The sequence below is a fragment of the Triturus cristatus genome, chromosome 6 (assembly GCF_964204655.1).
Source record: "Triturus cristatus chromosome 6, aTriCri1.1, whole genome shotgun sequence".
Taxonomy (NCBI): domain Eukaryota; kingdom Metazoa; phylum Chordata; class Amphibia; order Caudata; family Salamandridae; genus Triturus; species Triturus cristatus.
The window spans coordinates 328605257-328677345 of NC_140589.1; the positions used below are offsets into that span (position 1 = coordinate 328605257).

The window sequence follows — 72089 nt, forward strand, 5'->3', positions numbered from 1 at the left end:
TCTCGTCAGCAGGGAGCAGGTCAGTGTAAGGGGTGCCGCGTGGACTGCCAAAATGTAATTAAAACAGGTCAAGTACCTCTCATGGCGCGCAGGTGCAGATCCAAGGCTCGTCAGCCCGTTGGCTCAAGGGAGCCGTAATAAATTGTGCAAAGGTTGGTCGCACACTGCTCGTCACACCAGCAAGTTGCCCCAAGGAACTGTGGTAAATGTAGTGGCGACGGCGAGTACGCCTATGCCACGATGTATAAAGAACAGTATGTGTTGCGTTAGCCATCCCTGGACACGTGTTTCGAGGTAGTTGCCTCTCGTCAGCAGGGAGCAGGTCAGTGTAAGGGGTGCCGCGTGGACTGCCAAAATGTAATTAAAACAGGTCAAGTACCTCTCATGGCGCGCAGGTGCAGATCCAAGGCTCGTCAGCCCGTTGGCTCAAGGGAGCCGTAATAAATTGTGCAAAGGTTGGTCGCACACAGCTCGTCACACCAGCAAGTTGCCCCAAGGAACTGTGGTAAATGTAGTGGCTACGGCGAGTACGCCTATGCCACGATGTATAAAGAACAGTATGTGTTGCGTTAGCAATCCCTGGACACGTATTTCGAGGTAGTTGCCTCTCGTCAGCAGGGAGCAGGTCAGTGTAAGGGGTGCCGCGTGGACTGCCAAAATGTAATTAAAACAGGTCAAGTACCTCTCATGGCGCGCAGGTGCAGATCCAAGGCTCGTCAGCCCGTTGGCTCAAGGGAGCCGTAATAAATTGTGCAAAGGTTGGTCGCACACTGCTCGTCACACCAGCAAGTTGCCCCAAGGAACTGTGGTAAATGTAGTGGCGACGGCGAGTACGCCTATGCCACGATGTATAAAGAACAGTATGTGTTGCGTTAGCCATCCCTGGACACGTGTTTCGAGGTAGTTGCCTCTCGTCAGCAGGGAGCAGGTCAGTGTAAGGGGTGCCGCGTGGACTGCCAAAATGTAATTAAAACAGGTCAAGTACCTCTCATGGCGCGCAGGTGCAGATCCAAGGCTCGTCAGCCCGTTGGCTCAAGGGAGCCGTAATAAATTGTGCAAAGGTTGGTCGCACACTGCTCGTCACACCAGCAAGTTGCCCCAAGGAACTGTGGTAAATGTAGTGGCGACGGCGAGTACGCCTATGCCACGATGTATAAAGAACAGTATGTGTTGCGTTAGCCATCCCTGGACACGTGTTTCGAGGTAGTTGCCTCTCGTCAGCAGGGAGCAGGTCAGTGTACGGGGTGCCGCGTGGACTGCCAAAATGTAATTAAAACAGGTCAAGTACCTCTCATGGCGCGCAGGTGCAGATCCAAGGCTCGTCAGCCCGTTCGCTCAAGGGAGCCGTAATAAATTGTGCAAAGGTTGGTCGCACACTGCTCGTCACACCAGCAAGGTGCCCCAAGGAACTGTGGTAAATGTAGTGGCGACGGCGAGTACGCCTATGCCACGATGTATAAAGAACAGTATGTGTTGCGTTAGCCATCCCTGGACACGTGTTTCGAGGTAGTTGCCTCTCGTCAGCAGGGAGCAGGTCAGTGTAAGGGGTGCCGCGCGGACTGCCAAAATGTAATTAAAACAGGTCAAGTACCTCTCATGGCGCGCAGGTGCAGATCCAAGGCTCGTCAGCCCGTTGGCTCAAGGGAGCCGTAATAAATTGTGCAAAGGTTGGTCGCACACTGCTCGTCACACCAGCAAGTTGCCCCAAGGAACTGTGGTAAATGTAGTGGTGACGGCGAGTACGCCTATGCCACGATGTATAAAGAACAGTATGTGTTGCGTTAGCCATCCCTGGACACGTGTTTCGAGGTAGTTGCCTCTCGTCAGCAGGGAGCAGGTCAGTGTAAGGGGTGCCGCGTGGACTGCCAAAATATAATTAAAAACAGGTCAAGTACCTCTCATGGCGCGCAGGTGCAGATCCAAGGCTCGTCAGCCCGTTGGCTCAAGGGAGCCGTAATAAATTGTGCAAAGGTTGGTCGCACACTGCTCGTCACACCAGCAAGTTGCCCCAAGGAACTGTGGTAAATGTAGTGGCGACGGCGAGTACGCCTATGCCACGATGTATAAAGAACAGTATGTGTTGCGTTAGCCATCCCTGGACACGTGTTTCGAGGTAGTTGCCTCTCGTCAGCAGGGAGCAGGTCAGTGTACGGGGTGCCGCGTGGACTGCCAAAATGTAATTAAAACAGGTCAAGTACCTCTCATGGCGCGCAGGTGCAGATCCAAGGCTCGTCAGCCCGTTCGCTCAAGGGAGCCGTAATAAATTGTGCAAAGGTTGGTCGCACACTGCTCGTCACACCAGCAAGGTGCCCCAAGGAACTGTGGTAAATGTAGTGGCGACGGCGAGTACGCCTATGCCACGATGTATAAAGAACAGTATGTGTTGCGTTAGCCATCCCTGGACACGTGTTTCGAGGTAGTTGCCTCTCGTCAGCAGGGAGCAGGTCAGTGTAAGGGGTGCCGCGCGGACTGCCAAAATGTAATTAAAACAGGTCAAGTACCTCTCATGGCGCGCAGGTGCAGATCCAAGGCTCGTCAGCCCGTTGGCTCAAGGGAGCCGTAATAAATTGTGCAAAGGTTGGTCGCACACTGCTCGTCACACCAGCAAGTTGCCCCAAGGAACTGTGGTAAATGTAGTGGTGACGGCGAGTACGCCTATGCCACGATGTATAAAGAACAGTATGTGTTGCGTTAGCCATCCCTGGACACGTGTTTCGAGGTAGTTGCCTCTCGTCAGCAGGGAGCAGGTCAGTGTAAGGGGTGCCGCGTGGACTGCCAAAATATAATTAAAAACAGGTCAAGTACCTCTCATGGCGCGCAGGTGCAGATCCAAGGCTCGTCAGCCCGTTGGCTCAAGGGAGCCGTAATAAATTGTGCAAAGGTTGGTCGCACACTGCTCGTCACACCAGCAAGTTGCCCCAAGGAACTGTGGTAAATGTAGTGGCGACGGCGAGTACGCCTATGCCACGATGTATAAAGAACAGTATGTGTTGCGTTAGCCATCCCTGGACACGTGTTTCGAGGTAGTTGCCTCTCGTCAGCAGGGAGCAGGTCAGTGTAAGGGGTGCCGCGTGGACTGCCAAAATGTAATTAAAACAGGTCAAGTACCTCTCATGGCGCGCAGGTGCAGATCCAAGGCTCGTCAGCCCGTTGGCTCAAGGGAGCCGTAATAAATTGTGCAAAGGTTGGTCGCACACTGCTCGTCACACCAGCAAGTTGCCCCAAGGAACTGTGGTAAATGTAGTGGCGACGGCAAGTACGCCTATGCCACGATGTATAAAGAACAGTATGTGTTGCGTTAGCCATCCCTGGACATGTGTTTCGAGGTAGTTGCCTCTCGTCAGCAGGGAGCAGGTCAGTGTAAGGGGTGCCGCGTGGACTGCCAAAATGTAATTAAAACAGGTCAAGTACCTCTCATGGCGCGCAGGTGCAGATCCAAGGCTCGTCAGCCCGTTGGCTCAAGGGAGCCGTAATAAATTGTGCAAAGGTTGGTCGCACACTGCTCGTCACACCAGCAAGTTGCCCCAAGGAACTGTGGTAAATGTAGTGGCGAAGGCGAGTACGCCTATGCCACGATGTATAAAGAACAGTATGTGTTGCGTTAGCCATCCCTGGACACGTGTTTCGAGGTAGTTGCCTCTCGTCAGCAGGGAGCAGGTCAGTGTAAGGGGTGCCGCGTGGACTGCCAAAATGTAATTAAAACAGGTCAAGTACCTCTCATGGCGCGCAGGTGCAGATCCAAGGCTCGTCAGCCCGTTGGCTCAAGGGGGCCGTAATAAATTGTGCAAAGGTTGGTCGCACACTGCTCGTCACACCAGCAAGTTGCCCCAAGGAACTGTGGTAAATGTAGTGGCAACGGCGAGTACGCCTATGCCACGATGTATAAAGAACAGTATGTGTTGCGTTAGCCATCCCTGGACACGTGTTTCGAGGTAGTTGCCTCTCGTCAGCAGGGAGCAGGTCAGTGTAAGGGGTGCCGCGTGGACTGCCAAAATGTAATTAAAACAGGTCAAGTACCTCTCATGGCGCGCAGGTGCAGATCCAAGGCTCGTCAGCCCGTTGGCTCAAGGGAGCCGTAATAAATTGTGCAAAGGTTGGTCGCACACTGCTCGTCACACCAGCAAGTTGCCCCAAGGAACTGTGGTAAATGTAGTGGCGACGGCGAGTACGCCTATGCCACGCTGTATAAAGAACAGTATGTGTTGCGTTAGCCATCCCTGGACACGTGTTTCGAGGTAGTTGCCTCTCGTCAGCAGGGAGCAGGTCAGTGTAAGGGGTGCCGCGTGGACTGCCAAAATGTAATTAAAACAGGTCAAGTACCTCTCATGGCGCGCAGGTGCAGATCCAAGGCTCGTCAGCCAGTTGGCTCAAGGGAGCCGTAATAAATTGTGCAAAGGTTGGTCGCACACTGCTCGTCACACCAGCAAGTTGCCCCAAGGAACTGTGGTAAATGTAGTGGCGACGGCGAGTACGCCTATGCCACGATGTATAAAGAACAGTATGTGTTGCGTTAGCCATCCCTGGACACGTGTTTCGAGGTAGTTGCCTCTCGTCAGCAGGGAGCAGGTCAGTGTAAGGGGTGCCGCGTGGACTGCCAAAATGTAATTAAAACAGGTCAAGTACCTCTCATGGCGCGCAGGTGCAGATCCAAGGCTCGTCAGCCCGTTGGCTCAAGGGAGCCGTAATAAATTGTGCAAAGGTTGGTCGCACACTGCTCGTCACACCAGCAAGTTGCCCCAAGGAACTGTGGTAAATGTAGTGGCGACGGCGAGTACACCTATGCCACGATGTATAAAGAACAGTATGTGTTGCGTTAGCCATCCCTGGACACGTGTTTCGAGGTAGTTGCCTCTCGTCAGCAGGGAGCAGGTCAGTGTAAGGGGTGCCGCGTGGACTGCCAAAATGTAATTAAAACAGGTCAAGTACCTCTCATGGCGCGCAGGTGCAGATCCAAGGCTTGTCAGCCCGTTGGCTCAAGGGAGCCGTAATAAATTGTGCAAAGGTTGGTCGCACACTGCTCGTCACACCAGCAAGTTGCCCCAAGGAACTGTGGTAAATGTAGTGGCGACGTCGAGTACGCCTATGCCACGATGTATAAAGAACAGTATGTGTTGCGTTAGCCATCCCTGGACACGTGTTTCGAGGTAGTTGCCTCTCGTCAGCAGGGAGCAGGTCAGTGTAAGGGGTGCCGCGTGGACTGCCAAAATGTAATTAAAACAGGTCAAGTACCTCTCATGGCGCGCAGGTGCAGATCCAAGGCTCGTCAGCCCGTTGGCTCAAGGGAGCCGTAATAAATTGTGCAAAGGTTGGTCGCACACTGCTCGTCACACCAGCAAGTTGCCCCAAGGAACTGTGGTAAATGTAGTGGCGACGGCGAGTACGCCTATGCCACGATGTATAAAGAACAGTATGTGTTGCGTTAGCCATCCCTGGACACGTGTTTCGAGGTAGTTGCCTCTCGTCAGCAGGGAGCAGGTCAGTGTAAGGGGTGCCGCGTGGACTGCCAAAATGTAATTAAAACAGGTCAAGTACCTCTCATGGCGCGCAGGTGCAGATCCAAGGCTCGTCAGCCCGTTGGCTCAAAGGAGCCGTAATAAATTGTGGAAAGGTTGGTCGCACACTGCTCGTCACACCAGCAAGTTGCCCCAAGGAACTGTGGTAAATGTAGTGGCGACGGCGAGTACGCCTATGCCACGATGTAGAAAGAACAGTATGTGTTGCGTTAGCCATCCCTGGACACGTGTTTCGAGGTAGTTGCCTCTCGTCAGCAGGGAGCAGGTCAGTGTAAGGGGTGCCGCGTGGACTGCCAAAATGTAATTAAAACAGGTCAAGTACCTCTCATGGCGCGCAGGTGCAGATCCAAGGCTCGTCAGCCCATTGGCTCAAGTGAGCCGTAATATATTGTCCAAAGGTTGGTCGCACACTGCTCGTCACACCAGCAAGTTGCCCCAAGGAACTGTGGTAAATGTAGTGGCGACGGCGAGTACGCCTATGCCACGATGCATAAAGAACAGTATGTGTTGCGTTAGCCATCCCTGGACACGTGTTTCGAGGTAGTTGCCTCTCGTCAGCAGGGAGCAGGTCAGTGTAAGGGGTGCCGCGTGGACTGCCAAAATGTAATTAAAACAGGTCAAGTACCTCTCATGGCGCGCAGGTGCAGATCCAAGGCTCGTCAGCCCGTTGGCTCAAGGGAGCCGTAATAAATTGTGCAAAGGTTGGTCGCACACTGCTCGTCACACCAGCAAGTTGCCCCAAGGAACTGTGGTAAATGTAGTGGCGACGGCGAGTACGCCTATGCCACGATGTATAAAGAACAGTATGTGTTGCTATAGCCATCCCTGGACACGTGTTTCGAGGTAGTTGCCTCTCGTCAGCAGGGAGCAGGTCAGTGTAAGGGGTGCCGCGTGGACTGCCAAAATGTAATTAAAACAGGTCAAGTACCTCTCATGGCGCGCAGGTGCAGATCCAAGGCTCGTCAGCCCGTTGGCTCAAGGGAGCCGTAATAAATTGTGCAAAGGTTGGTCGCACACTGCTCGTCACACCAGCAAGTTGCCCCAAGGAACTGTGGTAAATGTAGTGGCGACGGCGAGTACGCCTATGCCACGATGTATAAAGAACAGTATGTGTTGCGTTAGCCATCCCTGGACACGTGTTTCGAGGTAGTTGCCTCTCGTCAGCAGGGAGCAGGTCAGTGTAAGGGGTGCCGCGTGGACTGCCAAAATGTAATTAAAACAGGTCAAGTACCTCTCATGGCGCGCAGGTGCAGATCCAAGGCTCGTCAGCCCGTTGGCTCAAGGGAGCCGTAATAAATTGTGCAAAGGTTGGTCGCACACTGCTCGTCACACCAGCAAGTTGCCCCAAGGAACTGTGGTAAATGTAGTGGCGACGTCGAGTACGCCTATGCCACGATGTATAAAGAACAGTATGTGTTGCGTTAGCCATCCCTGGACACGTGTTTCGAGGTAGTTGCCTCTCGTCAGCAGGGAGCAGGTCAGTGTAAGGGGTGCCGCGTGGACTGCCAAAATGTAATTAAAACAGGTCAAGTACCTCTCATGGCGCGCAGGTGCAGATCCAAGGCTCGTCAGCCCGTTGGCTCAAGGGAGCCGTAATAAATTGTGCAAAGGTTGGTCGCACACTGCTCGTCACACCAGCAAGTTGCCCCAAGGAACTGTGGTAAATGTAGTGGCGACGGCGAGTACGCCTATGCCACGATGTATAAAGAACAGTATGTGTTGCGTTAGCCATCCCTGGACACGTGTTTCGAGGTAGTTGCCTCTCGTCAGCAGGGAGCAGGTCAGTGTAAGGGGTGCCGCGTGGACTGCCAAAATGTAATTAAAACAGGTCAAGTACCTCTCATGGCGCGCAGGTGCAGATCCAAGGCTCGTCAGCCCGTTGGCTCAAAGGAGCCGTAATAAATTGTGGAAAGGTTGGTCGCACACTGCTCGTCACACCAGCAAGTTGCCCCAAGGAACTGTGGTAAATGTAGTGGCGACGGCGAGTACGCCTATGCCACGATGTAGAAAGAACAGTATGTGTTGCGTTAGCCATCCCTGGACACGTGTTTCGAGGTAGTTGCCTCTCGTCAGCAGGGAGCAGGTCAGTGTAAGGGGTGCCGCGTGGACTGCCAAAATGTAATTAAAACAGGTCAAGTACCTCTCATGGCGCGCAGGTGCAGATCCAAGGCTCGTCAGCCCATTGGCTCAAGTGAGCCGTAATATATTGTCCAAAGGTTGGTCGCACACTGCTCGTCACACCAGCAAGTTGCCCCAAGGAACTGTGGTAAATGTAGTGGCGACGGCGAGTACGCCTATGCCACGATGTATAAAGAACAGTATGTGTTGCGTTAGCCATCCCTGGACACGTGTTTCGAGGTAGTTGCCTCTCGTCAGCAGGGAGCAGGTCAGTGTAAGGGGTGCCGCGTGGACTGCCAAAATGTAATTAAAACAGGTCAAGTACCTCTCATGGCGCGCAGGTGCAGATCCAAGGCTCGTCAGCCCGTTGGCTCAAGGGAGCCGTAATAAATTGTGCAAAGGTTGGTCGCACACTGCTCGTCACACCAGCAAGTTGCCCCAAGGAACTGTGGTAAATGTAGTGGCGACGGCGAGTACGCCTATGCCACGATGTATAAAGAACAGTATGTGTTGCTATAGCCATCCCTGGACACGTGTTTCGAGGTAGTTGCCTCTCGTCAGCAGGGAGCAGGTCAGTGTAAGGGGTGCCGCGTGGACTGCCAAAATGTAATTAAAACAGGTCAAGTACCTCTCATGGCGCGCAGGTGCAGATCCAAGGCTCGTCAGCCCGTTGGCTCAAGGGAGCCGTAATAAATTGTGCAAAGGTTGGTCGCACACTGCTCGTCACACCAGCAAGTTGCCCCAAGGAACTGTGGTAAATGTAGTGGCGACGGCGAGTACGCCTATGCCACGATGTATAAAGAACAGTATGTGTTGCGTTAGCCATCCCTGGACACGTGTTTCGAGGTAGTTGCCTCTCGTCAGCAGGGAGCAGGTCAGTGTAAGGGGTGCCGCGTGGACTGCCAAAATGTAATTAAAACAGGTCAAGTACCTCTCATGGCGCGCAGGTGCAGATCCAAGGCTCGTCAGCCCGTTGGCTCAAGGGAGCCGTAATAAATTGTGCAAAGGTTGGTCGCACACTGCTCGTCACACCAGCAAGTTGCCCCAAGGAACTGTGGTAAATGTAGTGGCGACGGCGAGTACGCCTATGCCACGATGTATAAAGAACAGTATGTGTTGCGTTAGCCATCCCTGGACATGTGTTTCGAGGTAGTTGCCTCTCGTCAGCAGGGAGCAGGTCAGTGTAAGGGGTGCCGCCTGGACTGCCAAAATGTAATTAAAACAGGTCAAGTACCTCTCATGGCGCGCAGGTGCAGATCCAAGGCTCGTCAGCCCGTTGGCTCAAGGGAGCCGTAATAAATTGTGCAAAGGTTGGTCGCACACTGCTCGTCACACCAGCAAGTTGCCCCAAGGAACTGTGGTAAATGTAGTGGCGACGGCGAGTACGCCTATGCCACGATGTATAAAGAACAGTATGTGTTGCGTTATCCATCCATGGACACGTGTTTCGAGGTAGTTGCCTCTCGTCAGCAGGGAGCAGGTCAGTGTAAGGGGTGCCGCGTGGACTGCCAAAATGTAATTAAAACAGGTCAAGTACCTCTCATGGCGCGCAGGTGCAGATCCAAGGCTCGTCAGCCCGTTGGCTCAAGGGAGCCGTAATAAATTGTGGAAAGGTTGGTCGCACACTGCTCGTCACACCAGCAAGTTGCCCCAAGGAACTGTGGTAAATGTAGTGGCGACGGCGAGTACGCCTATGCCACGATGTATAAAGAACAGTATGTGTTGCGTTAGCCATCCCTGGACACGTGTTTCGAGGTAGTTGCCTCTCGTCAGCAGGGAGCAGGTCAGTGTAAGGGGTGCCGCGTGGACTGCCAAAATGTAATTAAAACAGGTCAAGTACCTCTCATGGCGCGCAGGTGCAGATCCAAGGCTCGTCAGCCCGTTGGCTCAAGGGAGCCGTAATAAATTGTGCAAAGGTTGGTCGCACACTGCTCGTCACACCAGCAAGTTGCCCCAAGGAACTGTGGTAAATGTAGTGGCGACGGCGAGTACGCCTATGCCACGATGTATAAAGAACAGTATGTGTTGCGTTAGCCAACCCTGGACACGTGTTTCGAGGTAGTTGCCTCTCGTCAGCAGGGAGCAGGTCAGTGTAAGGGGTGCCGCGTGGACTGCCAAAATGTAATTAAAACAGGTCAAGTACCTCTCATGGCGCGCAGGTGCAGATCCAAGGCTCGTCAGCCCGTTGGCTCAAGGGAGCCGTAATAAATTGTGCAAAGGTTGGTCGCACACTGCTCGTCACACCAGCAAGTTGCCCCAAGGAACTGTGGTAAATGTAGTGGCGACGGCGAGTACGCCTATGCCACGATGTATAAAGAACAGTATGTGTTGCGTTAGCCATCCCTGGACACGTGTTTCGAGGTAGTTGCCTCTCGTCAGCAGGGAGCAGGTCAGTGTAAGGAGTGCCGCGTGGACTGCCAAAATGTAATTAAAACAGGTCAAGTACCTCTCATGGCGCGCAGGTGCAGATCCAAGGCTCGTCAGCCCGTTGGCTCAAGGGAGCCGTAATAAATTGTGCAAAGGTTGGTCGCACACTGCTCGTCACACCAGCAAGTTGCCCCAAGGAACTGTGGTAAATGTAGTGGCTACGGCGAGTACGCCTATGCCACGATGTATAAAGAACAGTATGTGTTGCGTTAGCCATCCCTGGACACGTGTTTCGAGGTAGTTGCCTCTCGTCAGCAGGGAGCAGGTCAGTGTAAGGGGTGCCGCGTGGACTGCCAAAATGTAATTAAAACAGGTCAAGTACCTCTCATGGCGCGCAGGTGCAGATCCAAGGCTCGTCAGCCCGTTGGCTCAAGGGAGCCGTAATAAATTGTGCAAAGGTTGGTCGCACACTGCTCGTCACACCAGCAAGTTGCCCCAAGGAACTGTGGTAAATGTAGTGGCGACGGCGAGTACGCCTATGCCACGATGTATAAAGAACAGTATGTGTTGCGTTAGCCATCCCTGGACACGTGTTTCGAGGTAGTTGCCTCTCGTCAGCAGGGAGCAGGTCAGTGTAAGGGGTGCCGCGTGGACTGCCAAAATGTAATTAAAACAGGTCAAGTACCTCTCATGGCGCGCAGGTGCAGATCCAAGGCTCGTCAGCCCGTTGGCTCAAGGGAGCCGTAATAAATTGTGCAAAGGTTGGTCGCACACAGCTCGTCACACCAGCAAGTTGCCCCAAGGAACTGTGGTAAATGTAGTGGCTACGGCGAGTACGCCTATGCCACGATGTATAAAGAACAGTATGTGTTGCGTTAGCAATCCCTGGACACGTATTTCGAGGTAGTTGCCTCTCGTCAGCAGGGAGCAGGTCAGTGTAAGGGGTGCCGCTTGGACTGCCAAAATGTAATTAAAACAGGTCAAGTACCTCTCATGGCGCGCAGGTGCAGATCCAAGGCTCGTCAGCCCGTTGGCTGAAGGGAGCCGTAATAAATTGTGCAAAGGTTGGTCGCACACTGCTCGTCACACCAGCAAGTTGCCCCAAGGAACTGTGGTAAATGTAGTGGCGACGGCGAGTACGCCTATGCCACGATGTATAAAGAACAGTATGTGTTGCGTTAGCCATCCCTGGACACGTGTTTCGAGGTAGTTGCCTCTCGTCAGCAGGGAGCAGGTCAGTGTAAGGGGTGCCGCGTGGACTGCCAAAATGTAATTAAAACAGGTCAAGTACCTCTCATGGCGCGCAGGTGCAGATCCAAGGCTCGTCAGCCCGTTGGCTCAAGGGAGCCGTAATAAATTGTGCAAAGGTTGGTCGCACACTGCTCGTCACACCAGCAAGTTGCCCCAAGGAACTGTGGTAAATGTAGTGGCGACGGCGAGTACGCCTATGCCACGATGTATAAAGAACAGTATGTGTTGCGTTAGCCATCCCTGGACACGTGTTTCGAGGTAGTTGCCTCTCGTCAGCAGGGAGCAGGTCAGTGTACGGGGTGCCGCGTGGACTGCCAAAATGTAATTAAAACAGGTCAAGTACCTCTCATGGCGCGCAGGTGCAGATCCAAGGCTCGTCAGCCCGTTCGCTCAAGGGAGCCGTAATAAATTGTGCAAAGGTTGGTCGCACACTGCTCGTCACACCAGCAAGGTGCCCCAAGGAACTGTGGTAAATGTAGTGGCGACGGCGAGTACGCCTATGCCACGATGTATAAAGAACAGTATGTGTTGCGTTAGCCATCCCTGGACACGTGTTTCGAGGTAGTTGCCTCTCGTCAGCAGGGAGCAGGTCAGTGTAAGGGGTGCCGCGCGGACTGCCAAAATGTAATTAAAACAGGTCAAGTACCTCTCATGGCGCGCAGGTGCAGATCCAAGGCTCGTCAGCCCGTTGGCTCAAGGGAGCCGTAATAAATTGTGCAAAGGTTGGTCGCACACTGCTCGTCACACCAGCAAGTTGCCCCAAGGAACTGTGGTAAATGTAGTGGTGACGGCGAGTACGCCTATGCCACGATGTATAAAGAACAGTATGTGTTGCGTTAGCCATCCCTGGACACGTGTTTCGAGGTAGTTGCCTCTCGTCAGCAGGGAGCAGGTCAGTGTAAGGGGTGCCGCGTGGACTGCCAAAATATAATTAAAAACAGGTCAAGTACCTCTCATGGCGCGCAGGTGCAGATCCAAGGCTCGTCAGCCCGTTGGCTCAAGGGAGCCGTAATAAATTGTGCAAAGGTTGGTCGCACACTGCTCGTCACACCAGCAAGTTGCCCCAAGGAACTGTGGTAAATGTAGTGGCGACGGCGAGTACGCCTATGCCACGATGTATAAAGAACAGTATGTGTTGCGTTAGCCATCCCTGGACACGTGTTTCGAGGTAGTTGCCTCTCGTCAGCAGGGAGCAGGTCAGTGTAAGGGGTGCCGCGTGGACTGCCAAAATGTAATTAAAACAGGTCAAGTACCTCTCATGGCGCGCAGGTGCAGATCCAAGGCTCGTCAGCCCGTTGGCTCAAGGGAGCCGTAATAAATTGTGCAAAGGTTGGTCGCACACTGCTCGTCACACCAGCAAGTTGCCCCAAGGAACTGTGGTAAATGTAGTGGCGACGGCAAGTACGCCTATGCCACGATGTATAAAGAACAGTATGTGTTGCGTTAGCCATCCCTGGACATGTGTTTCGAGGTAGTTGCCTCTCGTCAGCAGGGAGCAGGTCAGTGTAAGGGGTGCCGCGTGGACTGCCAAAATGTAATTAAAACAGGTCAAGTACCTCTCATGGCGCGCAGGTGCAGATCCAAGGCTCGTCAGCCCGTTGGCTCAAGGGAGCCGTAATAAATTGTGCAAAGGTTGGTCGCACACTGCTCGTCACACCAGCAAGTTGCCCCAAGGAACTGTGGTAAATGTAGTGGCGACGGCGAGTACGCCTATGCCACGATGTATAAAGAACAGTATGTGTTGCGTTAGCCATCCCTGGACACGTGTTTCGAGGTAGTTGCCTCTCGTCAGCAGGGAGCAGGTCAGTGTAAGGGGTGCCGCGTGGACTGCCAAAATGTAATTAAAACAGGTCAAGTACCTCTCATGGCGCGCAGGTGCAGATCCAAGGCTCGTCAGCCCGTTGGCTCAAGGGAGCCATAATAAATTGTGCGAAGGTTGGTCGCACACTGCTCGTCACACCAGCAAGTTGCCCCAAGGAACTGTGGTAAATGTAGTGGCGACGGCGGGTACGCCTATGCCACGATGTAAAAAGAACAGTATGTGTTGCGTTAGCCATCCCTGGACACGTGTTTCGAGGTAGTTGCCTCTCGTCAGCAGGGAGCAGGTCAGTGTAAGGGGTGCCGCGTGGACTGCCAAAATGTAATTAAAACAGGTCAAGTACCTCTCATGGCGCGCAGGTGCAGATCCAAGGCTCGTCAGCCCGTTGGCTCAAGGGAGCCGTAATAAATTGTGCAAAGGTTGGTCGCACACTGCTCGTCACACCAGCAAGTTGCCCCAAGGAACTGTGGTAAATGTAGTGGCGACGGCGAGTACGCCTATGCCACGATGTATAAAGAACAGTATGTGTTGCGTTAGCCATCCCTGGACACGTGTTTCGAGGTAGTTGCCTCTCGTCAGCAGGGAGCAGGTCAGTGTAAGGGGTGCCGCGTGGACTGCCAAAATGTAATTAAAACAGGTCAAGTACCTCTCATGGCGCGCAGGTGCAGATCCAAGGCTCGTCAGCCCGTTGGCTCAAGGGAGCCGTAATAAATTGTGCAAAGGTTGGTCGCACACTGCTCGTCACACCAGCAAGTTGCCCCAAGGAACTGTGGTAAATGTAGTGGCTACGGCGAGTACGCCTATGCCACGATGTATAAAGAACAGTATGTGTTGCGTTAGCCATCCCTGGACACGTGTTTCGAGGTAGTTGCCTCTCGTCAGCAGGGAGCAGGTCAGTGTAAGGGGTGCCGCGTGGACTGCCAAAATGTAATTAAAACAGGTCAAGTACCTCTCATGGCGCTCAGGTGCAGATTCAAGGCTCGTCAGCCCGTTGGCTCAAGGGAGCCGTAATAAATTGTGCAAAGGTTGGTCGCACACTGCTCGTCACACCAGCAAGTTGCCCCAAGGAACTGTGGTAAATGTAGTGGCGACGGCGAGTACGCCTATGCCACGATGTATAAAGAACAGTATGTGTTGCGTTAGCCATCCCTGGACACGTGTTTCGAGGTAGTTGCCTCTCGTCAGCAGGGAGCAGGTCAGTGTAAGGGGTGCCGCGTGGACTGTCAAAATGTAATTAAAACAGGTCAAGTACCTCTCATGGCGCGCAGGTGCAGATCCAAGGCTCGTCAGCCCGTTGGCTCAAGGGAGCCGTAATAAATTGTGCAAAGGTTGGTCGCACACTGCTCGTCACACCAGCAAGTTGCCCCAAGGAACTGTGGTAAATGTAGTGGCGACGGCGAGTACGCCTATGCCACGATGTATAAAGAACAGTATGTGTTGCGTTAGCCATCCCTGGACACGTGTTTCGAGGTAGTTGCCTCTCGTCAGCAGGGAGCAGGTCAGTGTAAGGGGTGCCGCGTGGACTGCCAAAATGTAATTAAAACAGGTCAAGTACCTCTCATGGCGCGCAGGTGCAGATCCAAGGCTCGTCAGCCCGTTGGCTCAAGGGAGCCGTAATAAATTGTGCAAAGGTTGGTCGCACACTGCTCGTCACACCAGCAAGTTGCCCCAAGGAACTGTGGTAAATGTAGTGGCGACGGCGAGTACGCCTATGCCACGATGTATAAAGAACAGTATGTGTTGCGTTAGCCATCCCTGGACACGTGTTTCGAGGTAGTTGCCTCTCGTCAGCAGGGAGCAGGTCAGTGTAAGGGGTGCCGCGTGGACTGCCAAAATGTAATTAAAACAGGTCAAGTACCTCTCATGGCGCGCAGGTGCAGATCCAAGGCTCGTCAGCCCGTTGGCTCAAGGGAGCCGTAATAAATTGTGCAAAGGTTGGTCGCACACTGCTCGTCACACCAGCAAGTTGCCCGAAGGAACTGTGGTAAATGTAGTGGCGACGGCGAGTACGCCTATGCCACGATGTATAAAGAACAGTGTGTGTTGCGTTAGCCATCCCTGGACACGTGTTTCGAGGTAGTTGCCTCTCGTGAGCAGGGAGCAGGTCAGTGTAAGGGGTGCCGCGTGGACTGCCAAAATGTAATTAAAACAGGTCAAGTACCTCTCATGGCGCGCAGGTGCAGATCCAAGACTCGTCAGCCCGTTGGCTCAAGGGAGCCGTAATAAATTGTGCAAAGGTTGGTCGCACACTGCTCGTCACACCAGCAAGTTGCCCCAAGGAACTGTGGTAAATGTAGTGGCGACGGCGAGTACGCCTATGCCACGATGTATAAAGAACAGTATGTGTTGCATTAGCCATCCCTGGACACGTGTTTCGAGGTAGTTGCCTCTCGTCAGCAGGGAGCAGGTCAGTGTAAGGGGTGCCGCGTGGACTGCCAAAATGTAATTAAAACAGGTCAAGTACCTCTCATGGCGCGCAGGTGCAGATCCAAGGCTCGTCAGCCCGTTGGCTCAAGGGAGCCGTAATAAATTGTGCAAAGGTTGGTCGCACACTGCTCGTCACACCAGCAAGTTGCCCCAAGGAACTGTGGTAAATGTAGTGGCGACGGCGAGTACGCCTATGCCACGATGTATAAAGAACAGTATGTGTTGCGTTAGCCATCCCTGGACACGTGTTTCGAGGTAGTTGCCTCTCGTCAGCAGGGAGCAGGTCAGTGTAAGGGGTGCCGCGTGGACTGCCAAAATGTAATTAAAACAGGTCAAGTACCTCTCATGGCGCGCAGGTGCAGATCCAAGGCTCGTCAGCCCGTTGGCTCAAGGGAGCCGTAATAAATTGTGCAAAGGTTGGTCGCACACTGCTCGTCACACCAGCAAGTTGCCCCAAGGAACTGTGGTAAATGTAGTGGCGACGGCGAGTACGCCTATGCCACGATGTATAAAGAACAGTATGTGTTGCGTTAGCCATCCCTGGACACGTGTTTCGAGGTAGTTGCCTCTCGTCAGCAGGGAGCAGGTCAGTGTAAGGGGTGCCGCGTGGACTGCCAAAATGTAATTAAAACAGGTCAAGTACCTCTCATGGCGCGCAGGTGCAGATCCAAGGCTCGTCAGCCCGTTGGCTCAAGGGAGCCGTAATAAATTGTGCAAAGGTTGGTCGCACACTGCTCGTCACACCAGCAAGTTGCCCCAAGGAACTGTGGTAAATGTAGTGGCGACGGCGAGTACGCCTATGCCACGATGTATAAAGAACAGTATGTGTTGCGTTAGCCATCCCTGGACACGTGTTTCGAGGTAGTTGCCTCTCGTCAGCAGGGAGCAGGTCAGTGTAAGGGGTGCCGCGTGGACTGCCAAAATGTAATTAAAACAGGTCAAGTACCTCTCATGGCGCGCAGGTGCAGATCCAAGGCTCGTCAGCCCGTTGGCTCAAGGGAGCCGTAATAAATTGTGCAAAGGTTGGTCGCACACTGCTCGTCACACCAGCAAGTTGCCCCAAGGAACTGTGGTAAATGTAGTGGCGACGGCGAGTACGCCTATGCCACGATGTATAAAGAACAGTATGTGTTGCGTTAGCCATCCCTGGACACGTGTTTCGAGGTAGTTGCCTCTCGTCAGCAGGGAGCAGGTCAGTGTAAGGGGTGCCGCGTGGACTGCCAAAATGTAATTAAAACAGGTCAAGTACCTCTCATGGCGCGCAGGTGCAGATCCAAGGCTCGTCAGCCCGTTGGCTCAAGGGAGCCGTAATAAATTGTGCAAAGGTTGGTCGCACACTGCTCGTCACACCAGCAAGTTGCCCCAAGGAACTGTGGTAAATGTAGTGGCGACGGCGAGTACGCCTATGCCACGATGTATAGAGAACAGTATGTGTTGCGTTAGCCATCCCTGGACACGTGTTTCGAGGTAGTTGCCTCTCGTCAGCAGGGAGCAGGTCAGTGTAAGGGGTGCCGCGTGGACTGCCAAAATGTAATTAAAACAGGTCAAGTACCTCTCATGGCGCGCAGGTGCAGATCCAAGGCTCGTCAGCCCGTTGGCTCAAGGGAGCCGTAATAAATTGTGCAAAGGTTGGTCGCACACTGCTCGTCACACCAGCAAGTTGCCCCAAGGAACTGTGGTAAATGTAGTGGCGACGGCGAGTACGCCTATGCCACGATGTATAAAGAACAGTATGTGTTGCGTTAGCCATCTCTGGACACGTGTTTCGAGGTAGTTGCCTCTCGTCAGCAGGGAGCAGGTCAGTGTAAGGGGACCCTTTTTAATTACATTTTGGCAGTCCACTCGGCACCCCTTTACATTGTCCTGCTCCCTGCTGACGAGAGGCAACTACCTCAAAACACGTGTCCAGGGATGGCTAAATGCAACACATACTGTTTTCTTTTTACACATCGTGGCATAGGCGTACCCGCCGTCGCCACTACATTCACCACAGTCCTTTGGGGCAACTTGCTGGTGTGACGAGCAGTGTGCGACCAACTTGTGTTCAAATTATTACGGCTCCCGTGAGCTAACGGGCTGACGAGCCCTGGTTCTGCACCTGCGCGCCATGAGAGGTATTTGACCCTTTTTAATTACATTTTGGCAGTCCACTCGGCACCCCTTTACATTGTCCTGCTCCCTGCTGACGAGAGGCAACTACCTCGAAACACGTGTCCAGGGATGGCTAAATGCAACACATACTGTTTTCTTTTTACACATCGTGGCATAGGCGTACCCGCCGTCGCCACTACATTCACCACAGTCCTTTGGGGCAACTTGCTGGTGTGACGAGCAGTGTGCGACCAACTTGTGTTCAAATTATTACGGCTCCCGTGAGCTAACGGGCTGACGAGCCCTGGTTCTGCACCTGCGCGCCATGAGAGGTATTTGACCCTTTTTAATAACATTTTGGCAGTCCACTCGGCACCCCTTTACATTGTCCTGCTCCCTGCTGACGAGAGGCAACTACCTCGAAACACGTGTCCAGGGATGGCTAAATGCAACACATACTGTTTTCTTTTTACACATCGTGGCATAGGCGTACCCGCCGTCGCCACTACATTCACCACAGTCCTTTGGGGCAACTTGCTGGTGTGACGAGCAGTGTGCGACCAACTTGTGTTCAAATTATTACGGCTCCCGTGAGCTAACGGGCTGACGAGCCCTGGTTCTGCACCTGCGCGCCATGAGAGGTATTTGACCCTTTTTAATTACATTTTGGCAGTCCACTCGGCACCCCTTTACATTGTCCTGCTCCCTGCTGACGAGAGACAACTACCTCGAAACACGTGTCCAGGGATGGCTAAATGCAACACATACTGTTTTCTTTTTACACATCGTGGCATAGGCGTACCCGCCGTCGCCACTACATTCACCACAGTCCTTTGGGGCAACTTGCTGGTGTGACGAGCAGTGTGCGACCAACTTGTGTTCAAATTATTACGGCTCCCGTGAGCTAACGGGCTGACGAGCCCTGGTTCTGCACCTGCGCGCCATGAGAGGTATTTGACCCTTTTTAATTACATTTTGGCAGTCCACTCGGCACCCCTTTACATTGTCCTGCTCCCTGCTGACGAGAGGCAACTACCTCGAAACACGTGTCCAGGGATGGCTAAATGCAACACATACTGTTTTCTTTTTACACATCGTGGCATAGGCGTACCCGCCGTCGCCACTACATTCACCACAGTCCTTTGGGGCAACTTGTTGGTGTGACGAGCAGTGTGCGACCAACTTGTGTTCAAATTATTACGGCTCCCGTGAGCTAACGGGCTGACGAGCCCTGGTTCTGCACCTGCGCGCCATGAGAGGTATTTGACCCTTTTTAATTACATTTTGGCAGTCCACTCGGCACCCCTTTACATTGTCCTGCTCCCTGCTGACGAGAGGCAACTACCTCGAAACACGTGTCCAGGGATGGCTAAATGCAACACATACTGTTTTCTTTTTACACATCGTGGCATAGGCGTACCCGCCGTCGCCACTACATTCACCACAGTCCTTTGGGGCAACTTGCTGGTGTGACGAGCAGTGTGCGACCAACTTGTGTTCAAATTATTACGGCTCCCGTGAGCTAACGGGCTGACGAGCCCTGGTTCTGCACCTGCGCGCCATGAGAGGTATTTGACCCTTTTTAATTACATTTTGGCAGTCCACTCGGCACCCCTTTACATTGTCCTTCTCCCTGCTGACGAGAGACAACTACCTCGAAACACGTGTCCAGGGATGGCTAAATGCAACACATACTGTTTTCTTTTTACCCATCGTGGCATAGGCGTACCCGCCGTCGCCACTACATTCACCACAGTCCTTTGAGGCAACTTGCTGGTGTGACGAGCAGTGTGCGACCAACTTGTGTTCAAATTATTACGGCTCCCGTGAGCTAACGGGCTGACGAGCCCTGGTTCTGCACCTGCGCGCCATGAGAGGTATTTGACCCTTTTTAATTACATTTTGGCAGTCCACTCGGCACCCCTTTACATTGTCCTGCTCCCTGCTGACGAGAGGCAACTACCTCGAAACACGTGTCCAGGGATGGCTAAATGCAACACATACTGTTTTCTTTTTACACATCGTGGCATAGGCGTACCCGCCGTCGCCACTACATTCACCACAGTCCTTTGGGGCAACTTGCTGGTGTGACGAGCAGTGTGCGACCAACTTGTGTTCAAATTATTACGGCTCCCGTGAGCTAACGGGCTGACGAGCCCTGGTTCTGCACCTGCGCGCCATGAGAGGTATTTGACCCTTTTTAATTACATTTTGGCAGTCCACTAGGCAGCCCTTTACATTGTCCTGCTCCCTGCTGACGAGAGGCAACTACCTCGAAACACGTGTCCAGGGATGGCTAAATGCAACACATACTGTTTTCTTTTTACACATCGTGGCATAGGCGTACCCGCCGTCGCCACTACATTCACCACAGTCCTTTGGGGCAACTTGCTGGTGTGACGAGCAGTGTGCAACCAACTTGTGTTCAAATTATTACGGCTCCCATGAGCTAACGGGCTGACGAGCCCTGGTTCTGCACCTGCGCGCCATGAGAGGTATTTGACCCTTTTTAATTACATTTTGGCAGTCCACTCGGCACCCCTTTACATTGTCCTGCTCCCTGCTGACGAGAGGCAACTACCTCGAAACACGTGTCCAGGGATGGCTAAATGCAACACATACTGTTTTCTTTTTACACATCGTGGCATAGGCGTACCCGCCGTCGCCACTACATTCACCACAGTCCTTTGGGGCAACTTGCTGGTGTGACGAGCAGTGTGCGACCAACTTGTGTTCAAATTATTACGGCTCCCGTGAGCTAACGGGCTGACGAGCCCTGGTTCTGCACCTGCGCGCCATGAGAGGTATTTGACCCTTTTTAATTACATTTTGGCAGTCCACTCGGCACCCCTTTACATTGTCCTGCTCCCTGCTGACGAGAGGCAACTACCTCGAAACACGTGTCCAGGGATGGCTAAATGCAACACATACTGTTTTCTTTTTACACATCGTGGCATAGGCGTACCCGCCGTCGCCACTACATTCACCACAGTCCTTTGGGGCAACTTGCTGGTGTGACGAGCAGTGTGCGACCAACTTGTGTTCAAATTATTACGGCTCCCGTGAGCTAACGGGCTGACGAGCCCTGGTTCTGCACCTGCGCGCCATGAGAGGTATTTGACCCTTTTTAATTACATTTTGGCAGTCCACTCGGCACCCCTTTACATTGTCCTGCTCCCTGCTGACGAGAGGCAACTACCTCGAAACACGTGTCCAGGGATGGCTAAATGCAACACATACTGTTTTCTTTTTACACATCGTGGCATAGGCGGACCCGCCGTCGCCACTACATTCACCACAGTCCTTTGGGGCAACTTGCTGGTGTGACGAGCAGTGTGCGACCAACTTGTGTTCAAATTATTACGGCTCCCGTGAGCTAACGGGCTGACGAGCCCTGGTTCTGCACCTGCGCGCCATGAGAGGTATTTGACCCTTTTTTAATTACATTTTGGCAGTCCACTCGGCACCCCTTTACATTGTCCTGCTCCCTGCTGACGAGAGGCAACTACCTCAAAACACGTGTCCAGGGATGGCTAAATGCAACACATACTGTTTTCTTTTTACACATCGTAGCATAGGCGTACCCGCCGTCGCCACTACATTCACCACAGTCCTTTGGGGCAACTTGCTGGTGTGACGAGCAGTGTGCGACCAACTTGTGTTCAAATTATTACGGCTCCCGTGAGCTAATGGGCTGACGAGCCCTGGTTCTGCACCTGCGCGCCATGAGAGGTATTTGACCCTTTTTAATTACATTTTGGCAGTCCACTCGGCACCCCTTTACATTGTCCTGCTCCCTGCTGACGAGAGGCAACTACCTCGAAACACGTGTCCAGGGATGGCTAAATGCAACACATACTGTTTTCTTTTTACACATCGTGGCATAGGCGTACCCGCCGTCGCCACTACATTCACGTTAGTCCTTTGGGGCAACTTGCTGGTGTGACGAGCAGTGTGCGACCAACTTGTGTTCAAATTATTACGGCTCCCGTGAGCTAACGGGCTGACGAGCCCTGGTTCTGCACCTGCGCGCCATGAGAGGTATTTGACCCTTTTTAATTACATTTTGGCAGTCCACTCGGCACCCCTTTACATTGTCCTGCTCCCTGCTGACGAGAGGCAACTACCTCGAAACACGTGTCCAGGGATGGCTAAATGCAACACATACTGTTTTCTTTTTACACATCGTGGCATAGGCGTACCCGCCGTCGCCACTACATTCACCACAGTCCTTTGGGGCAACTTGCTGGTGTGACGAGCAGTGTGCGACCAACTTGTGTTCAAATTATTACTGCTCCCGTGAGCTAATGGGCTGACGAGCCCTGGTTCTGCACCTGCGCGCCATGAGAGGTATTTGACCCTTTTTAATTACATTTTGGCAGTCCACTCGGCACCCCTTTACATTGTCCTGCTCCCTGCTGACGAGAGGCAACTACCTCGAAACACGTGTCCAGGGATGGCTAAATGCAACACATACTGTTTTCTTTTTACACATCGTGGCATAGGCGTACCCGCCGTCGCCACTACATTCACCACAGTCCTTTGGGGCAACTTGCTGGTGTGACGAGCAGTGTGCGGCCAACTTGTGTTCAAATTATTACGGCTCCCGTGAGCTAACGGGCTGACGAGCCCTGGTTCTGCACCTGCGCGCCATGAGAGGTATTTGACCCTTTTTAATTACATTTTGGCAGTCCACTCGGCACCCCTTTACATTGTCCTGCTCCCTGCTGACGAGAGGCAACTACCTCGAAACACGTGTCCAGGGATGGCTAAATGCAACACATACTGTTTTCTTTTTACACATCGTGGCATAGGCGTACCCGCCGTCGCCACTACATTCACCACAGTCCTTTGGGGCAACTTGCTGGTGTGACGAGCAGTGTGCGACCAACTTGTGTTCAAATTATTACGGCTCCCGTGAGCTAACGGGCTGACGAGCCCTGGTTCTGCACCTGCGCGCCATGAGAGGTATTTGACCCTTTTTAATTACATTTTGGCAGTCCACTCGGCACCCCTTTACATTGTCCTGCTCCCTGCTGACGAGAGGCAACTACCTCGAAACACGTGTCCAGGGATGGCTAAATGCAACACATACTGTTTTCTTTTTACACATCGTGGCATAGGCGGACCCGCCGTCGCCACTACATTCACCACAGTCCTTTGGGGCAACTTGCTGGTGTGACGAGCAGTGTGCGACCAACTTGTGTTCAAATTATTACGGCTCCCGTGAGCTAATGGGCTGACGAGCCCTGGTTCTGCACCTGCGCGCCATGAGAGGTATTTGACCCTTTTTAATTACATTTTGGCAGTCCACTCGGCACCCCTTTACATTGTCCTGCTCCCTGCTGACGAGAGGCAACTACCTCGAAACACGTGTCCAGGGATGGCTAAATGCAACACATACTGTTTTCTTTTTACACATCGTGGCATAGGCGTACCCGCCGTCGCCACTACATTCACCACAGTCCTTTGGGGCAACTTGCTGGTGTGACGAGCAGTGTGCGACCAACTTGTGTTCAAATTATTACGGCTCCCGTGAGCTAACGGGCTGACGAGCCCTCGTTCTGCACCTGCGCGCCATGAGAGGTATTTGACCCTTTTTAATTACATTTTGGCAGTCCACTTGGCACCCTTTTACATTGTCCTGCTCCCTGCTGACGAGAGGCAACTACCTCGAAACACGTGTCCAGGGATGGCTAAATGCAACACATACTGTTTTCTTTTTACACATCGTGGCATAGGCGTACCCGCCGTCGCCACTACATTCACCACAGTCCTTTGGGGCAACTTGCTGGTGTGACGAGCAGTGTGCGACCAACTTGTGTTCAAATCCTTTTCCTTCTTTGCCCGCCCCGCCCGTCCCTGAATGGCCACGAACGGGCAAGCCTTATCTATAGGCCTTTGGCTACAGGGGAGCAGTGTCCTGGGCAGGCGAGGCGCCGGCCACTTCCTGTCGGGGAGCTGTCCAGGGCATCCTGGCCTGATTCCCAGCATCCCCCCGCTGCCAGGCTTTCCGGCCAGCCGGCTGGAAGCAGTGGACAGGAAGGGGCGGGGTATGCAAATACTAGAAACAGGACAACGTGGGTATGCTAAGTGACGCCTAACGAGGCGAGAGCCGAGGAGGACTCTGGGAGCCGGGAGAAGGCCCGAGGCCAGGACCTCCTTTCTATGGGCACATGCTGAGCTCTCGCTAGGAGTCCGAAAAAGAGGGGAAAGGGCTGTTATATGTGATAACCTGCTTTTCCTTTGTTTATCTCGTGCTTGCATGCACGAGATCATATGCGTGTTATTTTATAAACCCTTCGTTCATGGCACGATCACAGTGTTCTAGAATAGAACATGTGATCGGTCCCATGAACCAAGAGGTGACAGTTGTGGGAGGTCTGCTGGAGCTTGAAGCTGTGTAACCAGCGGTGCTTCCTTTTCCTTATTTATGGATTAAATCTTGTTTTGAATCATACTACGACTATTGGATTCACTTAACAAGGGCCTCGAGCGACGGTACAAGGGAAGACCCCGGTCCGGGTAAGCCAGGTAGATTGCTTCGGGAGGTGTGAATTCTGGCAACATTCTGGTTATTGCTTCTCGGCCTTTTGGCTCAGATCAGGTGTATACTTGCTTCTGGGTACTGATTTGGGGGTGTGTCCTGATCTCTGACGAGCTGGGCCTGCGTTTCTCTGGTCCGGAGTCAGGCTGGGCTAATATGGGTGATGGTCAGTGACCCACGTCCATTTGCTTAACTCTTTCTACGGGGCTGGGCCTGGGCCTTCGCTCCCTGTCTGACCGGCTCTGGGGGGGGGGGGGGAGGACAGGCAAGGGACCCCTTCCTTTTCATTTTTTCGGTGCTTTCTACTTTTTGTGGCCATTGGGCCATTTTCTGGACCTTTGGCATTGCTGAACTCGAGCGTGGTGGACCTCGAGTATTGCCGCCTTTTGGAATTTCCCAGGGGGGCACCTGGTATGCTAGACTTCTCCCAGCTGCACTGACAGGCTTTCACTGCTGCCTGTCAGTATTAGGATCGTGACTTCGGTGGGTTTTGTTCTGCCTGGCCTCCGGGTCTTCATTCCTTTGATTTCCGCGTATTAACACTTAGGCACCCCGTTTTTCTTCCCTCAAAGGCCGGGGGCATTCTTTTCATTTCCTACCCAGAATGCCTTATAGCCTCATTTGCATGCGTTTTTCCTTGCCTTTGTGAAGGCTTTTTGCACGCTGATTTCTCTCTGCTTCTTTCCTTCGTTTTGCTTCCTTTTCATCCCCCAGGGGTTTGGCCAGTGTCCCTCTCCTTGCTAACCCCCCCACCCCCACCCTCCTTTTTTCCCCAGGCTCTACAGGTGCAACCATGGCATCTTCTTCTCGCATGGGGGAACTTTTGGCAATTTTGATTATGTTCCTAATACTGTACGTGTAGCAGTTAGTGATGCTTTTAGGAAGGAATTAAATGTGGTGTATTTAGTTGACACTATTATTAAGAAAGAATGTAAACTTATTGAGCATGCCATTGAATGTATTCAAGATTTCTCTAACAGGAGCATTTTTGATGTTACGTTTTCCAGTACTTCTATTTGCAAAGATTTTATGCAATGTGTCACGCATCGTCAGGATACTCCTTCTTTTCAGGGCCTCAGTGTTACCTCGCTGTCTGCCCCTAAGGAAGTGATTTTAGTGGTCCATATGTATAACCCCTACACAGATCCCAGACTTATTGACGTCTTTCTGACTCGCTATTGTGTTTCCATTAAGGGTGGGCAGAAAATTAAAAGTGTGTGTGGGATATGGAATGGTAAACGCAAATATATTGTTACGTTTAAAGAGGATTCCGCTGGTATAGGGGGCCTCATGCACCCTCCACAAACCTTTTCACTGGGGGCAAACAAAGGTTTTTTGGTGTACTCTGGCCAGCCCACTTTCTGCCAGCTCTGCCAGCAATTTGGCCACACTAAAGACCAGTGCTCAGGCATGATTTTCCGGAATTTTGGGGGCGCCGATCACAAGGCGCAAGATTGCGTGGTTCCTAAGAAATGTAATCTTTGTGGCAGTGCTGACCATTTGTTTAAATCTTGTCCCAAAGGTAAATTTTCCTACGCTTCTGCTGCCAGTATTCAGGGCCCTCAGCCTTTTTCCTCTACCCCACAGGTGGTGGCACCCTCTACTACGGTGGCACCGGATGTCACTGACTCCGAGATCCTGGGAGTCATCGATGGTGTGGAGATTCGGCGCTGTGCTGTAGCTCCCGGCCTGGCTGAGGAGGAGGAGGAGAACGATGAGGCCTATGGGGTTGATCCTTCCCCCGAGAGCGATGACCTCCAGTCCCTCCAGACAGCGGATGCGGCAAAAGAGCATGCTGAGACCTTGCTCCTTAAAAACAAGGCTTTCGCTCGGAGGGCACAGTGCACAGGTTCCTCCCCGGTGGCTGCTGTTGTGCCCACTACTTCTGATCTTGCTTCATCTTCCTCCACGCCAGTCGCCACACCTACGGAGGTGCCTGAAACAATACCTTCTGTGATTTCACCTACGCTTCCTCCTCCCCCCGAACAACAGCGTTCATCCTAATTAGGCAGAAAAATGTTAAATCTCCTGTATTGCAAGTGGCATCCCCGGCAGTAGCAGACTCTCAGTCCCTCAGTCTAAACGCCGTGTTTCCTCACTGGATCGTTTTGCCGGAGGGGGCTCTATGACCCCCTCCTTTGCCTCTCTGATTCAGAGGAGGCTTATCAAGAAGTAGGTCAGGTGGTAGAAGTTACGGCCCGGCCAGTTTTGGACTTGGAGGATACACCGGATCTAGAGGCTCTCTTCTAGGCCTCCACCCTCCAGAGTCTTGATGGTGGTTCCACCGCTTCAGGTAATGATTCGGAGTAGCCGGTTCCCACTTAAGCACCGTGCCATGGAGGTCTTTTTTCCTTTTTTCATTATGGTACTTTCCATGGCCTCTTGCAATGTGAGTGGTTTGGGGACCGACTTACGTCAGCACATGTTGTTGGATTATTTTAAAAACACCCCTTATGATGTTATTTGCCTTCAGGAATGCTATCTCCCATATCACCCTAAGTATTTTTCTTTTCAACAACTTTGGCACGGTGGGCCCTCGGCGTGGTCTGGGGGCGCCAATAAAAATTATGGGGTAGTGATTCTCTTTCAACACAAACATTGGCAGCTACTGGAGGAGCAGATACTGTGGCCGGGAAGGTCTCTCCTGCTGTCCCTTTTAATGGATGGACTTCCCTTGCGATTATGTGTTGTCTATGCTCCTGGCACTAAACCTGAAAGGGAACAATTGTTTAACACCATCAAGCCTTTTCTTACAGGTGCCACACCCGCGCTCCTTGTAGGGGATTTTAACTGTACTTTGCATGAGAAGGATCGCCAGGGCACGCAGGGTACTTACACTTTAGATGTCACTTCAAAACTGTTGTTGTCTTTGCTTCATGATCTGGACTTTTATGATACCTATGCGCCAGGAGCGTGCCAGTGGCAGGGCCCCCTCTTTCCTACCCTTTTTCCCTTATGATATACTCGTTCCAGCCTGCTAGCATTACAGGTGAAGAAAAAGGTAGACTGTATCCCTGTCCCAGACCCAGAACACCTAAACAGCTACCTCTGCCCCGGATGCGGTTTTACCGCTGCTAGAGAGATTAAGAGTCATGAAGCAGGAGTTACCCATCCCCCATGCACGATGCCTGGAATAGGATACTCTGTCGACCCCAATGATGCTCAGAGGCGATCTATCAACCAGGAATTGGGGGTGAGTCTAAACAATCCTTTTGAATGCTCGCTCTGTGGTCAAACACAAACACGAACTTGAATTGTTTCTGACCGAACATTCTCCGGATATGACCTTCATTACGGAAACTTGGACCAACGCGGCTTCCTGCCCAGACTGGAACATCGCTTTACCATTCGGTTACGCACTTCTTTGTCTTGACAGAAAGGTGGGCAGAGGCAGGGGCTTAGCGATCATTTATAAGGTCCTATTAAAAGTTCAGGTCAGGGCTATTGAAAATATGCATGCAGAAGCGCTACAATTTAGTAGATTCCTAAAAAACTCTAACATTGCCCATGGGTTACTGGTGTATAGACCCCCTGGACCTAGGGCCACGTTTCTTGAGGCCCTCAAGGTGCATCTAGAGTCTTGTACAGAGTTCGCGGCCTATACGATCCTTGGGGATTTTAATCTCCATCTGGAGGATGATAGTAACTCGGACTCTGTGAGACTACTGGACAGTATGGAGGCATATGGACTATCTCAACTGGTGACAGCCCCAACTCATGATGGGGGGCACACCCTGGATGGTCTCTTTTCCAGCCACCCAGACCTGGTATTTTATGGGGTTGAATCTCTCCCATGGACCGATCACAGGGCAGTGTTCTTCACGGTTGGCCTAAATTTAAGGGTAAGAAGTGATCCCCAAAAACCCACCAAGATCTTTTTCAGGAGATGGGGTAAGGTCACTAAAGTGTCTCTGATGGAGGCACTGGGAAACCCCCCTCCTATCCTGGAGGAAAATAATGATACTGCTGTCGCCCAACTTACCAACTGGCTTGGGGACGCTATTAATCAGGTCGCCCCTCTTCAGTCAGCTACCCAGAACAGGCGCCCTCCGAGCGCAACTTGGTATGGCCCGGAGCTGAAAGCACTGAAGGTAGAGTGAAGACGGCGGGAACGGCTATGGAGAATTGATTACAACAGGAGCCATAAGTCAGCTTACAACTTGGCCCTGCACAATTACAAGCTGGCCATTAGGAAATCTAAGCAAGACTATTTCTCCCGCAAAATCTCCGAGGCTGGGAATTCCTCTAAAGAACTCTTTAAAACGGTGGCCTTCTTGTCTAGTCCACAGCAGACCAACCAGTTCAGCCCGGATCAGCTCTTTTGTGACCAGCTTGCCTCCTTCTTTCACACTAAGGTTACTACTATCTATGAGGATTTATTAAACACTTTGGGACCCCCCACTTTGGATCCTCAGCAGGAGCCGCCTATCTGTAGGCTGACCACTTTTGATCCTTTAACCAACAGGGAGGCTTTGACACTATTAGGCTCCATAAAGTCAGGTGCCGCCTCTGACCCATGTCCCCCACACATTTTCCATCTGGCGGCGGACAGGATAGTGCCATGTCTCACGATCCTAATTAACCAGGTGCTAGCAGCAGGCACCTATCCAGTCACCTGGAAAGCAGCCTGTGTTAAATCCCTCCTCAAAAAGGCCTCCCTGGACCCCTCTGATCTTAAAAATTATCGCCCCATCTCGGGCCTTCCTCTGATGGCTAAAGTCGCTGAGAAAGCTAATAATCAAAAGTTGATGGGGTATTTGGACAAAAATACCCTGCTGGACAGGTCCCAGCACGGTTTCTGGCCCAGGCATTCCACAGAGTCCGCCCTCATAACAGCAGCTGAGGGGATTCGGGCGACAGTAGACAAAGGGGGGCGAGCCATTCCCGTCCTTCTGGATTTGTCTGCTGCGTTCGATACTGTGAACCTTGGGGTGCTGATTCAGCGCCTCCGGGAGGTTGGGATTGCAGGCCGAGCCCTGACTCTGCTCTCTTCTTTCCTGGACGATAGAACACAATGTCTAAACTGGGCTGGTCTACATTCGGACAGTTTTGCTCTGCCTTGTGGTGTTCCACAGGGCTCAGCTCTTTCCCCCACCCTATTTAACATTTATGTTAAACCCTTGGCGAGCTTGGTTAGGAAGCATGGCTTCACGTTGGTGTCCTATGCCGATGACTCACAGCTAGTGATATCAGCTGCTGAGCATTCTGATCAAATAGCGGCCACCACGCCTGTCTCTCCGATGTGATGAAATGGATGCATCGGAGTTTTTTGAAAATCAATACCGAAAAGACAGAAGTGATGGAATTTGGGAAGGGGCCATCAGTCTGGAATTCCTTGTGGTGGCCTTTGGCAGCCGGGCAATGTCCCCTCCCAGTCACCAAGGTCAGGAACCTGGGGGTGGTTTTCGATCAAAAGCTAAACATGTCAGCTCAGGTCAACAGCCTCACGTCCTCCTGTTTTTTTCTGCTCAAAACCTTGCGGAAGGTTCTTCCATACATACCTCTGGTATTACAAAAGACTGTGATGGCTGCTCTTTTCATGTCCAGACTGGACTACTGCAACACCCTGTTTTTGGGTACCGACAAATTTCAGGTCAGAAAGCTCCAATCCTTGCAGAACGCCGCAGTCCGGGTTATCCTTAAGTTACTCAGGGGCTGCTCCACCTCTGCGGGAAGGAACTCCCTCCACTGGCTCCCGGTTCAACAAAGAATCGAGTTCAAGGCACTTTGTTTGGTGCATCGGGCTCGTTTTGGCGGGGGTGCGAACGATGGGACTGACAGGTTTATACCCTACAATCCGCTCCGTGCTCTGCGATCGGCCAATCTTGGCCTTGTGTGTATCACCAGATTTAATCTTGCCAGATGGGGTGGGCGTTCCTTCGCCATCTGTGCAGCGAGATTATGGAACCAACTGCCTGTCGAGTTGCAACTCCAACCTAGCTATGCTCTCTTCAGAAAATTGCTCAAGCATCACCTATTCCAGGTCCAGCTGTAATTTTATTCTCCTGCAAGTCACATACACTCACATACACCACAGCGCCAAGACACCTTATGGTATTCGAGCGCTTTATAAGCCTTTTTTTATACTTATACTTATACTATAGGAAGCACCATCTGCCAGGTACAGGCTTCACGTGGTAGGCGGACCATGGGAATGCCCGCTCCCGCTTGGATTTTGTGTTTGCTTCCAAAACTCTTAATGCGGACCAATGTGACCTTACCTCTGTACCTTTTTCTGATCATGCTATTTTAAACGTTGTGCTCACCCTCCCGGGCCACCTTCTCCGGGGTCCAGGTTTTTGGAGGCTAAATAACGAACTCCTCCAAGATGAGACCATTTGTGACCAGTATGCACACCGTTATCATGGTTGGGTGAAACAACAACATAGGTTTCCCAACAAATACCAATGGTGGTTTGGGTGAAACGTAACACTAAGTTTTTCTTTCAGGCCCAAGGCCGCCTTAAACGTCGAACAGAATGGGCCGCCTTCCAAAAATTGCACAGGCGTCTTCTTCTTCAGCAGTTGGGTGAGGCGGGGAAGGACGTTAAGGAGGAGCTGCGTTTGGCCTCTATAGCCATGACTGATTGGTTGGCACACAAAAATAAGGCTACTATCTTTCACTCTGGTGTTCAGAGTTAACAGGAAAATGATAAATGTACCTCTTTTTTATTCAAAAAAGCCAAATCCTCCCACAATTTACTCACCAAGGGGCATATTTACAACGAGGCTATAAAAAATTATCGCCGCTTTAGCGGCCGTTTTCGGCCGAAAAGTGGTGATAATTTTATCGCTATATTAGCAAGGTCACGCTAACGCGTGAAACCCTGCTTTAGCATGGGGATTTCTAACGCCCAGCTTTGCATCTCTAATGAGATGCAAAGTGGGCGTTCTTGACCTGACATGATAGGAGAAATGTCGCTTAGCGACATTTCTCCTATCATCAAGCCCCACGCTATGAAGCACAGCGTCAGGAAAAGTAGCGATAACACCTGTTATCGCTACTTTCCTAACACCTGCTTCAGGACTGACTTAGCCATGATATCCTATGGAAGGAGGATATCATGGCTAAGTTTGTGAGTCCCTATCAACAAGCTAACATGAGATTATCGCTGGGTTTCCATCGATAATCTCACGTTAGCCAGTTAGCGTGAGGATTTTTATCGCTACTGAGATAAGCGTTGCTAATAGCACGCTATCTCAGCGATAAAAATCCACCCTAACCGGCGATAATTATCCTAGCGCTAAGTGCGCTTTGCGATAATTATCGCCGGTTGTTGTTGATATGCCCCTAGGTTACGAAATGCTGGAGGGGATAACAAGCATGGTGTTGCTGCTTGTCACCAAATTGCCTTAGACTTTTATTCCCGGTTATATGCTGCCCCCTCTAATCCTTCTCCTTTACAGGATCTAGACGCCTACTCTTCCCACCTGGAGGGTGGTCTGGATGCCTCCCGGATTGCCCTTTTGGAGCAGCCTTTTGATGGCGAGGACTTCTTGCTGGCACTTCGAGCCGCTCCAAGGGGGTCTAGCCCAGGCCTGGATGGGCTCACGTGGGAGTTTTATAGAAAATTTTGCGCTTTATTATGTGTTGACTTCATGGCAATGGTTACTGATAGTTTCACTAATAACCTTTTTTCTTCCGATTTCTCAGCTGGGGTTCTCTCCCTCTTGTATAAAAAAGGAGATGAAACCTCTCTCACGAATTGGCGCCCCATCACTTTACTCAATGTCGATTACAAGTTGGTGACCAAAGTCCTCGCACGCCGCCTGCGTGGGGTTATGCAGGTTTGTGTCCAACTGGATCAGGCTTGCGCTATCCGACGCCGCACTATTGTGGACAGTCTGGTCACATTGCGGGACACGCTCTGGTACACTCAGGGCCGGGCTCTCCCACTGAGGATTCTTAGTCTCGATTTTCACAAAGCATTTGATAGTGTGTCTCATGATTTTCTTTTTATGGTTTTACGCAAAATGAATGTTCCGCTGTCCTTCATTGCCATGATTCAGACCCTTTACCAAAATGCTAGCAGTCAGGTCACTATTAACGGTTTTCTCTTCTCTGCCTTTCCCATCTGTTCTGGTGTCCGACAGGGTTGTCCTATGTCTCCCATCCTTTTTGCATGACGCCCGGACACAGTGCCTGCCTGCATCTTGTTGAACCGCCCGAACCGCCTGGAGTGGACTACATTCCCCAGGGGGCCCTTAGCGCGCCATCCAGCGCTTAAATAGCAGAGGGGTATCCCGCGACGCGGGACGCGGGACGCGCGCGGGCTCCCCCGGGCCAAGCTCGTGCCAAGGGCGGGCCCATCCTTGGCCGTCAGTGGCCGGAAGAGGCTGGGCAGGGCTCCCCCCTTGAGACGTGAAGCTTGGGAAGTAGTCGCTAAGATCGGTTTGGTTGTGTGAGTACCGTTTATAGTGATTACAACTCCATAAAATGTCTAAACAGAAAGGGAGCAGCGTAATATTGACACAAAAGGGGGCTGGCCAGCAATCACTTTTGACATACCTTACAGGGGCCATGGGACAAATTGAAGAACAGATACATATGGTGGAAGTAACATTAACTAATGGGGGGGGGAGATGTAGTTACTATGGAGAAAGGGAATACCACCTGCCCCAAAGCTACACGAAAGGAGGGTACTCAAGGGACTTTGAATAACGGCTGCATAAAGTACACGGATGACTTAATAACTCCAAGTGATCACAGCGGGATGGGTGAGGACTCATACCCCCCCCCCCAACACAGCAAGACATCTACACATTTAGAAGGCTGCCAGTCAAGTGAAGTAGTTGATCAAGACACGGACATTGGACAGATTGATAAAGGGGGAAAAAAAGAGAAACGGTTTTTAAACCCAAGGTGTCTAGAATGAACCACAATGTGGGTAATAACCTGACCATGGCAATATTGGAGGGACAGAAAAGTATAATGGAAAGTCTACAGAATATAATAGCTACCCTTCAAACCCACCTTATAGATGGTATGGGTGCATTATCAGACAGAATGGTGGCTATTGAAACTAGTATAAAAGCTCCCTCAGGAAAGTGCACAGAGGTGTTACACAATAAGGAAGGGAGTTGGCAGGATTTTATTACAAATACTCCCGTAAATTTAACAAACCTAGACTGCGTGCCTAGAGTTCTCAAAAATAAATTATTGGCGCAAGGTATGGGTGGAGAGGGGGAAGAAGGCAAGAGCGTGAAGGAACAAAAGGTATTTACTGATAATAATAAAGTTACGTGCAGGACCCGAGAACGCGACACAAGAGGGCAACCTTGCCTTAATTTACCGCCGGCAGCCGACCCTTATGTGGTCATACTAGAAAATGTCCCAGAGCTGACCCAACCCGACCAGGAAACATGGAGGGAACTACGTAATAAGTCGTTGCACTGGCTGGGAAATCAGGTCGGCCTGTGTGACCCTCTATTTAAGCATTTCAAAATGGCCAGACGTGTTCCATGGGTTGGGAATGGCAGAAAGGAACTTAAGGGGGATTGTATTGTTCTGACCTTTAGTGACCCTAGATTGATAAGGGAGATCCTGTACAGGGCATGGATTAACTGCCAGGTTGACACAGAAATTGCTTTTTTACCCCTAGGCTCCTTTTATCCATTAGATAAGATAGGACTGCATGGTGCAATGAGTATTGCCAACAATGCCCCCACTGGGAGGAGAGTAAGTAGCGACCCCACTACAAACTGGCTACATCCTAATCGTTATGAACTCTTGTCACGGTTGGATGATCAGGATTGACCGCTCGATAATCAGGAGAGGAACATTGAAATCCATGCGAGTTGTGCGACCCATAGACGGTGGGAGGTTGGCAGTGCTATTAGGGATCCGAACACTGGTAATATCCAGGATACTGAAGGGACTTCACTGGAGACAGATAGCACCCACTGTGATAATGTGGTTACTGAGAACCACTTAGGTACATTTGCTAATACAGCTAATATTGGTCAGCTAAGTACATCCCAAATGGACCTGAATAAGGAAAATATGAGGCAGATGGAAGAAGTAAGCTCTTGTAATATTCTGAGCTGGAATATAGCAGGCTTAGAATCTAAAATACATGATACTGACTAGATACTGTACATTGAAAAGTATGACACAATATGTTGACAAGAGACATGGCTTGAGAGGGAAACCCATATTCAGGGTTTTAGTACATTTCACACTCCAGCAGTTGTCACTAATTTTGGTCGTAACAAGGGAGGGCTGTGTATCTATATTTCAGTTGAGGCCGGGGTATCTAACGTGAGGATTAGGTATTCTTCTGAGTTCTTTCAGATTTTGACTCTGAGGTTAAAGTGGAATAAGGAGGTGGTTCTAGTGAATTTTTATAATAACGTCCCAACAGACCGCAAAGAGATCATCTTCAGGGAACTAAGCAATACTTTAAAAAACATAGATGATGTTATGATAGGGGATATGCCCCTGCTATGGGTAGGGGACTTTAACTGTCCTCTTTGTGTGCACAGTAAACTGAGTATTTGTGGCCTGGGAGAAGATAAAGAGGATAATCCCTCACATTTTATGCATAATAAAAGCGGGGAGATGTTTAATGATATATTATATCAATTCGACCTAGGTTTCGCCAATGAGCTATGTTCTAATCCTACACCTTTCTGTGAAACTTTTAATGGGAGAGGTTGTTCCTCAACGATTGACTTTGTCGTGCTCTCCAAGCGATATGCTTCTAGTATCCTGGAATGAATCACGGAGGAAATTTCTATGAGTGACCACTATCCTATCACCCTAAGGTTGTCTGCTCAGACAAATTGTTTAAAGAGTAAGATCCAGGCACAATATGATCATGGGGTGTGTCTGGCGACAAAAAATGGGTATTCCCTAAAATGGGAGAGAGTAGAACCTGATGCATTTTTGCACTGTTTAATTATTAAAACTCAGGCTGAATGGGATATATGCCTTACACAGGGGAGGGCCGCTACAGATGTCTATTCCGCCTTTTTAAAGATATCAGAGGAAGCCCACAGACTCCTTCGGAGGGAAAATAATTGTGGGAGATTGAAAGCAAAGAGCTGGTTTGATAGTGATTGCTCAAGAGCCCATACCCACCTTAAAAGGACCCTACACATAGTACTCACATGTAAGGAGAGCATAAGAAAGGCGAGGAATGCTTACCACCTAGCCCGGAAAAAGCGTAAAAGCCAGTTAAAGAAAGAAGCCTGGGAAGAATTACACCAGGCCAGTCTAAGGAGGGATAACACTAGCTTTTGGAAGGCTGTCAACGCTTCTTTCTACCAAGATAGAGAGGAAGATGCTATAGACGTGGTGATTACAGGTGAAAGGTGGGTGGAATTCTTTGGGGATTTTTATAAATCCACGGGAGCTGCTTTGGATAACCGAGTTGCGGGCGCACAGGATGTTTTTCCTCTGGGTCTGAATTTTACCCTGGAGGAGGTGATAAGGGCAATTAGGAAGAGTGCGGCAGGGAAGGCTCCAGGCCCGGATGGGGTACCTGTGGATGTCTACAGATCAAATACTGACCTGTGGGCTACACTACTAACAATGGTTTTAAATAGTTGTTCTACTTTTAAACTTATCCCCACGTGGTCAGAAGCGATAGTGGTACCCATTTTTAAGAAGGGGGAACAGGAACGAGCCTAGTTGATATCGCCCCATTTCACTCCTGGATGCCTTATTGAAAATTGCTGGGAGAATAATTCTTAATAGACTTCAAACCTGGGCGATTGAGGCAGGTTTCTTAACAAAACTACAATATGGCTTTCGTTCAGGTATGGGAACCATTGAACAGGGATTGAATCTAGCTCTGATCATAGACAAATATACTAAAGCGAAGAGGGGGAAACTTTTTCTTACATTCGTAGACCTGAGTTCAGCTTTCGATGGGGTTGATCATGGTATGTTGTGGAACACCTTAGAAGATCTTAAAGTAGACAGGGTTTTAATACTGTGCGGGGGCAAGGGTGTGCTACGGGAAAAAGGGGGAGTGTTCGGAAAAATTCCCAATTGAAACGGGTGTCAGACAGGGGTGTATACTGGCCCCTTTTCTTTTTACACTCAATATCAATAGTCTGGGACAATATCTCAATAGAGATCAAAATGATTATCCGACTATTGGGGGTAAGCGCGTCCCTGTTTTACTCTATGCAGATGACGCAGTGATTATGTCAAGGACTCAACTAGGCCTCCAAAGAGCGGTAAACAGCTTTGTTATTTACATGAGAGAGAGGGGGCTAAGAGTGAACATAACAAAGACATTTACTATGGTTTGTGGCATTAGCAGAGGCATGACATGTAATATTTTTATTGATAACAGAAAGGTAGAAAATATCGGCTCCTTCTGTTATTTAGGTATTACCTTTGATAAAAAGGGAACATGGAAACCAGCTATCAAAGCTAGAACATTGAATTTTAGTAGAGCCCTGGGGGCAGTTATTAATTTTGCTAAAAAAATAGGAGGAAGACCTGTCCCAGAACTCTTGAAAGTTTACAAGGCCAAATGTGTTTCCACGGGATTGTATGGGGCCGGTCTATGGGGCATTGAAGAACCAGATACTATACAAATTTGTGAAAATTGTTTTATCCGCTATCTTTTGGGAGTCCCTATTTCTTCTGCCACGTACAGTTGCCATCAGGAATTGGGACTCTCCTATATATCAGATACTATCAAGATAGCGCCACTATTATTGTGGCATAAGGTGTGGGTTACAGATTTTAATAGAGAAGTAATCATGGATTGCCTTAAATTGGAGAGAGCTAAAGACATGGCGTGGCTTAATTATATAAAAACGATAACTAACGCCATGGGGCATCCTGCATATTTTACAGACCCTAGCACCTTGGTGGATATTTCCAGGAAAGATTTGAAGATACTTTGCCTGAAATATTTTGAAGAATAAAGATGGTCCCAAGAGAGTGTAAAGTATTCTGTTATGGCGAATCACCTGATCTTGAACGGCCCGGGTCTTCAACAATATTTGTTGCTAGTTCAAGATAGCTTTAGCCGTACGCTCGTGGCCCGTTTTCGACTTGGTTCTTTTTACAGAATGGTTTTATTTCCGGTGATAAATGTCTGGTCATCTCAAGTTTCTGTTTGCCCCTGTGATGATGTGTCACCACAATCAACAATGCACTGCACTTTATTCTGTAAATATTTTTCTATACCCAGGCAGCGGTATCTTAGACCGATCCTTAAAAGTTGGAACATAAGATACTGCAGGGTAGCATTTCTGAGATTACAGATGCTGGAAACACCGGACACGATCTTGGCATTCAAAACGTATTTGAAAGCAATTATTAGGTCACGGGCTACAATGTAATTCTGGTAATTTGTTTTTTAACACATTTTAATATTTTAACTCTTTTAGTGGGTATTTGTATATAGAACATTGTGATGAAGTGTTTTTTCTTTCATAGTAATATAATTTTTGTCCCTGATTACTGTTAATATGCCTATGTACATGATGTTATTTTGAACTTTTATGATTTCCTTGTGATGAAATCGAATAAAGTAATTTTGATTGATTGATTGTATGTGCTCTAGAACCCTTTTTCTGTCACGTCCGTCAAGACAAGCTAATCAAAGGGGTTTTTGTCCCAGGGGGAACAGGGGTACCGCATAAAGTTGTCGCCTATATGGATGATGTCACCGTATTATGCACCTCTCCCCCTTCGGTGCGCAGGGCTCTTTTACAAGCATCTCATTTTCAGGAGGTTTCTGGATTAAGTTTAAATACAGAAAAGTGTGTTTGCTTGACAACAGGCCCCTGGGACCGGCTTGCACAATTACCACTTACCATTACCACAGCACCCACAAAGATTTTGGGAGTCTTCTTTGGGGGACGAGACGCTGGGGAGAACAACTGGAAGGAGCTCCAGGCCCGCATGTTGAAAAAGCTTTCTCTTTGGTCCTTGCGTAAACTCACCTTGGAACTGTGTTATTCCCCTTATTGTTATACCTTGCTATGGTGTTCCCTCCTCAGCGCCGCACTTTGCAAAGAATTCAGAAAATGCATTTTACCTTCTTGTGGAACTCTCGCATGGAAAAACTTAGCAGAGACAAAGTGTGTAGACATTGGAAAAAGGGGAGGTAAAAATTTACCGGACCACACGTCCTTTTTGTTTTCTAAGTTATTGTGTTATGTTGTCTCCCGCACCGATGTCAAAAACCATTCTGTACCTGATTTGTTTACACGTTATTTAATGGGAGCTACGCTGCGGCGTCTTGGACTCTACGCCCCTTCCAACCTTTCTCCCTTGGCCCATGAGGCGCCACCCTACTATAAAGGACTTTGCTCTTTTTTGAGGACTTTGGACCCTGAAACGTTTGATCGGGATGTCTGCATTCACCCTACCTTATTGAAAAATGTACTCCGGAAGCAGGAGCAGACGATTCGGATGGGCATCCTTTCAGAACCTCAATCAATACGATTATGGAAAATGGTGGGCCACAGAGACATTTCCCACAGTCACCGGGACTTGGCCTTGATGGCTGCGCATGGATGCCTCCCTGTGAAGGTCTTTCAACATCGGAGAGGTTTGGCTCCCACAGCTGTTTGCCCACGCCCCCGCTGTGGCAATGACGAGTCTGTTTACCATTTGCTCTGGGGTTGCTTTTATGTCAAGGCCTTCTGGACCTTACTACAGCCTTTCCTTTCAAACATTGCAGGCGTTTCCACCTTGACCTTCCATGCCCTTCTCTTTGGTCAAAACAATTCTGCCCACCGTCCTCCCACGGCATGGAGACTCTTGAACTGTGCAAAAGAGGCATTGTGGGATGCCCGGAACTTGTTTCTGTTTCTCCATAAAGACATGGATGCCAAGACTTGCCGGAATCTTTTCCTTGACAAAATTATGACCTATGTTCATGTCGATCGTGCCACCTTGGGACTTGAGGATGCTAACTCCTTGTGGCAAATTAATAACTGGAAAGGTTGGGTCACTTGAACGGCTGTGTATATATTGTATAGTCTGTACTATCACGTTTCATTTTTGTATTTGCCTTGCCACCGGATTGGCATTTATATCACGGATATCTTTGCATTTTCTCTCTTTTTGTAAAAAACTGAATTCTTCCGCATTGCACTGACCATTAACTTTGTAATTATCCCTTAACCACCTTTTGTACATTTTGTAAATATCTTTTGTCATGTTGCTCTTCCTGTACCTTTGGATTTCTTTTTTTACATCAGTGTACCGATTTTGAAACTCTGTATATGTGCCTTTATCTCTTCAATAAAGGTTTTCAAAACAAAAAAATCTGTTATCAGTTCATCGCTTCTCGGCCTTTTGGCTAAGATCACAGGTAGGTTCGCCTAGTCTGGGGGTCTAGCTGGGAGGTCTGACTCTGATCCCCAACACTTGAAGGTGCTGGGCCTGCGCTCCTTGGCTTGTCCGAGGCCAGGCTGCGCGCCGACGAGTGAACGGAGGAAGGGTCTAGGGAGAACTCGGGGGCGGTCATCCAAGGAGCTGGGACTCGTATCTGGCCTGTCCGGAGTGAGGCTGCGCCACCTGGAGAAACCAAACCTGAGGGACACCTGAGAAATCGGACGGGTCACTGCACATAGCTGTAGGGACGGATCGAGGGCCATTTCCATTTCACCGCCTTTTTCACCGTGACCAGGAGCCCGCCGGCTGGCTGGGCTCCCCCTACCCTTAAGGGAGAGAGTGCACCTGCACCCGAAATCAAGCCTGGGACACGCATGTCCCCCTGCCCGCAGACTGAGCCACCGGCACCACCTATGCGACGAGCCTGCCACCCCCGACCCCAATTGACCGGAGGACCACTGAGGGTCGAGCACGACACATCCGCTGAGCCACACTGGGCTTTTTTTTGCCGTCCACCGTAAAAATTTAAAAGCCTCCGACTGCTGCATTTCCGCGCTCCAAGCATCCAGGAGCAGTGAGGCGCTTTATCACACCCCACGGACGTTCTCTCTACCCCCCTGCTTTCCTTTCTTGGCACACAGAGAGTGCCAACCGCGAGGCGCCAAGACGCCCCAGCCGCCCCCAGCGTGGGGGAAGAGGCACATGCGAGGAGCCGAAACACAAAGGGGAGCCCAAAACCTCTGCACTTCCACGGAACGCGGGGAAGAAACAACCACAAGCCCCGTGTCGTGCCCGTGCCCACGCACGAGACTCTCGTGGGCTGAGCAGCGCGGAGGGAAGGGCACACCTGCTCACAGGACCTTGCCTCGTGAAATCGCCTCGCGGACACCACCCAGCGGCCAACACCGGCATTGCAGCCAAGCAAGGAAAGAAAGATTGGGCTTCCACTACTCGTGGGAAAGATCAACTTTCAAACCAAGATGAGTCTGCGCCCCCCCTCCTCCTCCACAGCGCGGACGTCCCCCTCCTCCTCACATCCCTCCCCTGAGCCTCCCCCACGACTGGAGCACTCGGGGAGCCCGGGGAACCTAGGGCAGCTTTGACTTTCAGGCAGACACTGCTCTATCATCTGGCACAATCCTCCCCTCTGGTATTTTCTTTTTCTAGCACACCGGGAGCACGAGGTTTATCTCACCCCCCACAGTCAGTTTCACCCTCTCCCCCCAACCCCTTAGCAATGATGGCTATGTGCAGGAACTGAGCAAACAAGCACAGTCACAGAAAACGTTGTACTCCCAGGAAGATGGCACCAACTTGGAGCGCAACGGGCTCAGGCTCTCAATATAACAAGAACGTGCCAAAGCAAGGGCACAATAATTAGGATAGAAGTTAATGAGGAGGAAAGAAATGTGAAAGGTGTACAATTTATTGTTTATGAAATTCTGGAAAAACTGTTCAAAGTAGGAATAGATCAATTAAGGTGAATACAGGAGTATCCCTGTAGGGGAGTGTATGAATTTAACTTCACAAATGAGGCAACAGTAAGCAACATAATGTATGGTACAATTTTCAAAAAGAATGGAGAGGCCATGAAGGGAATATCAATGACAAATGCAACTGTGATAAAAGAAATACCTATAACTATCCATATGTACAACCCTTATGTCCCTGACCAAGATGTTGAACTGTTCCTACGTAAATACTGCAACAAAATCCGAGGGGGGTGGCATCTAAAAAATTCTTTAGGAGTGTGGAATGGGAAAAGGAGGTACTTATGCACGCTGAAGCAGGATGAAACAGGCATGGGGAACCTCAAACACCCACCAGCAACCTTCTCTATAGGAGCAAACAAAGGGTTCCTAAATTATCCCCACCAGCCTACCTTCTGCAGATCCTGCCAAGCTTTTGGACACACCAAGGAAAAGTGCAACAAGGAGGTATGCAAAAACTGCAATGAAACGGGGCACAAAACCTTTGAATGTCCCAAACCCAAAAGATGTCATATGTGTGGGAGTGACAATCACTTTTTCAACTCGTGCCATGTAAGGAAAAACTCCTATGGCCAGGTAGCAAAAGACAAGGGCGAGACCGCATCAATGAGCAAGGACAACTACCCCTTCAACCTAATAGGTCAAGCACAAGGGGCCAAACAAGACCAAGAAATAGAGATAGAATCTGACCATCTAGAAGCACTGGAAAAACTGAGAGAAGAAATTATGCAAGATACTGAACAAAACCAGCATGCAGACCCCACTAACAGCGCAAGCAATAAACCTGAACAACAAGAAAATATCCCACAAAGACAAGAGAATAAACCTGACAATAGGGCCCAAGAACCACAGGGAAACAACTTACCCTCCGACTCCCAAATTGTGCTAGCAGTCCAACAGATGGAGTCAGCAATAGAGGAAATAGCACAAGGTAATGAAAGGAAAACAGAACTGGGCACGCAAAACGGCATGGATGACGAAGGGTGGCAACTCCCAAAAAGCCACAAGAGAAAAGCCACAGAGCACATAAAAGAAAAACTCCAAACCACGCCAGAAACAACCCCCCAAAACAAAGGAGAGAGTGGTAAAGGGGAAGTTCAGCGTGCTACAAAACCTCTCTGATGATGAGGAGGTCCAGGAGGAAACTGAGATCCCAGAAACCCAGGAATCTCAAATTCCAGCCAAACCACAAGAGGCCAGCAACACCACCTTCTCTCCTTTCTTGGGGATAACTGAGGAATTTGGCCCACTAACCCCCATAATGAATGGTGGGATGTCAGAAAATATGGAATCACCATGGTCCCCAATATAAAAAATACCATGATGGGTACACAAACAGTATTAATGGCGATCACACTCGCCACACTAAACATTAGAGGATTTGGTCAAAATGCTAAGAAACTGACAGTAATGGAATACTGCAAAAAATGTTGATGCTGGTATTATCTGCTTGCAAGAATGCTCTCTAGACCTAAAAACAGACTATACAGAGGAAAAGAACTGGTGGACTCTAGGACCATCTGCATGGTCAGGGGGAGGGAACAGGAATGCGGGCATAGCAATACTTTGCAAAAACAGTAATGCGCAAATTACCAAAGATACCGTCATATGTGCAGGAAGAGCAATGCTAACCACAATCACCTTGCATGGGGAAACCTTCCAAATTTGTAATGTCTATGCATCACCAGAAAAAAAGGAAAGGGAAGAATTGTTCAACATACTAAAATGTTTCCTTACAGGTTCACACCCCACCTTCTTAGTAGGGTATTTCAACTGCATTTTAACAGAAAAAGATAGAATAGGGAAAGCAACCAACTACAACTTGGACATATCAGCAAAAACACTGCACACTCTCCTCAAAGACATAAACTTAAAAGACACATACAGAGACAAACACAAACCGGGCACGCTCTTTACATGGCACCACAAAATCACGTATTGATTTTATCTTCTGTAACAAAAACATTCCCACCACACAATACCACATCACCCCCACATCCTTCTCAGACCACTCCTTGGTAATCGCCTCCTACCAGACACAAGTAAACAAGAAAAGAGGGAAGGGCTTTTGGAAATTGAATGTTGCCCTACTCCAAGAGGAAGGTGCCCTGAAAGAATTTGAAGCATTATACAAAGATCTAAAGACAAACAAACGACATCATACATCCATGGCGGACTGGTGGGTACAAACAAAACAACACATAGCCACCCACTTCAAAAACGCAGGGAGGGAAAGAAGCGCACAAAAGACAGAACAATTTGACATCCTACAAGATAGAATAGCCCTCCTTCACAAGCTAGATGGGCTAGGGATGAAAGTTCAACAGGAGATGACAAAAGCAAAACAAGAAATGAACACCTGGTTAGAAGAAAAAGGGAAGGAGACCATTTTCAATTCCAGAATCAAACACTACGAAGAGGGGGAAAAATGCACCTCCTTTTTCTTTAGGAAAACAACACAAGCCCACAAAGAAATCCAAGAACTGATAGATGGGGAAGGGCAAAGTCAGGAAGGGACAGAAAAATGTACAAAAGTGGCAAGAAGATTTTATGAAAAACTGTACCAAAAAGGGAATGAAGACCAGGATCTCATATCCCAACATGTCGACCTAATTGAAAACTGTTTATCATCTAATGAAAGTGATTTTTTAAAGAAAGAACTCACAGGGGAAGAATTTTTACAAGCCCTTCAAAAATGTAACAAGCTATCCAGTCCAGGGGTGGATGGGCACCCATGGGATTTCTACAAAGTTTGCTGGCACATTATAGCCACTGATGTAATCGAAATGTTTAACGAATGCATAAAACAAAACTCCATCCCAGACGGATTTTGTCATGGGATAATATCTCCGATAAACAAAAAAGGACCAGAAAAAGACATTGGTAACTGGAGACCTATCTCCTTTTTGAACGTGGACTACAAACTCTTCACAAAGGTCCTAGCCAACAGGATTAAAAAAGTACTACCAACGGTAATACATGAGGACCAAACTTGCGCAGTTCCAGGCAGACCAATCTGGGACAACCTCATGACGCTGAGGGATACAATGTGGTCAGCTAAAGACAGGAAAGATACAGTAGGCATACTGGCAATAGACTTCAATAAAGCCTTTGACAAAGTGGCGCACACTTTCCTGCTACAAGTTCTACAGAAGATGAGTTTCCCCCACATTTTCATACAAACTATTGAAATGCTATATTCAAATGCTACCAGTTGTGTTAACATAAACGGATCACTGTCTAACCCCTTTTGCATCCAGACAGGAGTACATCAAGGCTGCCCTCTATCCCCAGCCCTGTTCATATGCGCCCTGGAACCCTTACTGATACAAATCAGGAAAGACAAGATCATCAGAGGGACACTGATACCGGGGGCTAAAGAGCTAGAGGCAAAGTGCATCGCCTACATGGATGATCTCACAGTCATCTGCAAAACCCCACAAGCAGTGAGGAGAACTGTGTTCCACTTCAAATTTTCAGCCAAGCATCCGGTCTAACTCTAAACGAAGAGAAGACAACAGTTCTCACCATGGGCCAATGGGACAACCTGACCAAACTACCTGTCAAGACCACCACAGAGCCCACGAAAAATTTGGGCATCCATTTTTCCCAAGACACAAAGGGAGAGAGACACTGGCAGGAAGCTACAAAAAAAGTGACTAACAAACTAGAACTTTGGCGCACAAGGAAACTAACCATGGAAGGGAAAATTTTGGTCACAAAAGCGGTAATCCTACCAATTCTTTTATACATAGCTGTGGTTTTTCCCCCAACAAAGGTCATGCTGCAAAAACCAAACAAGCTACTTTTCACATTCCTATGGAACTCCACAGCAGAAAAACTGAAAAAAGAACTTATCTGCAAACCACATGACAAAGGAGGAAAGAAAATGCCAAACATAGGTGATTTTTTGCTCACAAAATCTCATGCTATGCTACAGAAGCCTGCACAACAAGAACACCAAAAGTGCGCGTACATCAAATTCCATGCAGGCTTTCTGTTCTACCGCTTCAAACTCTACTCGGTGATAAACAAAGTTTTCGACCTCATCACCCCCCCAATGTACATATGCCTGGAACCTTTCATGAGAGAAAACAAAGCACTACTACAAGACATCGGGGAGAAAACTACGGCAAGACAACTGACCACCAACCTGGGAAATCAGGCAAAAATGAACAATATCTTCAACTGGCCAGAAAAAAAGACTGCAGAAACATGGAAACAAGTAAGCTGGAAGCACCTGACCAACGAACACAAAGACTTAACCTGGATGGTGGTTCATGAATACCTCCCAACCAGACAGTTCCAACACCGCAGAGAGATGGCGAGAACACCAAAATGCCCCAGAGAAGGCTGCCTACACGAGAAAACCACAACTCATCTAATGTGGAACTGCCCATATGCACAAAAACTTTGGAAAAAATTGGGCAAGCTACTGAAGCACATCACATCCATGACAAACCTACAACACGAGAACATTCTCTACGGCCTAGATCTACCCCCCGCAGACAAAGAGATCGCATGGAAAATAATCAATGCAGGGAAAGAAACTCTGTGGATCTCCAGGAACCTATTACTCTTCTCACACAAACAGCTGACCACAAATGAATGCCAAAACTGTGTTTCAATAAAGCAATGATGTATGTAATGTATGACATTAAAAGAGTAGGCCAGGCAGAAGCCAGCCAAATATGGAAACATAAAAATTGGGCCAAATGGCTAATAAAAGCATCATAAAAGTCCCCCCAATATGGGGTAAGTCTTAACATAGTAAAGTATCTAGATGGAAACCACCAAAGTGTATGCCTGCGAGCACCACACTCTGGATTGGTAAAAAGTACACCACCCTACCAGGGATTGGTTAAAATGTATCGTGCACCAAAAACTTTATAAATAAAGATATATTTTTACAAAAAAAAAAAATCTGTTGTTATCAGTTTAATATCTGATACGTCCTCTATCTGGGGACCATATATTAAATTGATTTTTGGAACAGGGAGATGGAATAGGAGCTTGCTCTGTCCTCTCCACGCATTAACCTGGTATTGCAGTACCTCCAGGAATGGTGCACTTCCCCACCCGGGGAAAACAATGCTGTTGAAAGATAGATGAGAAAACGAAAGTAGCGCTTCACTACCAAACCCTGTAAAGTGGCGCTACTGTGTTTGCGTGAGAATAAACCACCCTGTCTTGCTTTATTTATTTATTTATTTTATTTATCTGCCGCAAACCTGCGTTATTTATTTATTTATTTATGTATGTATTTTTCACGTTTTCTGGAACTTTGTTTTATTTTTATTTCCTTCTCCATCCAGACGCAGCACTTTGAAAGAGAAAAATGTCAGAAGGAGACTGCTTTTCCAGCAACAGAGTTTCATTCGTTTTTGGATCCATTTCACTGGGGAACGAATGGAGGAAGTTTTCCAGCAAGTCAGTAGGATCGAGGTAGAGACAGAAAGAGACGAGGAGACAGACAGACAGACAGAGAGAGAGGGAGGGAGGGAGGGAGGGAGGGAGGGAGGCAGAGAAGTGGACACTGCCCTTGGCTTCTCTGAGCAAAGAAGAAAAATACATAGTCCTTTTCCTTCTTTGCCCGCCCCGCCCGTCCCCGAACGGCCAAGCCTTATCTATAGGCCTTTGGCTACAGGAGAGCAGTGTCCCAGGCAGGCGAGGGCGTGGCGCCGGCCACATCCTGTCGGGGAGCTGTCCAGGGCATCCTGGCCTGATTCCCAGCATCCCCCGGCTGCCAGGCTTTCTGGCCAGCCGGCTGGAAGCACTGGACAGGAAGGGGTGGGGCATGCAAATACTAGAAAGAGGACAACGTGGGTATGCTAAGTGTCGCCTAATGAGGCGCCACCCGAGGAGGACTCTGGGAGCAGGGAGAAGGCCCGAGGCCAGGGCCTCCTTTCTATGGGCACGTGCTGAGCTCTCTCTAGGAGTCAGAATAAGAGGCGACAGGGGCTCAAGCGACGGTGCAAGGGAAGACCCCGGTCCGGGTAAGCCAGGGAGATTGCTTCGGGAGGTGAGAATTCTGGCACCATTCTGGTTATCGCTTCTCGGCCTTTTGGCTAAGAACAAGTGTAGTAACACACTTGGATCTTGACTAGGGGGCGCATGAACCTTGTGACCTGGGTGTTGCTGGGCCTTCGCTCCATGGCTTGTCCGTGGCAAGGCTGCGTGACACTCGGGGGAAAGGCAAAGGCTTGGTGCACGGCTTCTGAGGGACACCCGAGGAAAACTGGGCCTTCGCTCCACGGCTTGCTCGTGGCAAGGCTGCGTGGACCTCGGTTTTGTCCTGAGGGGGCCGCCACCTGCACACCTGCACATCGGAAACGTGACTCGAAATTACCTACACATAGCTGTAGGTAACGGATTTAAAGCACCGAGGAACCCTGGGCGCACTAGCATAGTGCACGGCCTGGGGTGACTCAATCCCGCAGTTTCCCGCCTCCGTTAGGAACCCCTGGCTAACCAGCCAGGTACCAGGTGAGCATCCGGGAGAACTGGGAGGGAGGAAGGGACCCGATTTAAAACCGGCCGCAGAGTGGGGACACCCCGGGCGCACCACCACGGTGCTCGGCCCAGGGATACTCCAAACGGATTTTCCTTGAGGTACAATTCGGATTTTGTTTTTGATTTAAAAGGCGGAGAGAGGACAAGGGCACCTCAGTCCCACACCCGCCCTCCACGCAGAACAAACGCGAGCCCCCAGGCGCACCGGACGGTGCACGGCCAGGGGGCACGCTACATAAAGCACAGATCGAGGTTTTCGCCATCCCGAGAGGCCCCGGGCAACAATCTTGTGGGCAAAACCAGGGAAAGCACGTCCTCGAGTCGCGGGAGACTCTCCGCATCTTTGAGTTACGAAAAGGAGCCCCCAGGGTCTCACTGCCGCGCTCGGAAATTTGCATAATCCCCGCACCTACGATAACGGCAACGAAACAGCGAGCCCTCAGGCGCACCACACGGGTGCTCGGCCAGGGGGCACGCGAAACGTGAGGAGAGTAACCCATTGGTCCACAAGAAGCGAGCCCCCAGGCGCACCACACATGTGCTCGGCCAGGGGGCACGCGATCGGAGGGAACAACAACCTTTGTCATCCACAAGAGAGTGAGCCCCCAGGCGCACCGGCTGGTGCTCGGCCAGGAGGCACACAGCTAACCAGGGTCTTATCTGGAGACACCCCGGGCGCACCAGGCTGGTGCTCGGCCCGGGGATACTCCAAACAAGCGGACCACAAGTACACCCTTTAGAGGAGCAGGAAAAAAGGTCCAGCATATCCACCCAACGCGCCTGAGACCACTTTTGAGTAAAACGCGAGCCACCAGGCGCACTGAACGGTGCTCGGCCAGGGGGCACGCAACATGGATACCCCAAAGAGCTACGCTTCGGCAGCAGGAGGCAGCCGCCCAGGAGAAGGAGGAGCACCGAGAGCCACCACCAACGGTAAAATGACCCCCCCCCAGGCATCAAATACTCCGTTAGGTTTGAAATTCAGGAGGAAGAAAAGCATAGAAGAAACCTTACTCACCTAATGAACAAGGTCTTTAAAGACGTCTTTGAAATTGAACCTGCGGCAGTAAAATGTCTGCAGGATTTTAGAGTAAGAGGCCTGTTCGACGTTACATTTTGTAACGAATCAATGTACCAGAAATTCCTTTTAGACTTAAACTACAACAGAGACCACGAGGAATTACAAGGGTATACAATCACCCCTTTAGCAACACCCAGGGAAATGCCTATCACAGTACACATGTACAACCCTTTTGCTTCACCATCAGAAATTGCCAATTTTTTAAGGATATACTGCCAATCAATAAGAGGAGGCACAGAACTTAAAAACGAATGGGGTATCTGGAATGGGAAGAGGAGATTCATGTGTATACTAGAAGCGGACGAGAAAGGGATAGGAGGAACCAAACACCCCCCCCTTAACTTCTCAATAGGTCCAAATAGAGGGTTCCTTTACTACCCAGGTCAACCCAATTTCTGTAGAGGCTGCTTACAGTTCGGTCACAATAAGAAATGGTTTCCAGGGGATATATGCAGGAATTGCGGTAAAAAAGGTCACATGGCCCCAGCCTGCACAGCCCCCAAAAAATGCAATTTATGCGGGGGAAATAATCACCTCTATAAGAATTTCCCACGGAGAGAAGCTCCCAGCATGAAAGAAACACTAGGAGAAAAGAAAACACAAAACACAAAGATAGAGACGAAAAACACTGAAGAATCAGAAAACTCCACACAACAAAGCAAGGAAACAGACAAACAAAACACAGAGACCTCAAAACAACAAGACACAACCATACAGACAGGACAAGCAACACAAGCACAGGAAAATAACACGCAATCACAGACACATACAGACACAATTCAAGAAACACAAGAGGAGTGCCAAACTAACACAAACCTAATAGTACACCACGAAGTAGAGGTCACAACATTAGACAAAACACACACAACCCAAATCACACAGACAAATCAACAAGACTCATTAGAGGGATATAGCCAAGAATGGCTCTTTGCTATCACCCAAGACTCAGGGAGCACTCACATCACACAGTCAGAGACACCTGAGTCACAGACAGAAGAGAAAATGGAGGAGGGGGGAGAAGACAAAGAAACAGAAAAGAAAGAGGACAAAAAAGCAAGATTATCTGAAACAGGGGAAGCCCTAAACAAAAGTTTCCTATCGGACTCAGAGTCTGATTCAGAATCCACACCAAGACCAGAAAAAGAAGCCAAAAGATACTCAGTCAGGCGGATAGCAAAAAACTTAAAAAGAAAGGAAAATAAGAGAAGTTTACCAGTCACAGAAGAAACAACTGGAAATAGAACAAAAAGGAAAGCCAAAAAACAACAAATTGACAACCTACAAAGTCCAGGCTCTAGATACAGCAGCCTGGCAAACCTGCCAGATTCAGAAGACCCCCACATGGAAGGTCTGTCTGATAACGAGTTTAAAGAAAAAAGCACAGGTGAAAACACCCAAAAAGAAAATATTGTCTTAGACAGTCCAATTTTCTTCAGCAACGAAGAAGAGATACTGGCCACTTTTGAAAGTGTTTCCATTCTCCAACAGGAGAACACGGAAAAGATAAATGTTTAATCAATACTTATCAATGATGTGGTTTACAATCTTAATGGCTATTACAATAGCCTCTTTTAATGTCAGAGGACTAAAAAATATAAATAAGAGAGCCGCAATTTTTGAGTATTGCAAAGGATTACAAGCAGAGGTAATATGCCTACAGGAATGTGGTCTTCCCTACGCAGAAGACTATAAATCTTTAGAAAAAGAATGGCCAGAAGGGGCTTCCTTTTGGTCAGGAGGAGGAAATAAAAATGCAGGAGTAGGGATCCTTTTCAAAAACCTCACCCCACGCCTCCTACAAGAAACTATCATCTCCCCAGGGAGAGCACAGATGTTAACATTCAAATACAAAGAAAACCACCTAAAAATTATAAATATCTACGCACCTTCAGAAAAACAGGACAGAAAGGAACTTTTTGAAAATGTAAACTTTTTCATTGCTGGTAACAAACCCTGCCTCATTGCCGGAGATTTTAACTGTATTCTTTCTCCAGGAGACAGATATGGATCCTCCACACAATATAAATTAGACAGTAGCTCCAAAGCTCTCCAGAAAATGCTAAATAACGCCAACCTCCAGGATGCTTTCACAATCTGCAATCCTAACACCACAGGTTACACTTGGCTATCTGGTGACGGCAACAACACCTCTAGAATAGACTTCATTTTCGCTAACGCCCAAGTCAAATGCCTCTCAGTCAATTTAGATGATAGCTGCCTAACAGACCACCAAACTCTAATAGCCCAATGCCAACTCCCACAAAGCAACCCCAAAGGAAGAGGGTACTGGAAATTAAACACCTCACTTCTATCTGATGAAGAGATTAAAAAAGCTTTTGAAATGAACTATACAAAATGGCAAAAGAAAAAAGTAAAATTCCAAAATACATCCCTATGGTGGGAATACGTTAAAAAACAATCCAAATCCTTCTTTTCTAACATCGGGAAAGAAAGAGCCGCAAACCAAAGAACGGTTTTCAAACAATTGCAGGAAAAAATAACACTACTAATAGAATTACAAGATGCAGGAGTAGATGTAAAAGAAGAGATACGAAACACCAAAGGGAACATAAAAAAATGGTACTTCCAAAAAGGGAAAGAAACAATATTCAACTCAAGAGTAAAAGAATATGAAGAAGGAGAAAAATGTAATGCCTTTTTCTTTAAAAAAACGAAACAGGTGGAAAAAAACATCTCTGGACTACAGAACATAAACGGAGAAATAGAAACTAATATAGATAAAATGCTAGAAATAACCACAAATTTTTCTAAAAACATATATAAAAAAGAAACTATAGACAATGACATAGGTAGGGATTTCTTGCATACCATTGAAAAAACACTACCAGAAGAAACAAAACTCTTCCTGGATAAACCTTTTGAAGGCCAAGAATTTTTGGAGATCTTCAAAACAACGCCAAATAACTCAGCTCCAGGCCAAGACGGCCTGCCCTGGGAATTCTACAAGACTTTCTGGGAAATAATAGCCAGGGATTACATAGAGATGCTAAACCAAGCCCTCCAAACAAGTAATCTCCCCCCCTCCTTTTTACAAGGGGTAGTCACATTAATCCACAAGAAAGGAGAAAAAGAAAGATTGGAAAATTGGAGGCCTATCACCCTATTAAATGTGGACAGTAAAATTTTAAGCAAGTTACTTACAAACAGGATGAAAAGAGTACTAAAACTTTTAATACACCCAGACCAAACATGCGCAGTACCAGGAAGGAAAGTATGGGGCAGCCTCATCACAATAAGAGACTCCATTTGGACAGCACTAGATACAAACACCCCGCTAGGGATCCTAGCGCTAGATTTACAAAAAGCGTTTGACAGCATCTCCCACACCTACATGTTTCAGGTACTACATCACATGAACTTTCCTCCAACATTCACCAACCACATAAGACTACTATATACAAATGCAACCAGCAGCTTCCAAATCAACAACTACCAAACTAAGGAAATACCCATTGAGACGGGAGTCAGGCAGGGATGTCCACTCTCCCCAGCCCTTTTTATTTGTGCTTTAGAACCGCTACTAGTAACACTGAGGAAAGACAAAATAATAAAAGGTGTTTTTGTACCAGGAGCAGGGGGAAACAGAGCCAAATGTGTGGCCTATATGGACGACATCGCCATCCTCTGTCCAGACACACATTCAGTGAAAAGAACAATACTACATTGCAACCTCTTCACACAGGCATCAGGCCTAAAACTAAATGTTGGGAAAACAACATGCTTGACACTGGGAAACTGGGACAACCTAGCCAACCTCCCCATCCAAACCACGAGACAGCCGACTAAGATTCTAGGGGTACTTTTTTCTGCTGACACATCAGGACAAGAAAACTGGGAAAAAGTAGAAAACAAAATAAATCAGAAAATAGGCCTATGGAAGACAAGATCACTCAGTCTAACGGGTAAGATTCTAGTAATCAAAGCAGTATTACTGCCACTTATGTTATACTACGCCATGATTTTTCCACCCAATAAACAAACACTCAAGAGGTTGCAGAAAGCTTTATTTAACTTTTTCTGGTCCTCAAAAATGGAAAAATTAAAGAGAGAAATTGTTTATAAAAGACTCGAAAATGGGGGTAAGGGAATGCCAAACCTTTACCTATATTTCCTTACCATCTACACAAGCCTGTGCTTAAATGCCATACGGAAAAAGAGGACCTTTGCAGCTCACTTCGTCAGGTACGGCACGGCAAACCTTTTCAGAACAGCAGGACTAGTGGAACAAGACAACAGACTTCCCACCGCCTTTGTTCCACAAAAAAGGTACAGCATCATTGCGGATTTCATCAAAAATTTTGGTCATTTGAAACTACAAACAGAAGACTTCAAACACCGGACAACTCTAAAAGAAGCAATACAAAAAAAAGAAACTTTGTCACCTGCCAATAATTTGAACGAGAAACTCTCCAAAAAGGCTTGGGAAGCAACCAGCAGCAAAGAAATAACGAACAGTCAAAAAGACCTGGCATGGTTGGCCATCCACAAGGCACTTCCGGTTAAAAGCTTTCAGCACAAAAGAGGCCTCGCCAAAGAAGCAAAATGCCCAAGAGACTCATGCGTGGCGGATGAATCAGTACTCCACCTCCTCTGGAACTGCCAGTATGCACAAAAGACATGGAAGACAATAGGACCCTTGATAAAGGGAATCACAGGACAGAACAATATCAACTACGAACTTATTTTATATGGATTCCCCAAAAACTGTGACAAAGACAAACAAAACACACTGTGGCGATTAACCTCTTCAGCGCGGCGCGGATTTCCGTGCCACGCTGAAGATTCCGTGCGCGGGCGGGGCCATGACGGAACGGTTCCGTCATAAGCACAGCCCAACCGACGTGCATGACGGAACCGTTCCGTCATGCGCGTCGAAGGGGTTAATATCTTGTGTAAAGGAAAGTTTATGGGTAACAAGAAACTTAGGAATTTACCAACACAAACAGTTTGATATTAAAGATTGTATTAATATTGCATTGGGGAAAATGATGACCTATTACTATGTTGACATTAAAAAATATGGTGCACAAAAAGCAGAAGAACTATGGCAACAGAAAAAATGGGGAGAATGGGTTAATTAAACACTGTATATGGTGAAACTGAATGGAGAAACACTTTAGCATAAAAGTGCTATCCTATTATGAAACCAAAATCTAGATGGAAAAACTGATAGGTGCTTGCCTGCGTGCATCGCCTAGTCACGTTTAAAATGTATACCACCCGAAAATGGGATTGGTTGAACTGTACCTGTAAACAAACAAATATTTAATAAAGTATATTTTTACAAAAAAAAAAAAATCTGTTCTTATCAGTTTGAACGCGCAATTTTTGCGCAAGTAAAATTTGATTTTGACAGTGCTATGACTTCGACTTGGAAGTGAATAAATTTGCTTTATGCAAATTTATGCAAATTTTCACGCCGGCCCAACGTGCTTTTAATTAAGCCGGAGGAAGGACACCAGAGTGCTGGTGCCTGTTTGTTCATTAGGAACACAAAATAGAACCCCCAAGGACCTGTGGTCAGCGTTAGAGCATCGGTAATCTTTCCTGGCATTTGGGTGGACTAATGCTGGAGGCCTAAAAACCTCCTAACATCCTTCACAGGCCTGTACAGTACCCAGACCTCGGGTAAGGGGATTTATGCTTAGGTGGCAACACCTATAACCCTGCCTTAGCTCTAGGGAGTGACTGGACAGTGTTTCATTGCACTGCAGACCATTGTGGTCTGTTGGGAGACACCCCAGGTATCCAGGCGGAGGATCCAAGGTAAAGCGGTAAAACCGGCGGCAACCCCAGAAAATTACCGTTAGACCCAAAAATCCTCCAAAATGGAAGAAATGGACACTGGAGCCCCAGTGAACACCCCAGACGGCATCCCCTCACCGGACGCCCAGAACCCCAACCCCCTGCACCCTGGGGAGAGCAGCCCAGGGACAAGTAAGGACACACCTGCAAAAGCAGGCACCAGCGCTGGGAAGGCTGGTGCCCCAAAGGCCTCAGGGCCAAAAGCAGGTGCACCTGAACCCCCCAAAGCTGCTAAACCAGGGACTGGATGGAAGGGGGAGGCAGGGACCAGGCAAGGGACAGCCCCCGAACCCTTCAATGGGTACAACGTCACCCACCAGCACGCCCAGGTCATGCGGTGGGAGATGAAAGATAAGGCAGGGGCCAGACTGGACAGACCCTCGTTCTTCAGTAAAGTGCTCCAACCAGCAGGGGTCCCAGTAGCAGACATACTAAGCTGCCAGGCTTCGGCCTCAGGCATGATCTTTCTCCTGAGCTTCGTCACCCAGGCCCTCTTCAGGAAGTACTGGGATTTCTTCCAGGCAAAGGAGAAAGAGGCACCCTACAGCAGGTTCACCCTGACGACAGGAGTGGCGCCAGAGACCTCAGAGAAGAGGGTGACGGTCGAGATGACCAACCCACACATCCCAGACAAGGACTTCGCATCGCTTCTCAGGAGGTACGGCACCATCCAGGCGGGCCCCACAAAGGTCAGAGACGCCGACGGAGTCTGGAACACGACCTGGCGAGCAACCATCGACCTCCACAAAGATCCTAAAGGGAGGGACGGGTTAAAACACCCACCGGCAACCTTCTACCTAGGCGCAGACGAGGGAAAGATCCGTTACACGGGACAACCTTTCACCTGCAGGAAGTGCGAAGGAGTGGGACACGCCGGCAAAGACTGCCCAAAGATGTTATGCAGGATCTGCAAGCAGTCTGGACACGATGCTGGCACATGCAAAGGGATCAGGATCTGGAACCTCTGCGGAGGGGAGGGCCACTCCTACTACCGATGCCCCAAGTCTGACCTGTCAAAGAGTTACGCAGCGGCCGCCGCATGGAACCCAACCTGGATTCACACCAGATCAAAAGTCTCCCCGGCAGCCAACGCACGACTAAACACCCTCCTGGCAGAAGCCAGAAACGAGGCTGCAAAACCACCAGCAGCACCCAGGAAGGGAGACAAAGAAGGCCAAGTTCCTGTGAACCCGATACCCACAGGAACAGGCCCGAAAAACCCAGAGGACCCCAAGGCGGGACCAGTCGCAGCGGAGGACCCAGCACCACCAACTGAGACGACACCGCCCCAGGAGACACACCAACCCATGGGAGGCCCCGAGGACGGAGCACCACAAGGAGCCCCACCAGAGGAAGCCCCAGCAGAAACAACCCCAGCGCCGGAACCAGAGGTCAAGGAAGTGGAGACGGAGGTAGAAGACTCTGCAAAGGCAAAAGGGAAGCAAGAGAGGAAGAAGAAATTAAAAAAATAAATAAATACACTTGGGACTGGCTAGAGGGCGCCTGAAAAACCAGACACTTGGGTGTTGTTGGGCCTTCACTCCACTTGTCCGTGGCAAGGCTGCGTGAGCACCTAGGTGAAACTGGGCCTTCGCACCACCCACACCAAGGGAGATACCTGCCACACCCCGAGTGGAGGGACGGGCTGCGGATTCCTGGCCTGTCCGGGACCCAGCTGACACCCAGAAACTTGGGGGGCGGGGGGGTGGTGGGTGGTGGGGAAGCCTCCCTGCGCGGACACTTTCACCCGCACATAGCTGCGTGGTGACATTTGGGATTAGAGAGACCCCGGGCGCACTAAGATGGTGCTTGGCTCGGGGTCACTCAGCGGACTGCTTTGCCTCCTTTAGGAACTCCTGACCACCGGCCAAGTATCCGGTGAGCCACCACGAAGGGGGGCAAACGGACAAACTTCCTCGGGACAGAATTGGAGACACCCCGGGCGCACCAGCTGGGTGCTCGGCCCTGGGATACTCCAAAACGCACATTTTACGCACAGCCTTAATTTAAAGCGGAAAAGGGATAAGGACATCCAGTCCCACCTCCGCATTCCTCACAGAGCAAACGTGAGCCCCCAGGCGCACCGGACGGTGCTCGGCCAGGGGGCACGCTACAGAGACGCAGAGCAAACCCTTTTGGTGAGGAGTTGGAGAGACCCCGGGCACACCATTTGGGTGCTCGGCCCGGGGATACTCCAAAATATGCCGTGTTCGCACAACCCTTTTCGGTTATCAGAAAGCGGAGAAGGGGAAAAAAGACAACCAGCATCCCACCTCCGCGCTCGTTGAAAATCTACATAAACCCACGCCCAGAACAAGACCGATAAGAAACAGCGAGCCCCCAGGCACACCACACGGGTGCTCGGCCAGGGGGCACGCGAAACGAGGGAAAAGCTATTTTTGATCACGAGCGCGACCCCCCAGGCGCACCACACAGGTGCTCGGCCAGGGGGCACGCAAACAAAGAAAGGAAGCCTTTTTCAGAGTCACGAACGCGAGCCCCCAGGCGCACCACACCGGTGCTCGACCACCAAGAGGCAACACAAACGGCAAAACGGCTCCCCCAGGTACCAAGTACTCTGTTAGATTTGAAATACAGGAGGACAAACATAGGAGGAATCTCACCCACTTAATGGACATTGTGTTTAAAAAAGTTTTTCAGATAGAACCTGCAGCAGTAAAATGCCTACATGATTTTAGAATAAGAGGCCTTTTTGATGTTACATTTTGTAACGAAGCCATGTACCAAAAAATTATTTTTGATTTAAATAGCAAAAAAGACCACGCAGAATTAGAAGGGTATACCATCACACCCTTGGCAACACCCAGAGAAATCCCAATCACTGTATACATGTACAACCCCTTTGCATCCCCAACCGAAATAGCACATTTCTTACGCAGATACTGCCAGACAATAAGAGGGGGTAGCGAACTAAAAAATGAATGGGGGATTTGGAATGGGAAGAGGAGGTTTATGTGCATACTAGCGGCAGATGAGGAGGGGATAGGAGGAAGAAAACACCCCCCCTCAATTTCACAATAGGACCAAACAGAGGCTTCCTATATTACCCTGGACAACCTAACTTTTGTAGAGCATGCTTACAATTTGGGCACAGTAAGGAATGGTGCCCAGGAGACATATGTAGAAACTGCGGGAGGAAGGGACACATGGCCCCAGATTGTACCGCACCCAAAAAATGTAACTTATGCGGAGGAAATAATCACCTGTATAAGAACTGCCCACGTAGAGAAATGCCTAGCCTGAAAGAATCTTTAGGAGAAAGGAAAAACCAGAATACAAAGACAGATACGAAAAATCCAAAAGAAGCAGATAAAAACATAGGGAAAAGTAAGGAAACAGACAAAAAACAGACACCTTAGAACAACAAGACACACCCCTACACATAGACAAAATACCACAGACACAGGAAAATGACACGCAAACACAGATCCCCACACAAACAATTCAAGAAACACAGGAGGAGTGCCAAACCAACACAAACCTCATAGTACACCACGAAATAGAAATTGAAACAATAGACCTAGCAGACACAACTGAGACCCCACAAGAAAGCAAAGAAGAACCTTTAGAGGGTTATAGTCAGAAATGGCTTTTTGCTATCACCCAAGACTCAGGGAGTACACACATCACCCAGTCAAGTGCCCCTGAGTCACAGATAGAGGAAAAATGGAGGAGGAGGAAGAAGAAGAAGACAAGGAAATAGCCAAAAAGGGAGACAAAAAAGCAAGAATCTCAGAAACAGGAGAATCACTAACCAAACCTAACCTATCGGACTCAGAGTCAGATTCAGAAACCACACAAAATACCCAGAGACCAGAAAGAGAAGTTAAAAGATACTCAGTGAGACAAATAGCCAAAAACCTAAAATGAAAGGGAAAAAAAGAGGGCTACCAGTTTTAGACGAAACAATGCAAAATAGAATAAAAAGAAAAGCCAAAAAACAACAAATAGACAACACGCAATGCCCAGGCTCTAGATATAGCAGCCTGGCAAACCTGCCTGACTCAGAGGACCCCCATATGGAAGGTCTGTCTGACACCGAAAATAAGGTAAACATTTCTGGAGAAGACCTCCTCCAGAAAGAAAACCTAGTTTTAGACAGCCCAATCTTCTTCAGCAATGAGGAAGAGATACTGGCCACTTTTGAAAGTGTTTCCATTCTTCCTCAGGAGAACACGGAAAAGGTAAACGTCTAAATAAATATAAAATTATGTGGTTATATATTTTAATGGCTATTACAATAGCCTCTATAAATGTCAGGGGTCTGAGCAATATAAACAAGAGAGCCGCTATCTTTGAATATTGCAAAAGCTTACAAGCAGATGTAATATGCCTACAAGAATGTGGCCTACCCTATGCGGAAGACTACAGACTCTTAGAAAAAGAATGGACTGCCGGTCCTTCCTTTTGGTCAGGTGGAGGAAACAAAAATGCAGGAGTGGGGATCCTATTTACAAACCACCACCCCCATTTATTACAAGAAAGAACCATCTCCCAGGGAGAGCCCAGATGGTTATAATTAAGTAGAGGGAAAATGATTTAAAAATCATAAATATTTACGCTCCTACGGAAAAAAATGAAAGAGAAAAGAACTTTTTGAAAATCTAAATTTTTTTCCTTATCGGCAACCAACCCTGCCTTATTGCTGGAGACTTCAACTGTATCATGTCTCCAGGAGATAGATATGGGTCCTCCATGCAATACAAACTAGACAGCAGCTCCAAAGCACTACAAAATATGATAGTAAACTCCACCCTCCAAGATTCCTTTACAATCTGTAACCCAAACACGACAGGCTACACTTGGCTATCGGGGGACGGCAACACCACATCAAGAATAGACTTTATCTTCGCAAATGAACAAATAAAATGCCTCTCAGCCCAATTAGATGACAGCTGCCTGACGGATCACCAAACAGTGATAACCAAACGCCAGCTGCCAAAAAACAACCAAAAAGGGAGAGGGTACTGGAAACTAAATACCTCAATCCTAACGGAAGAAGAGATCCAAAAAGCTTTTGAAATAAATTACAGTAAATGGCAAAAGAAAAAGAAAAATTTTCAAAATCTTTCCCTATGGTGGGATTTTGTCAAAAAGCAAACAAGATTCTTCTTTACAAACATAGGCAAAGAGAGAGCCGCACAACAAAGAGCAGAATTTCAAAACTAACAAGAAAAAATAGCCTTATTAATAGAACTACAAGACACAGGAGTTGAGGTCAAAGAGGAGATGAAAAAGACCAGAGAAAAAACTAGAAAATGGTACCTACAAAAAGGTAAAGAAACAATATTCAATTCAAGAGTCAAAGAATATGAGGATGGGGAAAAATGTAACGCCTTTTTTTTAAAAAAAAAGCAAAACAGGCGCATAAAAATATCACTGGACTACAAAACAAAAACGGGAATGTAGAAAACAAACTTGAAAAAATGTTAGACTTAACAGCAGATTTCTATAACAATATTTACAAAGAAGGAAAAATAGATAAAAACATAGGAAAGAATTGCTTAAAAAATATAGATAAAAAACGGAAGAAGCAAAACTCTTCCTAGACAAACCCTTTGAAGGACAAGAATTCTTAGAGGTTTTTAAACAAATCCCCCAAAACTCAGCCCCAGGGCAAGATGGCTTGCCCTGGCAATTCTACAAAACCTTCTGGTAAAAAATAGCCAGAGACTTCGTGGAAATGTTAAATCTAGCCATACAGGAAAATAACCTCCCCTCATCTTTCCTAAAAGGAGTGGTGACACTCATACACAAGAAAGGAGACAGGTAAAATCTGAAGAATTGGAGACCTATTACCCTACTAAACGTAGACAGTAACATTTTGAGCAAACTAATTACAAACAGAATCAAAAAAGTGCTTAAATTGGTAATTCACCCAGACCAAACGTGCGCGGTCCCAGGTAGAAAGGTATGGGACAGCCGTATCACAGTAAGAGACGCCATTTGGACGGCCCTAGATAAAAACACAACCCTAGGAGTCCTCTCACTAGACCTACAAAAGGTCTTTGACAACGTCTCCCACACCTACATGTTTGAAGTCCTAAAACACATGGGTTTACCTCCATTTTTTACAAACCACATAAAACTGCTATATACGAATGCTACCAGCACCTTCCAGATAAACAATCACCTAACCAAAGAAATAAACATAGGCACAGGAGTCAGGCAAGGGTGCCCACTCTCCCCAGCCCTTTTTATCTGTGCTGTAGAGCCCCTTTTAACAACACTAAGGAAGGACAAAATCATAAAAGGAGTCTTTGTCCCCAGAGCAGGGGGAGACAGAGCCAAATGTATAGCATACATGGACGACATCACCATTCTCTGTCCAGACACACAGTCAGTAAAAATAACTCTGCTACACTGCAACCTCTTTACACAGGCATCAGGCCTAAAGCTGAATGTAGAAAAAACCACCTGCCTCACAGTTGGAAACTGGGATAATTTGGCAAATCTTCCCATCCAAACCACCAGACAACCAACAAAAATACTAGGAGTCCTTTTTTCAGCAGACACAGCAGGGAAAGAAAACTGGAAAGAAGTAGAAACCAAAATAAACCAAAAACTAGGACTATGGAAGACTAGATCGCTAAGTTTAACTGGAAAGATTCTAGTAATTAAAGCAGTCCTGCTGCCCCTAATGCTCTACTACGCAATGATTTTTCCCCCCAACAAACAAACCCTAAAGAACCTGCAGAAATCATTATTCAATTTTTTTTGGTCCTCCAAAATGGAGAAATAAAAAAGGGAAATAGTCTACAAAAGATTAGAAAATGGGGGAAAGGGAATGCCAAACCTTTACCTATACTTCCTTACCACATACATCAGTTTATGCCTAAATGCTATACTTGAAAAAAGGAACATTGCAGTGCACTTTATCAGATATGGAGCAGCAAACATTTTCCGAACAGCCAGGCTAGTTGAACAAGATAACAGACTGCCCACCGCTTTTGTACCACAAAAACTGTACAGTATCATCGCAGACTTCCTGAAAAACATGACCCATCTTCAACTTGAAGCGGAAGACTTCACACACTGAACAGTACTAAAAGAAGCCATACAAAAAAGAGAAACTTTGACACCTGCCAACAACTTGAACGAAAAACTATCCAAAAAGGCATGGGAAGCAACAAGCAGCAAGGAGATAACCAACAGCCAAAAAGACCTGGCATGGCTAGCCATCCATAAAGCTCTACCCGTGAAAAGTTTTCAACACAAAAGAGGCCTCGCCAAGGAACCTATATACCCAAGAGACACTTGCGTGGCGGAAGAATCTGTACTCCACTTCCCCTGGAACTGCCATTTTGTCCAAAAGACTTGGGGAACCATAGGACCCTTAATAAAAGGGATCACAGGTCAAAACAGTATAAACTATGAACTAATCCTGTATGGATTCCCCACAACCTGTATCAAAGACAAATAAAATATACGTTTATGGACAACGAGAAACCTTGGAGTTTTTCAACACATACAGTTTGCCACCAAAGATTGTATCAATATTGCATTGGAAAAAATGATGACCTTTTACTATGTAGACATTAAAAAATATGGACAACAAAAAGCAGAGGAAACTTGGAAACAAAAAAAATGGGGAGACTGGGTAAATTAAAATCTGTATGGAGAACACTTTAGCATAAAATTGTTCTCCCAATCTGAAACATACATCTAGATGGAAAAACTGATAGGTTTTTGCCTGCGTGCATCACCCAGTCATGTTTAAATGCACACCACCCTGAATGGGATTGGTTAATCTGTATCTGTAAACAAAAACACATTTTCCAAATAAAGTATATTTGTTCAAAAAAAAAAACAAATCTGTTCTTATCAGTTTAATATCTGATACGTCCTCTATCTGGGGACCATATATTAAATTGATTTTTGTAACAGGGAGATGGAATAGGAGCTTGCTCTGCCCACTCCACGCATCAACCTGGTATTGCAGTACCTCCAGGAATGGCGCATTTCCCCACCCGGGGAAAACAATGCTGTTGAACGATAGATGAGAAAACGAAAGTAGCGCTTCACTACCAAACCCTATAAAGTGGCGCTACTGTGTTTGCGCGAGAATAAAACCACCCAGGTCACCGCGTCTTGCTTAATTTATTTAATTGATCTGCCGCAAACGCGCTTTATTTATTTATATATTTTTCACGTTTTCTGGAACTTTTTTTTATTTTTATTTCCTTCTCCATCCAGACGCTGCACTTTGGAAGAGAAAAATGTCAGAAGGAGACTGCTTTTCCAGCAATAGAGTTTCATTCATTTTGGATCCATTTCAGTGGGGACCGAATGGAGGAAGTTTTCCAGCAAGTCAGTAGGATCGAGGTAGAGACGGAAAGAGATGAGGAGAGAGAGAGAGGGAGGGAGGGAGTTAGGGAGGGAAGGAGGGAAGGAGAGAGATGGAGGGAGGGAGAGAGATGGAGGGAGGGAGGGAGAGAAGTGGACACTGCCCTTGGCTTCTCTGAGCAAAGAAGGAAAATACAGAGTCCTTTTCCTTCTTTGCCCGCCCACGAACGGCCAAGCCTTATCTATAGGCCTTTGGCTACAGGGGTGTAGTGTCCCGGCCAGGCGAGGGCGAGGTGCCGGCCACCCACTTCCTGTCAGGGAGCTGTCCAGGGCACCCTGGCCTGATTCCCAGCATCCCCCGGCTGCCTGGCTTTCCGGCCAGCCGGCTGGAAGCATTGGACAGGAAGGGGCGGGGCATGCAAATACTAGAAAGAGGACAACGTGGGTATGCTAAGTGACGCCTAATGAGGCGGCAGCCGAGGAGGACTCTGGGAGCAGGGAGAAGGCCCGAGGCCAGGGCCTCCTTTCTATGGGCACGTGCTGAGCTCTTGCTAGGAGTCAGAATAAGAGGCGAAAGGGCCTCTAGCGACGGTGCAAGGGAAGACCCAGGTCCGGGTCAGCCAGGTAGATTGGTTCGGGAGATGAGAACTCTGGCACCATTCTGGTTATCGCTTCTCGGCCTTTTGGCTAAGATCAAGTGTAGAAATACACTTGGGACTAGCCAGAGGGCGCCTGATAAACCAGAAACTTGGTAGTTGCTGGGCCTTTGCTCCACGTGGCAAGGCCCTTGAGGGGCACCTGGGAAAAACTGGGCCTTCGCGTGGACCCTGGGCTGCTTCAAAGGGGCCAACACCCACACCTCGGGAGGGTGACGACCTGGATTCAGAGAGACCCCGAGCGCACTCGGCTCGGGGTCACTCAGCGGACTGCTTTTGTCTCCCTTAGGGACCCCTGACCACCCGGCCAGGTAAATGGGTGAGCCACCACGAAGGGGGGCAGACAGACAAATTTCCTCCAGACACATTTGGAGATACCCCGGGCGCACCAGCTCGGCCCGGGGATACTCCAAAAACGCTTTTTTATGCACAGCCCAAACCAGTCCCACCTCCGCATTCCTCTCATAACAAAAAGCAAGCCCCCAGGCGCATGGGACGGTGCCTCGCCCAGGGGGCACGCTACTGAGAGACAGAACCTTTTATTTGGTGAAAAATCTGCTTGGATCGAGAGAACCGTCTCTCTCGATCCCGCGCCATCACAAGCCCTGCCCAGACGAGGGCACCTGCTGACTCAGAAGTGAAATGCAAACCCCCCGGCGCACCGGACAGTGCTCGGCCAGGGGGCATGTAATAGGAGAAAAATCTGCATAAACGCTCACGCCCGGAACAGATTTTGGACAAGAGACAGCGAGGCCCCAGGCGCACCACACGGGTGCTCGGCCAGGGGGCACGCAAGCAAAGAAAGGAAGCACTTTTTTTTGGAGACAGGAACGCGAGCCCCCAGGCGCACCACACAGGTGCTCGGCCAGGGGGCACGCGGGAAAAAGCTTCACTTGACCACGAACGCGAGCCCCCAGGCGCACCACACGGGTGCTCGGCCAGGGGGCACGCAAGCAAAGAAAGGAAGCCCTTTTTTTTTGGAGACACGAACGCGAGCCCCCAGGCGCACCACACAGGTGCTCGGCCAGGGGGCACGCCAGATAGCAAAGAAACAAGAGGCCAATTACGCGAGTCCCCCGGCGCACTGGAACATGCTCGGCCAGGGGACACGCACAGAAAATAGTGGAAAACCCGCACCTTGGCCACAAAGCGAGCCCCCAGGCGCACCGTACGGTGCACACCCACCCGCATCAACCCGAAGTCGCGAGGCCACCCACCCGTTAAGCCACGCCCCTTTCGGCCCAGACAAGAGTACACAGAGCCCCCAGGCGCACCGGCTGGTGCTCGGCCGGGGGGGCACACCCTCGCAAAAGAAGATGGCAACACCCGGGTCCTACGCGGCAGCAGCCGGAACAGGACACGCCACCCACGCAACAAGCACAGACACAAAAGGTAATCTACCAGTGACCAACATTAGGTTTACAGTACGTATAGAAATACAAGAGGATGCAAGAGACAAACGCAGCATTAAGCATTTAATGGAGGTAGTGATGAAACAAGTTTTTAAAAGAGAACCTGCGCATACATAATGTATTCAGAACTTCAGCAAAAAAGGGATTTTTGATATTACGCTAGCATCAGAAACAGACTATCAGAGTTTTTTGTACAATTATAATAGTAATAAGAACCACCCGGAACTCAGTGGTTATAAAGTAACCCCTATCGCGGTCCCCAGGGAAATACCCCTAACGGTGCATATGTATAACCCTTTTGCACCAGCCAGTGAAATCGAACTCTTTTTAATGAGATACTGTGACAAAGTTAGAGGTGGCACCGAACTAAGAAATGAATGGGGGGCATGGAATGGGAAAAGAAGATACATGGTGATCCTGTCCCCAGATAAGGATAGCATAGGAGGAACAAAACACCCTCCCCTTAACTTCTCCATTGGCCCCAACAGGGGGTTCCTTTATTACCCGGGGCAACCAATTTTTTGTAGGCAGTGTCTGCAATTTGGGCACTCAAGAGAGTTGCACAGGAGATGTGTGCAGAAATTGCGGAGTGAAAGGCCACAGGGCACAAAACTGCACAATTGCCAAAACGTGCAACCTCTGTGGCACAAACGATCATCTATACAAGGAATGCCATTTAAAACACAGCAGTTCCCTGTGGAATGGTAAGAATACAAAAGAGCCCACAGTCAACCCAGGGGAGAACAAAGGGGAGGAAAAGGGGGAACAACAGAAGGGAACCCCACTCCCAGAATCACAGGACCTGTTCATAGCAAACCTAGAGGGAAATCAAAACCCCAGTAAATCCAAAGCAGAGCCAGAAACTACTAATAGCCAAGCTAGCCCTAGCGAAGACCCACAGCACATAGTTACGGAAACTCCAGAAAGTCAGAGGCCAAATGAGGACCAACTACAATAAGAGCAGGGCACTAGCAGAGTGGATATTAACCCCAGTGACGCCAGCACACACATCACCGGTATAGAAATGGGAGAAGAGGACACAAAGGACACAGAAGGGAAATGGGAGATAGCAAAAACAAAAAGGCATAAAAAATCACAAAAACTACATGACTCACAAGAAATGGCACTAGAGACAAGTGTAGAGACAAAAAACCAAGAACAGGACCTAGACTCAGAGGAGGAGAAAACAAACTACAGCATAGCAGCAGAAAAAGAATACAGAAAGATGCAGCAGAAAATAGAGAAGTCCCATACAAAAACCATGAAAAGAAAGCAAAACCAGAATCTTAAATTCACACAAAATGCCAGCCATACCCGCCAAAGAAGGAGATCAGCAATCAAATTATCTGATCTAACACTAGAGGGGTTTGACCGCCTAGTTAACGCTGAAAACACCAGCACAATCTTTGCAAAACACCCCACCATTTCAGGGAAACAAGGCATAAGCATGTCAGGGCCCACTGCAGCCACAAAGGAAAGTCTTACATCTCCCCTACCAGAGCAAGATAATCAAAGTCCCAATCAATTCGATATATTTCTGGGGAGCGAGGAAGAGATTCCTACCGCCAACCAACGAAACGTAGAGACAGACACATCCGAGTACATTGACGTAGACATCTTATAATGCATAAATGATGTTGAAAATCTACTTCCTCATGGCTATTACAATAGCCACCCTAAATGTTAGAGGGCTAAAACAAACACCCAAAAGAATGGCTATTTATGAATATTGTAAACTTCTAAAGGCAGACATTATATGCCTACAGGAATGTCACTTACCTTTCAATTATGACTAATCATCCCTACAGGAGGAATGGGACTTAGGCCCGTCTATATGGTCAGGGGGCGGGAACAAAAGTGCTGGCCTATGTTTCCTTTTTAAAAACCACAACTTTACAATCTTGAAACAAGAAAACATTGAACACGGAAGGGTGGTAATGCTACATGTTAATTTACAGGGTTTCAACTTCCGTATTTGTAACATTTATGCGCACACAACTAAAAATGAGAGACATGCACTGTTTGATAACTTACAACACTTTCTAGTAGGGTGCACACCCACTACAGTACTAGGAGACTTTAACTATATTATACGTACAACAGATAGAGTAGGTCTCTGCAAAACATACACCCTAGATAAGTCATCCAAAAAACTCAGTGAACTAATTACCAACCTTAGCCTACAAGACTCCTTTACAACTTGCAACCCAAACACTACAGGTTACACTTGGATCTCCAATGATGGAAACACAGCCTCCAGAATCGACCTAATCCTAGTCTCAGGAAACATCCCATGCACCTCCTCAGAAATACAAGACAGCTGCCTCTCAGACCACCAAACTCTAATCACTGAAATAAAAATCCCCACCAGGCAGAGAAAAGGGAGCGCCTACAGGAAACTTAACACCACACTTCTAGGACAACAAGACATTCAGGAAGCATTCCTAGAAAACTATAGAGTATGGAAAAGAAAAAAAGGGAACTTCAAATCACAACAGGAATGGTGGGAATACGTCAAAAGACAATCAAAGTATTTTTTCTCAAAAAAAGGTAAAGAAATAGTAACGGAAAAAAGAAAAGTATTCAATGACCTACAAGATTCCCGCGCAAACCTAACTGAACTACAAGACGCAGGTATCAAAGTTACACAGGAAATAAATAAGGTCAAGTCAAATATTAGGAACTGGTTCACTGAGAAAGGGAAAGAAACTATGTTCACTTCAAGGGTCCTGAAGTACGAAGAGGACGAAAAGTGCAACTCCTTCTTTTTTTAAAAAGCCAAAACAAACCACACAACAATAGACAGCCTTTTAGACCCTCAAAATGTTCTACAAAAAGACATAGAAACTATAGTACACAATTTCTTCACAAAGCTTTTTTCAACCAAAGACTCTGATGAAACTGTGTGTAACGAGCTCCTGGATAGCTATACCTCAGGGCTTTCCACAGAGGAAAAAGAATTCCTACAAAACCCCTTCCAAGGGTAGGAGTTCCTAGACATTATAAACAAAGCCCCGAAAAACTCCGCTCCAGGGCAGGATGGCCTACCCTGGGAATTTTACACAACTTTCTGGAGAGACATAGCAAAGGACTTTATAGAAATGATAACACAATGCATAGAAAAACAATCCTTTGTGCACACATTCACACAAGGATCAGTCAGACTAATCCTTTAAAAAGGGGAAGTAAACAACTTAAAAAATTGGAGGCCAATAACACTAAATGTGGACAGCAAAATCTTTAGCAAATGCATCACAAATAGGATGAGGAAGGTCCTGAAAACACTTATAGAACCTGACCAGACTTGCGCAGTGCCAGGAAGGAAAATCTGGGACAGCCTAATCACTATTCGTGATGCGATTAGCAGAGCCCTATAGGAAGGGAACCCATTAGGCGTGCTATCATTGGACTTACGCTATCAAAGGCTTTTTGTATCACATGACTACTTGTTTAAGGTTCTATCCAAAATTGGCTTCCCCACATCATTTACCCAAATGATTAGAATGGTTTACACCAACGCAGAATTATGGTAAATGCAGAGGTGCACATCAAATCAGGAGTACGCCAAGGGTGCCTCCTTTCACCAGCACTCTTCGTATGTGCACTAGAACCTTTACTTTGTACGCTGAGGAAAGACAAGATAATTAAAGGTATCTTCATACCAGGAGCGAATGGAAAGAAAGCCAAATGCATCGCATATATGGACGACGTCACAGTGCTGTGCCCAGACCCTGTAGCGGTCAGAAGAGTTCTCTTGCACACCAAATTCTTTGCCCAAGCATCAGGGCTGACCATCAACACGGAAAAAAGTACATGCCTCACCATTGGGTACTGGAACCACCTAGCCAAAGTGGAGGTTAAAGTAACAAAGCAACCCACCAAAATCCTGGGAATAATCTTCTCACAGGACCCAGAAGGGAAAGGAAACTGCCCGCCGGTCCAACAAAAGATAAACCAAAAGCTAGGACTTTGGAAGACTAGATCATTGACCATGACTGGGAAAATCATGGTAATAAAAGCTCTGATCCTGCCTTTAAACCTAATTTTTTGCAGTGATCTACTCCCTGGACAAAACAACGCTCAGACTTTTGCAAAAAAGTTTATTTACCTTTTTCTGGAACTCCAAAATGGAAAAACTTACAAGAACTATTGTATTCAAACACCAAAATAATGGAGGGAAAAACATGCCAAACCTGTTTATGTACATTTTCACAACTTATTTTTGCCTCTGCCTCAAAGCGATACGCGAAGGCAGAAATGTGGCAAAAAACTTTGTGCGTTATGGTGCTGGAGACATCTTTTACAAATTTAAGATTCTACAAAGAAACAATGCAATCCCTGTCGCCTTCTTCCTCCACAAACTCTATGCCTGCCTAGAACCCTTCATTACGATGCTGCAGCAACTGGAGGTTGACAAAGACTGCTTTGAAGCAAGAACACTGCTGAAAAAAGAACTAGAACAGTTGGAGAAAATGGAGATGGTGAATGTAAATGTATGTGTACATGTATGTGTCTTGTAAAGCGCACTGCTGCCCTGAGGCGTCCTGGCGCTGTAGACCACTGGGGAACCCGTCCTGGCTATCCCTGTGAGATGGTCCCTCCAGGGTATCTCCAAGGTGAAACCAGGCATCCCCAGCGAATGTGGGGGGCCGTTGTGGAGATGAGGCAAGCTAATGCCCAGAGTTGCCGAGTGTGTTCCTGGTTAGAGTAGGTACCGAGGCGAGAATTATCGAGTCCGTTTTTGACCCTGGTCCACGACCCTGCCGCGTCGGGAATTGAACCCTGGTCCCTGGCCGATTCTCTGCTTACGGATCTGCCGCCTCTAACCAGTGAGCCACACCTCTCCAGAGAAACACTCCACTTCAGTTTGGCAAAAAACTAACCACACAGATATTACAAATGCACAAAAAGACATTGCATGGCTGGAGGTCACCAACGCGCTGCCAGTGAAAGCTTTCCAACACCGACGAGGACTGGCAAACTCAGCAACATGCCCAAGACCAGACTGCCCAGCGGAAGAATCAACCATGCATTTCCTATGGAACTGCTGTTTTGCTCAAAAGTTTTGGAAAAAATTAAGACTGTTGATTAGAGAAATAACCAATTTACAAACATTAAAGTATGAAATAGTACTGTATGGTATAGGGAGTTCCCTGTCAAAAAATAAAGACAGAACCCTATGGAGGATACTTAGTTGTGCAAAAGAAAGTTTATGGGTAGCCAGAAACCTGCTCTTATTTAAACATAAAGAACTTGAGATACAAGACGTCATCCACATGTGCCTAGACAAGATTATGGTGTTCTATTATGGAAAAGAAAAAGCAGAAAAAATATGGAAACAGGAAAAATGGGCAGAATGGGTTTCTTAAACGAAGCCTCACTTCAGCATAAAAGTGAGTGTTTTATGAATATAATCTTGATGGAAAACCGGTAGGTTGGTGCCTACGTGCACCCCCTACTCAGGTTCAAATGTACACCACCTTATGGGATTGGTCAACATGTATATCTGCACAATTTTATAAATAAAATATATTTTTGCAAAAAAAAAAAAATCTATTCTTATCAGTTTAATATCTGATACGTCCTCTATCTGGGGACCATATATTAAATTGATTTTTGGAACAGGGAGATGGAATAGGAGCTTGCTCTGTCCACTCCACACATCAACCTGGTATTGCAGTACCTCCAGGAATGGTGCACTTCCCCACCCGGGGAAAACAATGCTGTTGAAAGATAGATGAGAAAACGAAAGTAGCGCTTCACTACCAAACCCTGTAAAGTGGCGCTACTGTGTTTGCGCGAAAATAAAACCACCCTGGTCACCGCGTCTTGCTTTATTTCTTTATTTATTTCTTTGATCTGCCGCAAACACGCTTTATTTATTTATATATTTTCACGTTTTCTGGAAGTTTTTTTTATTTGTATTTCCTTCTCCATCCAGACGCTGCACTTTGGAAGAGAAAAATGTCAGAAGGAGACTGCTTTTCCAGCAACAGAGTTTCATTCATTTTTGGATCGGTTTCACTGGGGAATGAATGGAGGAAGTTTTGCAGCAAGTCAGTAGGATCGAGGTAGAGACAGAAAGGGAAGATCCCGGTCCAGGTCAGCCAGGTAGATTGCTTCAGGAGGTGTGAATTCTGGCACCATTCTGGTTATCGCTTCTCGGCCTTTTGACTCAGATTAGGTGTTTTGCTTGGTTGTCGCCAAGGGTTACGAAGTGCCCCCTGATCCCTCCAGGGCTGGGCCTGTGTTTCTCTGGCTTGTCCGGAGCCAGGCTGCGCCACTAGGGGTGACGGTTTACGGTGCACATACGTTTGCTATACACTCTCCCTACGGGGCTTGGCCTTCGCTCCGTGGCTTGACCGGGGCAAGGCTGCGTCTCTGGGTGGGGTAGGCAAGCGGGGGTTTCATTTTTATTTTTTGTGGATTTTGGTTACGCGGACTGGCGGACATTCCCAGTATATTACAGCCCTGGACACTCCTGTTTAGGGCCCTGGATACTTCCTGAGGGGGTCACTGCGGGCCGGGCCCCTCGCACCTGGCCGGCCTGCTTTGGATTGGACCTCCGTATCCATCTTGGACGAGTTCGGGAGTGGTGGATTGGTCAACGCGGCTCGTGCAGGACTTCCAGTGTCCACTGGTCATCATGAGCAACGGCCTCGGACCTTATCCCTTGCACCAGCCTGTGCTTCCTGCGGTGTCCCTGTGAGGCACCTGGCCCCCCCCCTTCTCTGGCCGTGCGGTTCGCATAGGGAAGGGGGTCCTAGGGGTTACTTTTGATCTCCTTTCCTGACTTGAACTGCTTCCTGCTGCAGTGCCAGGCTTTCCCTACCGCTTGCCTCTGTTATGGTATCTCCTTAAGGGAGGGTTGCTCTGCCCGGCCTGTGGGCCTTTCGCCCCTCCTTTGGTATATTTACATCTTGTGGCATCACTGTTTCCTTTCCACGGAGGCCGGGGGCGCTTTCCTTGCTGCTTCCCATCACGCTCTTCGGCCTCATTTGCATGCGCTTTTGAACTGCATTCCTTTCCATGCAGTGGCAGCTGTCAGCGCGGTGCTTTTTCTTTACATTTCGTGTGGTTTTGTTTAAATCCCTTGGGGGCTTGGCCAGTTTCCTTCCTCCTCGCTGGGGGCTTCCCCCCCGGGCTTTACAGGGGTGAACATAGCCTCATATTCCCGCATGGCGGGGACCTCTGGTAATTTTGACTATGTGCCAAATACTGTGCGTGTGGCTGTTAGTGATGCTTTTAAGAAAGAGAAAAATGTGGTATATTTAGTTGACACTATTATTAAGAAGGAATGTAAACTTACCGAGCATGCCATTGAATGTATTCAAGATTTCTCTAACAGGGGCA

The 72089-nt window shown here is 48.5% G+C and overlaps 3 pseudogenes; all 3 read left to right on the top strand.

Annotated features, from left to right (window-relative positions):
- Positions 1-45840: 45840 nt before the first annotated feature.
- LOC146816855 (U2 spliceosomal RNA) lies at positions 45841-46017 on the top strand (annotated as a pseudogene).
- Positions 46018-62171: 16154 nt separating this feature from the next.
- Positions 62172-62349, top strand: LOC146816856 (U2 spliceosomal RNA; annotated as a pseudogene).
- Positions 62350-70263: 7914 nt separating this feature from the next.
- Positions 70264-70441, top strand: LOC146816857 (U2 spliceosomal RNA; annotated as a pseudogene).
- The last annotated feature ends 1648 nt before the right edge of the window (positions 70442-72089 follow it).